Raw genomic sequence first — 71,927 nt, 5'->3', positions numbered from 1 at the left:
AGTCACAGCACATTTTAAACCAAAATAACAAAAGTAACATAACAAAATCCAAACTATTTTATAAATAACCCTGTAGACAGCAGTGTCATTATAACATCCCATCAATTACAAAGTTTTACTCCTAATCAAGAGAACGTCTTCATTTCATTTATTTCCTCATCAAAATCATCAACCTGCATCTCCATCCCTCACCTACAAGTTTCCTCAAACAGATCATTCCAGAGGGAATTGAACCTGTTTTAAAATAATAAACTCTTCCATTAGCACTGGTTTTGTACCTAAATCCTTCAAACTGCAGTTTTCAACCCCCTAATTAAGAAACCTGACCTTCACCCTGTCAGCTGTCCAACTACAGTCCAATATCAAACGTCCCCTTTATCTCCAAGATTCTACATTCTACTGCTTGCTGGACTGGAGAACGTTGTTGGAATAAAGGGAACAGCTCTTTCTTGGCTCAGGTCTTATCTGACTGATCGCTTTTAGTTTGATGATGTAAATGGTGAGTTCTCCACACTTTTTGAGGGAAAGTTTGGTGTTCCACAAGGATCTGTCTTAGGCCCACTGCTGAAGATTACAGTAACCACTGGATCACTCATTATGGATAAACATATAATTAACAAACTCAGAGACACTAAATTTCTACATTCCAAAAGTATAAACTCTTTATCTCTGTAAAGCTGCTTTGAGAAAATGTCCAAAGTTAAAAACACTACACAAATAAAACTGAATTTAATAAAATGATGAAGATGAGGAGCAGGAAGAGGAGGACGAAGAGGAGGATCTCACCCTCCTTGCTCTCTGGAGCTGTGATCACTCCTTCTGTTTCGATGGAATCTTCTATACGATGTCCCCTGAATTTAGTTAAATGCTCCACCTCAATCAGATCTCCATCCTCCTCATCCAGTGGCAACCACGTCCCATCTGTAAACCACTGAGCTCTCATCACTGGGATACGCTCCTGCTCTGTAGCACACACACACACACACACACACACACACACACACACACACACACACACACACAAAATTATGCAAACCAGAGTAGAGGGCATCACGAGATGCCCCTGTTGTGAGCCACACCCCTGCTCTAAAACACGCCCCTGCTGTGTAACTGTAATTTCTCCCCTGTCCACTAGAGGGTGCAGTTAGACACCTCTGATTTATTTTAAAAACCCCGTGATGAAGGTGATGTACTCACGGTTCCAGTAGACCGGATAACACTCCTTCTCCTTCACATCCACCTCATACAGTCCTCCACGCACACAAACCGCCTCCACCCCCGCGTCCTCACACACACTCTGACCCTCACACACACCGTCCTCCGGCTCAAACACGCCCTCGCGCACATCCCTCAGCGCGCACAGGGCCCGGTAAGAGAGCTCGATCTTCAGGGAGTCGTGTCCCACAAAGGGCTTCCAGTTCCTCTTGTCCTCTCGGTAGAACCAGCGCACTTCCTGCGCCTCGAGCTCCGTCACCTCCCCGGACCGGCTGCGCGTGCTCGGGCGCGTCCTCGCTGTCGGTGCGTCGCCGTCCGTGTAGATCGGGTCCAGATAGTCCGGGACCGAGTATGCAGCATCATCCTCAGCCAGGCCTAACAGCATGCTGTGTGCGTGTGTGTCCATCATGTCCCTGTGGGTGTCCATCATGTCCCCATGGGTGTCCATCCTGTCCGCGCGCGCATCACTCACCGCCCAGTCCGAGGCGCGGAAATGACACTCCGGTGCGCCTGTACAATCACTCATGTGTGCGGTTTTACTGTCTGAGAGCTGCACAGACTCAGTTCACACACACACACACACTCACACACACACAAACACATCACACACACACACACACACACACGCACACCGCATCTCAGCGTGCTCTTTAATTCACCTGTTCTCATGCACGCGCCTGGAGCTCGGGATGGGTTACATTTTGTAGCCCTGACTCTAACGCACCGATTACAAACATCCGCATCCAGTGTGTGTGTGTGTGTGTGTGTGTGTGTGTGTGTGTGTGTGTGCATCTATTACACACTGTTCGGTAATGCGCGCGCTCAGAGCCGGGGAGTGAGGAGGGTGTTTGTTTGATGTGTGATTGAAGACCCCCTGCTGGTGACTGGTGGAACTGCAGTGAGCCTCGCTCCTCACACACTCAGTGACTTTAGTAATAAATGCACTACTGAGTGTAGGAGGGCAGAGGTGGCAAAAGTACACACATCCTTTACTTAAGTAGAAGTACAGATCCTCATGTTTTAAAATACTCGGGTAAAAGTGGAAGTACTGATTATACTTTTTACTTAAGTAAAAGTAAAGAAGTCTTGGCTCGGACATGTACTTAAGTAAAAAGTAGTTATTACTTCGACCTGTGTTAGTGTCACACTGGTAACTGGACCTCACATCATATTAATGATAGATAGATAGATAGATAGATAGATAGATAGATAGATAGATAGATAGATAGATAGATAGATAGATAGATAGATAGATAGATAAAATCTTATTATCATTGCATTGTTACAGGTACACAGCAACAAAATGCAGTTTGGCATCTACCAGAATTGCAAAAAGTGGCAATCGTGCAAATAGTTAAGATAAATATGTAGCATATGTACAGCATGTGAATAAACATAAAGGCTATAACAGTGCAAAGATGTGTGGACATCATTAAGAAGTACAGATAGATGCTCTAAGGCTGTGGCATTGAAGAGGAAATGTGCAGATAGGCAAGCTGAATAAACAAGTCTATATTATACATATATATATATACAGTGAGGAAAACAAGTATTTGAACACGCTGCTATTTTGCAAGTTCTCCCACTTAGAAATCATGGAGGGTCTGAAATTGTCATCGTAGGTGCATGTCCACTGTGAGAGACATAATCTAAAAAAAAAAAAACAGAAATCACAATGTATGATTTTTAAACTATTTATTTGTATGATACAGCTGCAAATAAGTATTTGAACACCTGTCTATCAGCTAGAATTCTGACCCTCAAAGACCTGTTAGTCTGCCTTTAAAATGTCCACCTCCACTACATTTATTATCCTAAATTAGATGCACCTGTTTGAGGTCGTTAGCTGCATAAAGACACCTGTCCACCCCATACAATCAGTAAGAATCCAACTACTAACATGGCCAAGACCAAAGAGCTGTCCAAAGACACTAGAGACAAAATTGTACACCTCCACAAGGCTGGAAAGGGCTACGGGGAAATTGCCAAACAGCTTGGTGAAAAAAGGTCCACTGTTGGAGCAATCATTAGAAAATGGAAGAAGCTAAACATGACTGTCAATCTCCCTCGGACTGGGGCTCCATGCAAGATCTCACCTCGTGGGGTCTCAATGATCCTAAGGAAGGTGAGAAATCAGCCCAGAACTACATGGGAGGAGCTGGTCAATGACCTGAAAAGAGCTGGGACCACCGTATCCAAGGTGACTGTTGGTAATACACTAAGACGTCATGGTTTGAAATCATGCATGGCACGGAAGGTTCCCCTGCTTAAACCAGCACATGTCCAGGCACATCTTAAGTTTGCCAATGACCATTTGGATGATCCAGAGGAGTCATGGGAGAAAGTCATGTGGTCAGATGAGACCAAAATAGAACTTTTAGGTCATACTTCCACTAAACGTGTTTGGAGGAAGAAGAATGATGAGTACCATCCCAAGAACACCATCCCTACTGTGAAGCATGGAGGTGGTAGCATCATGCTTTGGGGGTGTTTTTCTGCACATGGGACTGGGCGACTGCACTGTATTAAGGAGAGGATGACCAGGGCCATGTATTGCGAGATTTTGGGGAACAACCTCCTTCCCTCAGTTAGAGCATTGAAGATGGGTCGAGGCTGGGTCTTCCAACATGACAATGACCCGAAGCACACAGCCAGGATAACCAAGGAGTGGCTCTGTAAGAAGCATATCAAGGTTCTGGCGTGGCCTAGCCAGTCTCCAGACTTAAACCCAATAGAGAATCTTTGGAGGGAGCTCAAACTCCGTGTTTCTCAGCGACAGGCCAGAAACCTGACTGATCTAGAGAAGATCTGTGTGGAGGAGTGGGCCAAAATCCCTCCTGCAGTGTGTGCAAACCTGGTGAAAAACTACAGGAAACGTTTGACCTCTGTAATTGCAAACAAAGGCTCCTGTACCAAATATTAACATTGACTTTCTCAGGTGTTCAAATACTTATTTGCAGCTGTATCATACAAATAAATAGTTAAAAAATCATATATTGTGATTTCTGGATTTTTTTTTTTTAGATTATGTCTCTCACAGTGGACATGCACCTACGATGACAATTTCAGACCCTCCATGATTTCTAAGTGGGAGAACTTGCAAAATAGCAGAGTGTTCAAATACTTATTTTCCTCACTGTATATATATATATATATATATATATATGCACACATTATATACACACGTAAAATGTTGGGCAGAATGTACAGTAAGTATATAAATATATAAAGATACATATAGATAAAAAATAGTGCAGATGTAATGAGGAGTAAAAAAGATATACTATGTACAGTTGTACAGAGGATGTCAAACAAAATTAAAATATTGAATCGCAACTAAATCGCACATTTCTATCTGTTCTAAATGTACCATATATTAATACTTCCTGTTTTTAATACTTTAATGGACATGGAGAAATATGGATGCAACATGGAGCATGACAAAAAATTCTTGTAAATGTTTTAAAGTAATAATGGTGGTTTAAATGACGTAAATCATCAGCACACAAAACGGAACCTTTGCTATGTTTCCACACGGACAGTAAATGAGGTGATACCGGAGAAACTGCACCTCTTCAAGGAGCTTTTATATATAATCATAGACAATTTACAGATTTGAATGATGCATTGTTTTTATCTGTACGATCAATAAAGACAGTCATTTTAGTTCATTTCGCTGTTATGAGGGAAAAACCCACAAAACGCCCCCCAGAGGGTAAATTGTGTAAATCATGGCGGTTTGGTGTTTGATTTGAGACTTGGCGCAGAAATAAAAGAAAGTTTACTGATTAAAATTATTTTTCTGTGGAGTTTATTTATTTATTTAATATCTAACTAAAGAAGGGACGTCGTAAATTAGTGTATGTTTTGCTGGAGGTTTTAATTTCGCCTTTTTTATATTTAGGTATTTATTTAAGTATTTATATTTTTTATAAAAATGGTAAAAATAGAAATGTGGCTGAATTGATAGCGTTAATAAAATTTAGTGCCGTTTACAATCATTTTGCAAAACTACTTAAAAATGTTGTTACCTAATAAATGTATCCATGCTGAAGATCCACATATAGAACACAAGCAGAGCAAAGATAATGATGATCAGGTGATCAGGAATGTGTCTGATCTCAGTCATGTTCTCATCACTGACTCCCTCTGTCTCATCCACATTAGCTTTACTTCTTACTGCCTTCTGCATGCTGATTCTTATCTCCATAAACTAGTCTACATCTGTGGTGAGTGAGGGTCAGGACTTTATACACCAGCGGAGTGAAAAAGACGCGCAGTAACAGGAAATCAGTTGTTCGGCTGAAATCAGCGCGCAGTGAAAATAAAAAATATATTTCACCAAATCAATGAATTAAAACTAAAGTAAGAGCCGGTTTTGAAAATGTAAGAAGTAAAAAGTACAGATATTTGTGTAAAAATGTAATGAGTAAAAGTCAAAAGTCAAAAAAATAAATAGTGGAGTAAAAAACTGATACCAAAACAATCTACTTAAATACAGTAAGGAAGTATTTGTACTCCGTTACTTCCCACCTCTGTAGGAGGGCAGGAGGAATGTCGAATTTACAGAAAACATTACTTCCGGTTAGAACAGTAGTGGCTGAATAGATCTGTGTTCAAGATTCATTTGATATCATTTGATAATTGTGTTGTGCTTTTGCAGGCTTCAGAGAAGTTCAACAGTTAATTTTCATCTGCATTTGAATTATAACAAAATAAATTGTATTTTGATATAAAGAATATTTAGAATATTTAATTTCCATGCTCTTCTCGTGGGCTCACCACCTGCAGGAGGGACCAAAAGGGACCGGTTCTGAGAGGATTGGGCAGCAGTTGAAGGCAGGGGCCTTGACAGCCCGATCCCTGGACACGGAGAAGTGTCTGGGGAATCTGCTTAGACTGCTGCCCCCGAGACCCGAATTACGGATAAGCGGGAGAAGATGAATGAATGAATGAATTTCCATGCTGGATTTCAGGAGTCTTACAATGAGGAGATGTTTCCATCTGCTCCACTCTTCTATAAAACACAGATCAGTGGAGTGTTGCATTGAAGGTTGACCTTCTACACATGAGCTCTAAACAAAACAAAAACTGAAAATGTATATTCTGAGAATGTTTATAATTTTAAGGAAAAATAAGGTCATTTTGAATTTAATGTCTGCAATACATCTCAAAAAAGTTGTTACAGGACCATGTTTACCACTGTGTAGCATCACGTCTTCTCCCTGTGCACATCTGGGAACTGAGGAGACCAGTTGCTGAAGTTCTTTGAGAGAAATATTGTCCAATATGTGTCTGATACAGGATTCTAGCTGGCCAACAGTTCTGGGTTTTCTTATGTTGTGTATTTTGTTTCATGATGCACCAAATGTTTTTAAATGGTGAAAGGTTTAAACTGCAGGCAGGCCAAGTCATGCTATTGTAATAGATGCAGCATGCAGTATCCATTGTCTTCCTCAAATATGCAAGATCTTCCTTGTTTTCTATATGGAATCATTTGCTGCTTTAAAACCTGTACAGTGAGGAAAATAAGTATTTGAACACGCTGCTATTTTGCAAGTTCTCCCACTTAGAAATCATGGAGGGGTCTGAAATTGTCATCGTAGGTGCATGTCCACTGTGAGAGACATAATCTAAAAAAAAAAATCCCGAAATCACAATATATGATTTTTAAACTATTTATTTGTATGATTACAGCTGCAAATAAGTATTTGAACACCTGTCTATCAGCTAGAATTCTGACCCTCAAAGACCTGTTAGTCTGCCTTTAAAATGTCCACCTCCACTACATTTATTATCCTAAATTAGATGCACCTGTTTGAGGTCGTTAGCTGCATAAAGACACCTGTCCACCCCATACAATCAGTAAGAATCCAACTACTAACATGGCCAAGACCAAAGAGCTGTCCAAAGACACTAGAGACAAAATTGTACACCTCCACAAGGCTGGAAAGGGCTACGGGGAAATTGCCAAGCAGCTTGGTGAAAAAAGGTCCACTGTTGGAGCAATCATTAGAAAATGGAAGAAGCTAAACATGACTGTCAATCTCCCTCGGACTGGGGCTCCATGCAAGATCTCACCTCGTGGGGTCTCAATGATCCTAAGGAAGGTGAGAAATCAGCCCAGAACTACATGGGAGGAGCTGGTCAATGACCTGAAAAGAGCTGGGACCACCATTTCCAAGGTTACTGTTGGTAATACACTAAGACGTCATGGTTTGAAATCATGCATTGCACGGAAGGTTCCCCTGCTTAAACCAGCACATGTCCAGGCACGTCTTAAGTTTGCCAATGACCATTTGGATGATCCAGAGGAGTCATGGGAGAAAGTCATGTGGTCAGATGAGACCAAAAATTGAACTTTTGGGTCATAATTCCACTAAACGTGTTTGGAGGAAGAAGAATGATGAGTACCATCCCAAGAACACAATCCCTACTGTGAAGCATGGGGGTGGTAGCATCATGCTTTGGAGGTGTTTTTCTGCACATGGGACAGGGTGACTGCACTGTATTAAGGAGAGGATGACCGGGGCCATGTATTGCGAGATGTTGGGGAACAACCTCCTTCCCTCAGTTAGAGCATTGAAGATGGGTCGAGGCTGGGTCTTCCAACATGACAATGACCCGAAGCACACAGCCACGATAACCAAGGAGTGGCTCTGTAAGAAGAATATCAAGGTTCTGGTGTGGCCTAGCCAGTCTCCAGACCTAAACCCAATAGAGAATCTTTGGAGGGAGCTCAAACTCCGTGTTTCTCAGCAACAGGCCAGAAACCTGACTGATCTAGAGAAGATCTGTGTGGAGGAGTGGGCCAAAATCCCTCCTGCAGTGTGTGCAAACCTGGTGAAAAACTACAGGAAACGTTTGACCTCTGTAATTGCAAACAAAGGCTCCTGTACCAAATATTAACATTGACTTTCTCAGGTGTTCAAATACTTATTTGCAGCTGTATCATACAAATAAATAGTTAAAAAATCATACATTGTGATTTCTGGATTTTTTTTTCTAGATTATGTCTCTCACAGTGGACATGCACCTACAATGACAATTTCAGACCCCTCCATGATTTCTAAGTGGGAGAACTTGCAAAATAGCAGAGTGTTCAAATACTTATTTTCCTCACTGTATATAGCGTTCAGCATTGATGGAACCTTTCCAAATGAACTAGATGTCCATTCCAAAGGCACTAATACACCTCCATACCATCAGAGATGTGGCTGTTTGCCATATGATCCCTCTCCTCTTTATTCCAGAGGATGTGGTGTCTATGTTTTTTTTTTGTCTAATCAGATTTCAGCCTCTATGTGCTGCCATGTCAATCTAATCTGTCCAGGGCCTTCAAAGTCTGTACTGCTGGACTTTTACCATAGAGAATATTACCAAAAGCTCTGTTTCATTAACCAATCAGATTTCAGATTTGTTTTTGTCATGTTATTAGACAAATATTGATTGTGAACTGCTCCAGATGTTGTAGGTGCACAGTTGTGCTTGTAGTGTAGAGGTTTGGAGTGTAACTGGGTTTGTTGCTTTAGTAAAATGGTTTTCACCCCCATATGTGAAATGTCTCTCTGTAATGCCACGTGTTGTTATATTGTGTTTTTGTATTGTATTGATGGTTTCTATAATTGTGACACGCAGTGTTGGGCAGTAACGCGTTACTTTTGAAAGTAACTAATACTGTAATGCATTGTTTTTTAAATAAAGTAACTCCGTTAGCGTATGGTTTGTTACCCGTTACTTTATTATGAGGATAGAAAAGGATAATGCATTTAATGAAATAGGTGGTTCTTTTTCTTCTTCCTCTTTTGGCTTCTCCCATTAGGGGTCACCACAGTGGATCATATGTTTCATACACTCCTGTCCTCTTTAAAACCAACTACCTGCATGTCTTCCCTCACCACATCCATAAACCTCCTCCTTGGTCTTCCTCTTTTCCTCCTTCCTGGTGTCTCCATCCTCAGCATTCTCCTACTGATATACCCCATGTCCCTCCTCTGCACATGTCCAAACCATCTCAATCTCACCTCCCTCACCTTGTCTCCAAAACGTCCTACATGCGATGTCCCTCTAATAAACTCATTTCTAATCCTGTCAAACCTTCTCTTCATCTCCAAGATTCTGGAAAAGTTTGTAGCACAGCAGTTCTGCTCACATCTACTTATGAATATCATTTATGAAATGTATCAGTCAGGATTTCGGCCTCATCATAGCACAGAGACGGCGCTAGTTAAGGTGGTAAATGACTGTTATTGGCCTCTGATCAGGGTTTTGTCTCTTTACTTGTTTTGCTCGATCTCAGTGCAGCTTTTCACACCATTCATCATCATCTCCTGCTTGCTGGACTGGAGAACGTTGTTGAAATAAAGGGAACAGCTCTCTCTTGGCTCAGGTCTTATTTGACTGATCGCTTTCAGTTTGTTGATGTAAATGATGAGTTCTCCACACTCTCTGAGGTAAAGTTTGGTGATCCACAAGGATCTGTCTTAGGCCCACTGCTGAAGATTACAGTAACCACTGGATCACTCATTATGGATAAACATATAATGAACAAACTCAGAGACACTAAATTTCTACATTCCAAAAGTATAAACTCTTTATCTCTGTAAAGCTGTTTCGAGAAAATGTCCACAGTTAAAAACACTACACAAATAAAACTGAATTTAATAAAATGATGAAGATGAGGAGCAGGAAGAGGAGGATGAAGAGGAGGATCTCACCCTCCTTGCTCCCTGGAGCTGTGATCACTCCTTTTGTTTCGATGGAATCTTCTATTCGATGTCCCCTGAATTTAGTTAAATGCTCCACCTCAATCAGATCTCCATCCTCCTCATCCAGTGGCAACCACGTCCCATCTGTAAACCACTGAGCTCTCATCACTGGGATATGCTCCTGCTCTGTAACACACACACACACACACACACACACACACACATACACACACATACACACACACACACACACACACACACACACACACACACACACACACACACACACACACACATCCCAAACCAGAGTAGAGGGCATCACGAGATGCCCCTGTTGTGAGCCACACCCCTGCTCTAAAACACGCCCCTGCTGTGTAACTGTAATTTCTCCCCTGTCCACTAGAGGGTGCAGTTAGACACCTCTGATTTATTTTAAAAACCCCGTGATGAAGGTGATGTACTCACGGTTCCAGTAGACCGGATAACACTCCTTCTCCTTCACATCCACCTCATACAGTCCTCCACGCACACAAACCGCCTCCACCCCCGCGTCCTTACACACACTCTGACCCTCACACACACCGTCCTCCGGCTCAAACACGCCCTCGCGCACATCCCTCAGCGCGCACAGGGCCCGGTAAGAGAGCTCGATCTTCAGGGAGTCGTGTCCCACAAAGGGCTTCCAGTTCCTCTTGTCCTCTCGGTAGAACCAGCGCACTTCCTGCGCCTCGAGCTCCGTCACCTCCCCGGACCGGCTGTGCGTGCTCGGGCGCGTCCTCGCTGTCGGTGCGTCGCTGTCCGTGTAGATCGGGTCCAGATAGTCCGGGACCGAGTATGCAGCATCATCCTCAGCCAGGCCTAACAGCATGCTGTGTGCGTGTGTGTCCATCATGTCCCTGTGGGTGTCCATCATGTCCCCATGGGTGTCCATCCTGTCCGCCTCTCAGTGTGCTCTTTACTTCACCTGTTCACACACACTCGCCTGGAGCTCACGATTGGGTTACATTCTGCAGCTCTGACTCTAACACACTGATTACAGACATCCGCATTCAGTGTTTGTGTGTGTGTGTGTGTGTGTGTGTGTGTGTGTGTGTGTGCATCTATTACACACTGTTCGGTATCGGCGCGCTCAGAGCCGGGGAGTGAGGAGGGTTTAGTGTGATTGAAGACCCCCTGCTGGTGACTGGTGGAACTGCAGTGAGCCTCGCTCCTCACACACTCAGTGACTTTAGTAATAAATGCACTACTGAGTGTAGGAGGGCAGGAGGAATGTCGAATTTACAGAAAACATTACTTCCGGTTAGAACAGCAGTGGCTGAATAGATCTGTGTTCAATTTTCATTTGATATCATTTGATAATTGTGTTGTTCTTTTGCAGGCTTCATAGAAGTTCAACTGTTAATTTTCATCTGCATTTGAATTATTACAAAATAAATTGTATATTATATATAAAGAATATTTAGAATATTCAATTTCCAAGTTGGATTTCATGAGTCTTACAATGATGTTTTCCAAATGTTTCCATCTGCTCCACTCTTCTATAAAACACAGATCAGTGGAGTGTTGCATTGAAGGTTGACCTTCTACACATGAGCTTTAAACAAAACAAAAAACTGAAAAATGTATATTCTGAAAATGTTTATAATTTTAAGGAAAAATAAGGTCATTTTGAATTTAATGTCTGCAACACGTCTCAAAAAAGTTGTTACAGGACCATGTTTACCACTGTGTAGCATCACGTCTTCTCCCTGTGTACATCTGGGAACTGAGGAGACCAGTTGCTGAAGTTCTTTGAGAGAAATATTGTCCAATATGTGTCTGATACAGGATTCTAGCTGGCCAACAGTTCTGGGTTTTCTTATGTTGTGCATTTTGTTTCATGATGCACCAAATGTTTTTAAATGGTGAAAGGTTTAAACTGCAGGCAGGCCAAGTCATGCTATTGAGGGTGCAGAGTCCAGTGTTTAAGAAAAATATTTATTAATTGGACCACAGAACAGTTTTCCTATTTCCCTCGGTTCATTTTAAATGAGCTTTGACCCAGAGAGGATGGAGTTGTTTCTGAATCATGTTCACACGTGCCTTCTTGTTTGCATGAAAGAGATTTAATCTGCATGTGTGGATGATATGGGAAACTGTGTTCACATACAATGATTTCTGGAGTTGTGAATGAGCTCATGCAGTCATTTTCATATATAAGCCACTGAATTGTACAAAGATTTTTATTTTGAACATAAATAAGCTGCACCTGTCTATAAGCCGCAGGTTCCTACACTGAAACTAATGAACTTTACACAGGCTTTAATGAAAGACAGTGTCTGTTACATGGCTTGTATCTAAACAGTAGCCTACCAAGAAAGTCATTGTTCACTGTCTTCCTCCTTCCTTTCACAACTATTTCTCTCGGGAGTTTATCTTTCCGCATCGTCGTGAGTTTAAAAATCACCATCGGTGAATCTTTTCTCCCGATGCCGTGCAGCTCAGAACACAGGTGAAGTGTGTTTTCATGCCCGGTTGTTTTCAGCGTGACGAATGATTCGCATTTCCTGTAGACGGTCCGAGTGAGCGGCAGGTCAAACCTCAGAGGAACATCATCCATATTTATGATGTGGTGCGGCCCGATTCAGTGGGAGCGCATCTGATTTAATATAAAGAGTTTCATTGGTTCACCTGAACCCGTTCTGCAATTTCATTGGTCTAATGTCATTTTTTTTGGCTGTGGTGCCGTTTCCATCCTTTCAGCAAAATGACCTGCAGCTGTGGCGACCCCTAATGGGACCCCTAATTCCAAAAGAAGAAGAAGAAGAAGAGGAAGAAATTATAGTACTTTGGATACTTAAGTACATTTTAATGCAAATACTTTATATATATATATATATATATATATATATATATATATATATATATATATATATATATATATATATATATATATATATATATATATATGTGTGCATCTCAACAACTTATCATTGAAAATATCGAAAATATCATCGAAAAGTTCATTTATTTCAGTAATTTAATTCAAATTGTGAAACGCATGTATTAAATAAAATCAATGCACACAGACTGAAGTAGTTTACGTCTTTGGTTCTCCCTCCACAAAAAAATGTCATTGTGCTGTAATGTACCTGTGACCAGCAGGTGGAGCAGAGCGTGCAGTTACAGCTGGTGAAGTTACAGGCTGTGACCAGTAGATGGTGCAGATGATGCAGTTACAGGCTGTGAAAAGTAGATGGCAAATACTCAAAGTGAAAGTAAAAGTCAGAGCCGCCTTTTAAAGAGAAACATAAGGGACTACAGGAGAAAAGCAGGAGAAAAGCAGGAGAAAAACGGTAAGTAAAGTGAAATGTAAGAGTATAAAAGGTGAAAGTTATAAATATTAGTGAGATGAAGAACAGTGCTGCTGTATTTGAATGATGTTGATTTGGTGTGATATGAAGCGGATTTTTCTCTGTAGAAAAGATCTCTCTACATCTGACCTTCTCAAACTATTTTTCATCAAAAGAGAGAAATGAGACATGATTTAAAAAGCACAGATGTTTGGAGTGATTTTCTCTTCACTTTTCTCAAAAACTGTAAAGTAAAATGACATGAAATTGATTGGAATAATAGGAAGGAGGAACCGAGCTGGGAAGGAGGTGCTGCAAGTTACAGCAATAAAGAATGGAGATAGAAATGTGTTGACTAGTATTGGAGAGTGTGTTAGAGAAGTAAAGAAAAGAGTGCAGGCAGGGTGGAGTGGGTGGAGAAGAGTGATAGCAGGAGTGATTTGTGATAGAAGAGTATCTGTGAGAGTGAAAGGGAAAGTTTATAGGACTGTGGTGAGACCTGAGATGTTGTATGTATTAGAGACAGTGGCATTGAGTAAAAGACAGGAGGTGGAGCTGGAGGTAGCAGAGCTGACAACAACACAACAAAACCTTGTTTTTTTTAATCATTTCAGTTGATGTTCTGAAAGGTTCCTTGTTCACGTCCATGTTCATCATTTACACAAAAATTCAGACTCAAATAAAATGAAACGTGTTTGTTAAATTCCCCTTAAATTTTTATTCTTATTTAAAAGGGAAGCAGGTGAAAGTAAAAATCAGAACAGCAGGAAGAAGCAGTGCCTTGAATTAATTAATGGAGTAATAAACTGTAGGTGAAGAAATCTGACTGTCTGATTGTCTGGTATTGTTTGTTACTGTGAAGCGTCCTTCAACATCAGTAAAGGTGCTTTATATAAAATAAAATTATATAATTATATGAAACATTATTATTATTCTCATTGTTGTTGTTGTTGTTGTTGTCTGGGGAATTCCCAAGCCAGACATTAATAACCTGAAAGCAAAAGCAAAACAAAATAAAGAATTATAATAATAATAAATCAGCGGAGCATAGAAGAGACCCGTTCCTGATGGTCGATGTTCTCCTCTTGAAGAAAATGATTCATTGTTCAAAAAAAGATTTATTTGATCCCCGTAATGCAACCTGGTGATGATGATGCCTTTATCGATCATCTTATACCAATTACTCCATCTTACAAACTTCTGTTCATGTTTTCCTGATGCAGTCGCTTTGGTCAGTGTTGGTTTATTAACGCTTTTCCCTTTTTACATCATGTTATTTCTCATATGCAGGTGATAAAAGAACTATTGTTTTTGTGCACACAACAGATCAAACACAAATCACAAAGACCACAAAGTGCAAAAGACAATAAAATAGAATTAATCCAAAATCATGTTAGAAGATGAAAAGAATTGAATACAAATGCTATGAAAAAGCTACGTTACAGAGGAAGTTTCTTGTGTCAAAATACAGATTCAAAGAGATAAACTTTTTACAGACCTACAAAGACTGTAAAAAAGTTAAAATATCAGTTATTTAAATAGTAAATCAAATGATCATAATTAAAATGTGAAACATGAAAAAAATTTGAATATAAAATTATTCAATAATAATTATAACACATACACACCTATACTGTATATAACTCTAGAATACTGTAATGCAGGTGAAATTGTTTTCACTGAAGGTCCTTTGGATGACATTGCTATTACTCCTCTTCTTCATCCTCTTTGTGATTGATTTACATTATTGTCTCTAGCTTTGTTTAAAGCCCTTTCTGCAATCAGCACTAAACATTCTTCCAAATACTGAGCACCATTTTGACAAGACCCCTTGCTAAAATATAGCAGGTGTTGTGTATTGTTTATCAGCTAATATTGTAGGGTTCAGGAGGTGATCATCCAGGAGACACAGCAGGGGTATCTACTGTTACTTCAAGTAGCCCTGAAATGCATGGCTTTTAAACAGAGCACAGAGGTGACTGTAATCAATGATCCTGCTATCATGTGTAGATCCTGGCTATCCATCAATAATGTTGGTGATTTGGGTCTTCTCCTTACACAAGACTCGAACAGTGATAGAAGAATAACAATTCCTGATACGACACAGACACCCATGTCCTCTACCTGGATTTTAAATGTGATTATGAGTACAATCATTACTTCTATACCTCGGGGAAAAACAACTTTTATCTCAAAGTAATTTTAGAAGGCTGCAATTATACCCGATACTCTTCCAACATTTCTGCTCACTGTGGATTTATGCACTTTAAAAAGGTCCCCAGCCACAACAAACAATGTCACGTGTAAATGCAGGTTCAGGTTTTTTTTTACTTGAGTTTATCACAGTTTTTTGTTGGAACAGTGTCCATTATCCAAAACAAGACATTTTTTCTACGTAGCTGCAAAGGTTAGTATATTGAATAACCTTCATGATATTGACAATACAAGTTTCTGAGAGGCCAAGAAGGAGGCACATAGGATTTTTAAAATTTTTAAGAACATGTGTTATGTGTGTATGATTTAGGATCATAAACTGAGTAGATTTTGTTCGATTATAGACAGATATCTCTGTTGCGTATTTTTTTATTTTACATCGATATTGAGGCCACTGTCTTTTTCCCAAGCTCGCTGAGTAGCATGGGATGTAAGAGAGCAGTTAGAAATTAGCGATCAATAAAATGCATTAATATGCTTCTTGGATTCTGGTGGAGATGAAGATAAGGTTCTTTCTACACCAGAGGTAGCATTTGAAGTTACTAAAGTTGTATTTCTAACAATTACGTTACTAATGTCAAAGTTGCAGATATATGAAAAATCCACCTTTAAGAAGGCCATATCGTCCCGGCATCAACTAAAAGAACAGTAAAATCTGCCTATCAAATAGATCTCCTAGCTTAGCTAACCTCAGTGTATACCATGCTTTTAAAACCACCATCTCTGAACCCCAGCAGAAAGTCTGCATTAGCTAGAATGGGGGTAATAGAAGATTTAAGATGAGCACATCTCTCTAAGGTACAGATGGGTTGCTCTATGTTCTGATCGTATTTATTGAAATAGGGGTAGTGGAGAAGTCCATAACAGACTGAGAATCTTTCACAATGAACAGATTCCATAGGGAAAACCAGGAAAGGGGCAAAGAGGCCTGAGTGTTCTAGATCTGCTTTGATTGTATCCAGAAGATGAGTAAAGTTAACACTAGACATTTGATTATATTCAGTAGTTATGCGTATCCCCAAATAGACGAAACCAGAAGGAGACCATTGGAAAGGAAATGGTTCTGTAGGAGCTGGCTTAGATGCTGGAGATCCCAGTGGCATAGCTTTAGACTTTGCTAAATTTATTTTGTAGCCAAGAAAGAAACAAATAATTAAATGTCATTAGTCATGTTAGGAATGAAAGTTTGTGGTTTAGACAGAAAAATAAGCACATAATTCATATAGAAAGTAATTTTATGTTTCTTTTTTACCAACAAAAATACCAGGACACTCTGCCTTATTACCTGAGCTAATGCTTCTATGGCGATATGAAAAAGCAATGGGCTGAGGGGGTCACCTTGCCTATTCCCACAGTGAAGAGTAAAGTTGCTAGATCTCATACCATTAGTGAGAACAGCTGCAGTTGGAGTATTATAAACTTTTCTACCCAATTGACAAAGTTATTACCCAGGTCAAATTTTTCTAATGTTTAAAATAGATACGATCAAATGCCTTCTTGACATCCAGAGAAAGCATTTTCTTTCAAGGGCAGGTTCATTTCATTTCATTCAGTTAATTTTTCTGGGAAAGTTGAACAATATTAAGTAGTCTTCTCACATTCTCAGAGGAGTTCTGGCCTTTTACAAAACCGGTATGATCCTCTCCAAAAATAGAAGGAGCACTTATTCTAAACGCATGGGCAATATTTTAGAAATAAACTTTTTGGTCAGAGTTTAGTAGGGCTATTGGCCTATAGGAGGCACAGTATTCAGTACATTTCCCTTTTATATTTGCTTCTCTAAGTGATTAAAGCACAATACTGGTTTCAGAAGAATGGTTAAACATAGTGTCAGGACAGTGACCATCTTTAATCAGCCTTTCAACACACAAACACAAGCGTACAAACCGTAATGCGGGTATGATCCACACATCGAGCGTAGTCCGGGGAGTGGTGATAGTCCTTATGATCAGAACCGGGAGCATGAACCAGTGGGAAAGTGAATTCCTGACACATAGCCAACAAAGGATCTAGAAGAATGTCACTAAAGGTTTTATAAAACTTGTACCCTAATCCATCTGACCTTGGGGCCTTCCCTGAGGGCATGGATGTTAAGGCATGTAGTGCTTCCTCTCTAGAAATAAAGGCATTTAACTGTAATTTCTAAGCCTATGTGGCCCTAGGCATGCATAAGATTTGGGGCATTATTTAGCTGCTCAGATTTTTATAAATTAGAATAAAACAAGGAAGATTCTTTATTAATGGATGAAGTCTCAAATAGCTTTCTGCCATTAGAATATATAATTAAAGCAATATTCTGTGAGTCAGCCCACTTTTTGGGCATTTTTTGCAATATCATTTCTGCTTAGCAAATTTTTGAGAATGTTGTGAGGCTTAGCAGAGTGTTCAAAGCAGCGTGTATAGCCATCAATTCCCTGAGAGAATCGGAACTTAGTTGTTCATTCTTTTAATTCTTAAATGCCACAAAGAACATAATTAAACCTCAGGAGTGGGCTTTACATGTCTCCCACAGAGTAGAGGGACTATTAGTAGAGGGTAAGTTCATTAAATAAAACGCCTTAAATTCTGACGTATGATAAGAAATAGTCATCTTTCAGAAAGTGGGGGAGGTGGAATCTCCAGCATTGTGACAGAACCCTATCTTCAGAAAGCCAGTAATCCAGATATACAGTGGCGTGATTGGATATATTATTATATTACCTATAGTACAGCATCAGAATGAAAAAATGGCATGTTTTGAAAGTGGGGAAGTAGAAGTCTATCAAAAGAAGGATTGAGATGACAATTGAAATCTCCTCCCACAAAGGCCAATTCAGTAAATTCTGCAAATTCCTTAGAAAGGAAATCAGGGTAACAAACAGGGGGGCAATAAATATTCATAAATGTAACAGCATTGCCCCAAAGGACACCGTTTATAATCACATAAAGAACCTCTTAATCCTTTACACAGCTCAGAGGTCTAAAAATAAGCTTAATACTAACCAGTATGGCCACAGCCCTGCTGAATGTAAAGTATGACGTAGCAAAAGCATGCCCTACCCCGTCTCTTTGCAATTTAACATTGTCCTTATCCTCCAGGTGAGTTTCCTGGAGAAAAGCAGTAATTATGGTGACAGGATGATCTGCCGCTATAACCCATGTTGTTTGATACCCAGGTAGATCAAATTCAAAAAAGGAAAAAAAAAATTATGTACTGAGATAAAAGAAGAAAGCATAACTAAACAAGTATAAAACAAGAACAAGAACATAGCGAGGGACTTTTCACCAAACTTAACCTTACAGACTGTAAGAAAAAAACCCAACTGGCACTGCCTAGGCTAAGACGGCTGTAAAGAACTCAAAACCATCTCTTCAATGTCTTCAGTGTATAAAAGTTCTTTATATCATTCAAACATCGAGCGGCTGTGCCGCTCTGTAGGGAAGTATACGTTTTTAGAAGGAACATATTTTGCAGATTACAGAAGGTACATCATGAATGAACCTGTGCTCTGTCCCACAGAATTGTGTCTCTGACAGAGACGTTAGATAATTGCGTGCCTGTGCGGTGTGTAAAACGTCCTCTTGGAACCTCCCTGAGTCACCTGGAGAGTATCCGGGAGGAGCATGCGTATGATATGTTGCACCCACAAAGCAGCCATGTCACATCATAAGGCTTACGTTTCTTAATCACCAAAGCAGAGAAGTCATTATAGAGCAAAAGCTTGGATTCGTTGTAGATTACAGTGTCATCTCCTTGACTAGCACGACATACCGCATCCATCAACCTTTTTTTCTCCCCAAATGTGTGAAAACACAGCAGCAGAGGCCTAGGCTTGTTGGCCGCATTTGTTGCCCAAACCCGTTTCTCCAACTCGCTTATTATCTTTTTTAAGAGGTTGTTAGACTTTTCATCATGCCCAAACAAAACCTAATTCTTGGAGAGGTTTTCCATACGATCTACGATGCTTGTGGTGCCTTTTTTGATATCAGGGAAGAATCACACAACACACAGCATGGAGCAATGTTCTATTTCGGTTTATTGCAGGCAACAGACAAATATATATACACTTTGGAAAGAAAGTCCGACCTAAAGCTGTTTCCTGTTTGGATAAGAAGATATTCTAGCCAGAGATGTGTGAGCCAAGATACTTTCTGTATACCTTACGTACTAATATTATAAATATTCTATAGACACTGAACAGACAAAGGAATGTGTGTGAACTGGTGTGAGAACCATCTTAACACTAACAGAGGTAATGTCTAATTTATCTTAATTTTGTAATCTAGTGTACCAGTGTAGATGCAGCCACCTCGCGAATCCAAAATGGTGCTTTTTGCATCTTTAGCTCAAAAGTACATGGACATCAAAGACAGCTGTTTTCATGTATGTGACTGCTAGATGCTGTTATGGTACAGAAATCATGCAACAACCAATCTGCATGATGATGTACTCAATAACCTTCACAACCTCAGCTTGCTGCGACCTCAGCTTCAAAGACCAGGCCCGCAGTCCCCTTTGCAAAAGTATGTGCGCTGCTGAAAAAAAGAGACACTCCTCCTTTAGAGCAGGGGACAAGACTTTCTTGAAAACAGCAGGGGCCAAACTGTCCCATTTCATCAGAGAGGCGAAGCCACCAAGAGAATACGGGGCCACGTCCAGGACAGCGGAGACACCCGGCGCACTTGGCAGGGCATCCAGGCGATCTACAGGACAACTTCACCTGCCATCTCAATGTCCCTCCGTCTAGCCCTCACCCACCTGGACACTAAGGACACATATGTACGAACGCTGTTCATAGACTTCAGTTCAGCATTCAATACAATCATCCTTCGGCACCTGATCGAGAAGTTGAGCCTACTGGGCCTGAACACCTCCCTCTGCAACTGGATCCTAGACTTCCTGACTGGGAGACCTCAGTCAGTACGGATCGGAAACAGCCAGAGGTGGCAAAAGTATACACATTTATTAATTAAGTAGAAGTACAGATACTCATGTAAATACTCGGGTAAAAGTTGAAATACTGATTATACCTTTTTACTTAAGTGAAAGTAAAGAAGTCTTGGCTCTGACATGTACTTAAGTAAAAAAGTAGTTATTACTTCTACCTGTTTTAGCTGTTAACTGGACCTCAGATCATATTAATATTTGATAGATAGATAGATAGATAGATAGATAGATAGATAGATAGATAGATAGATAGATAGATAGATAGATAGATAGATAGATAGATAGATAGATAGATAGAACTTTATTGTCATTGCATAGCACAGGTACACAGCAACGAAATGCAGTTTGGCATCCACCAGAAGTGCAAAAAAAAGCAATCGTGCAAATAGTGCAGATAAACATGTAGCATTTGTACAGCATGTGATATGTATGTAAGCATATGTACAGTAATTAAATATAAAGGCTATAACAGTGCAGAGACGTGTGGACATCATTAAGAGAGTTTTCTATGTTTCCACACGGACAGTTAATAAATTGATCCCGGAGAAACTGCACCTCTTCAAGTCAAGAAGCTTTCATATATAATCATAGACATTTTACAGATTTGAATGATGTATTGTTTTTATCTGTACGATCAATAAAGACAATCATTTAAGTTTCTTTCGCCATTATGAGGGAAAAACCCACAAAACGCCACCCAGAGGGTAAATTGTGTAAAACATGGCGGATTTGGTGTTTGATTTGAGACTTGGCGCATAAATAAAACAAAGTTTACTGATTAAAAATATTTTTTAATGGAGTTTATTTATTTATTTTATATCTAAGTAAAGAAAGGACGTCGTGGATAAATGTATTTTGTGTTTTGCTGGAGGTTTTAATTTTGCCTCTTTTAAATACTTTTAAAAAAATGGTAAAAACAGAAATGCGCGCTGAATTGATAGCGTTATTAACATTTAGTGGCGTTTAAAATAATTAGAATTTTGACAGCCTTATATATATATATAAACATTTTGTGTCCAGACCACATATAGAACACAAGCAGAGAAAAGATGATGATCATGAATGTGTCTGTTCTCAGTCATGTTCTCATCACTGACTCCCTCTGTCTCATCCACGTTAACCCCAGACTTCTTACTGCCTTCTGCCTGCTGATTCTTATCTTTGTAAAGAGTGAGGGTCAGGACTTTATACACCAGCGGATTGAAAAAGACAGGAAATCGGTTGTTCGGCAGAAATCGGCGCGCAGTGAAAAGAAAAAAAATTATATTTCACCAAATCAATGAATTAAAACTAAAGTAACGATCCGGTTTTAAAAACGTAAGAAGTAAAAAGTACAGATATTTGTGTAAAAATTTAATGAGTAAAAGTAAAAAGTTGATACCAGAAAAATCTACTTAAGTACAGTAACGAAGTATTTGTACTTCGTTACTTCCCACCTCTGGAAACAGCATCTCCAGCACTACCACACTGAGCACTGGGACCCCTCAGGGCTGTGTGCTCAGCCCACTGCTGTTCACACCCCTCACACACACTCTTCATACACGCACCTCACACACTCCACTTTCTTACCAACAGCAAAGAGGTTCTGAAGCATTTGGGCCTCACATACAGATTTTTTTCAATTCAATTCAATTCATGTTTATTTGTATTGCGCTTTTAGCAATGAACATTGTCTCAAAGCATCTTTACACAGATAATGTGGTGATTAAACGTAAATATGTTCTTTGTAAGTAAGTTTGTCCCTGATGAGCGACTGTGGCAAGGAAAAACTCCCTGATATGGCATAAGGAAGAAACCTTGAGAGGAACCAGACTGAAGCAATCAGACTCCTAAACACACAGAACTGAACTGGAACTGAAACTCACACACTCAATCAACTGTGTTACTGAAACTCAAACACACACTCAATACTCATTTACACATCATGTCTTTAGCACGATCCAAATGATTTTATATTCATATTATACTGTTTACATGCTGTTTATGTTTACAAGTACCCTCTTGTTTACAGTTCTATTATTGCACATTGTACTGAATAACAGGTTTACTGAAGGTGCTATTATGTTTTTTTGTGTATTTGTTCTACACTGTCTTTTGTCTGCACTGTTTGCACTTAGTTGCACACGATGCACTTTATGTGGCGAGGACACTTACTGTGTTTTGTATGTAGCTCTGTTTTCTGTATGTAGCTCTATGTTCTATTATGTGGCTCTGTGTTGTGTATGTAGCTCTATATTATGTTATGTACAGTAGCTCTGTGATCTATGAGGTTCTGTTTTGTGTATCTAGCCGTAGGTTCTGTTATGTAGCTCTGTGTTCTGTTTGTAGCTCTATATTCTGTATGTAGCTCTGTGTTGTGTATGTAGCTCTGTGTTGTGTATGTAGCTTTATATTCTGTTATGTAGCTCTGTGTTGTGTATGTAGCTCTATATTCTGTATGTAGCTCTGTGTTGTGTATGTAGCTCTGTGTTGTGTATGTAGCTTTATATTCTGTTATGTAGCTCTGTGTTGTGTATGTAGCTCTGTGTTGTGTATGTAGCTCTGTGTTGTGTATGTAGCTCTATATTCTGTATGTAGCTCAGTGTTGTGTATGTAGCTTTATATTCTGTTATGTAGCTCTGTGTTCTGTATGTAGCTCTGTGTTGTGTATGTAGCTCTGTGTTGTGTATGTAGCTCTGTGTTGTGTATGTAGCTCTGTATTCTGTATGTAGCTCAGTGTTGTGTATGTAGCTTTATATTCTGTTATGTAGCTCTGTGTTGTGTATGTAGCTCTGTGTTGTGTATGTAGCTCTATATTCTGTATGTAGCTCTGTGTTCTGTATGTAGCTCTGTGTTGTGTATGTAGCTCTGTATTCTGTATGTAGCTCAGTGTTGTGTATGTAGCTTTATATTCTGTTATGTAGCTCTGTGTTGTGTATGTAGCTCTGTGTTGTGTATGTAGCTCTATATTCTGTATGTAGCTCTGTGTTGTGTATGTAGCTCAGTGTTGTGTAGGTAGCTTTATATTCTGTTATGTAGCTCTGTGTTGTGTATGTAGCTCTGTGTTCTGTATGTAGCTCTGTGTTGTGTATGTAGCTCTGTATTCTGTATGTAGCTCAGTGTTGTGTATGTAGCTTTATATTCTGTTATGTAGCTCTGTGTTGTGTATGTAGCTCTATATTCTGTATGTAGCTCTGTGTTGTGTATGTAGCTCAGTGTTGTGTAGGTAGCTTTATATTCTGTTATGTAGCTCTGTGTTGTGTATGTAGCTCTGTGTTGTGTAGGTAGCTCTGTGTTGTGTATGTAGCTCAGTGTTGTGTATGTAGCTTTATATTCTGTTATGTAGCTCTGTGTTGTGTATGTAGCTCAGTGTTGTGTATGTAGCTTTATATTCTGTTATGTAGCTCTGTGTTGTGTATGTAGCTCTGTGTTGTGTATGTAGCTCTATATTCTGTATGTAGCTCTGTGTTGTGTATGTAGCTCTGTGTTGTGTATGTAGCTCTATATTCTGTATGTAGCTCTGTGTTGTGTATGTAGCTCAGTGTTGTGTATGTAGCTCTATATTCTGTTATGTAGCTCTGTGTTGTGTATGTAGCTCTATATTCTGTATGTAGCTCTGTGTTGTGTATGTAGCTCAGTGTTGTGTATGTAGCTTTATATTCTGTTATGTAGCTCTGTGTTGTGTATGTAGCTCTGTGTTGTGTATGTAGCTCTGTGTTGTGTATGTAGCTCAGTGTTGTGTATGTAGCTTTATATTCTGTTATGTAGCTCTGTGTTGTGTATGTAGCTCTGTGTTGTGTATGTAGCTCTATATTCTGTGTGTAGCTCTGTGTTGTGTATGTAGCTCTATATTCTGTGTGTAGCTCTGTGTTGTGTATGTAGCTTTATATTCTGTTATGTAGCTCTGTGTTGTGTATGTAGCTCTGTGTTGTGTATGTAGCTCTATATTCTGTGTGTAGCTCTGTGTTGTGTATGTAGCAGTATATTCTGTGTGTAGCTCTGTGTTGTGTATGTAGCTCTATATTCTGTGTGTAGCTCTGTGTTGTGTATGTAGCAGTATATTCTGTGTGTAGCTCTGTGTTGTGTATGTAGCTCTATATTCTGTGTGTAGCTCTGTGTTGTGTATGTAGCTCTATATTCTGTGTGTAGCTCTGTGTTGTGTATGTAGCTCTATATTCTGTGTGTAGCTCTGTGTTGTGTATGTAGCAGTATATTCTGTGTGTAGCTCTGTGTTGTGTATGTAGCAGTATATTCTGTGTGTAGCTCTGTGTTGTGTATGTAGCAGTATATTCTGTTATGTGGCTTCTGTTAACTTTTTGGATTTAATTATTTTTTAGTTCCAAAATGATGAAGAGAAAGAATTCAGACCCACCAGAACCCAGCTGTGTGTCCATGAAGACCGACAATTCAATGGATCATCCACTTTTCTTTAGTGATCGCAAAGGTCCTACCGATATTAGGTGTGTATAGTGAGATGTTTTTATATGGCAGTGCTGCATCTCTCAGACTGGCAGTGAGATGATCTGATCTGAGATGTGCTTTATTTATTCACAGAACACAAAAGAAGAAATTCTACAGAAATCAAGTAGAGTCCATATTCAAGGTGTGTCTTATATATATATATATATATATATATATATATATATATATATATATATATATATATATATATATATATATATATATATATATATATATATATTACGAGAGGTTTAGAGGTTTATATAATAATTTATAACAACCAAATTCAATGTTAAGAGACATTTTTATTACTACTGATAATTTGATCTGTTATTGTGTTTCTGTCCAGGATGTGGAAAAGAAAGTCTTTACATTGTTAAAAATTGAGCTGAAGAGGTTTAAGAAACTTCTGAGTCCAGATTACCCAGCATGCACTGAGGGGGAGATGGAGGATGAGGAGGATCTTCACAGTGTCAGAGAGGGAGCGCTGAAGATCACACTGCACGTCCTGAAGAACATGAACCACACAGATCTCGCTGACACACTGCACGAAAGTAAGAATTCTGGATTATCAATCTAACACTGACCCACACTTACACCACTCTGATGCTGAACTCTGGATTTATTATTGTTCAGAAGGTGTTGATTATTGTGTTTATTGAGTTTATCTATTGTATTGAGTTTTCTATAACAGCAATTCTGATCATTTATTTTGGTGGAAACTGATAAAATGACCTTTTGGAAAATAAATATTTTACATAAATATTTTCTTTTTTTTTTCATTATTAGAGCTGTATCCAGTCATTGCAGTTGAGCAAACATTTAAATCCAGCCTGAGAGAGAAGTTTAAAAGAGTTAATGAAGGAATCTCACAACATGGAAGTTTAGCACTTCTGAATGAGATCTACACAGAGCTCTACATCACAGAGGGTTGGAGTGGAGACGTTAATAAAGAACATGAGGTGAGACAGATTGAGACACTGTCCAGGAGACCAGCCACACAGGAGACACCCATCAAATGTAACAATTTTTTTAAAGACAAGTCCATCAGAAGTGTGCTGACTAAAGGAGTTGCTGGAATTGGAAAAACAGTCTCTGTGCAGAAGTTCATTCTGGACTGGGCTGAAGGAAAAGCAAATCAGAACATCACCTTCATGTTTCCACTTTCCTTTAGAGAGCTGAATCTGATGAAGCAGAAACATCTCAGTCTGATGGATCTTCTTCATCAATTTTTCCAGAAATAAGAAAACTAGAATTAATAGACTGTGACTCCTACAAAGTGGTGTTGATCTTTGATGGTCTGGATGAGTGTCGACTTCCTCTAAATTTCTACAACAATGAGATACTGAGTGATGTAACAGAATCAGCCTCAGTGGATGTGCTGCTGACGAACCTTATCAAGGGGAATCTGCTTTCCTCTGCACAACTCTGGATCACCTCTCGTCCAGCAGCAGCCAATCAGATCCCTCCTGAGTGTGTAGACCAGGTAACAGAGATACGAGGGTTCAGTGATCCTCAGAAAGAGGAGTACTTCAGGAAGAAGATCAGTGATCAGAGCCTGTTTAATAAAATAATCACACACATGAAGTCTTCAAGAAGCCTCCACATCATGTGCCACATCCCAGTCTTCTGCTGGATCTCAGCCACTGTTCTAGAGAGAATGTTGGGTGAAGCAGAAAGTGGAGAGATCCCCAAGACTCTGACTCAAATGTTCACACACTTTCTGATCTTTCAGATCAAACACAAGGGCCAAAAGTACCATCAGAAATGTGATGCTGATCCTCAGCAGACCAGAGAGAGCATCCTGGCATTGGGAAAACTGGCTTTCCACCAGCTGGAGAAAGGAAACCTGATCTTCTATGAGGAAGACCTGAAAGAGTGTGGCATTGATGTCAGAGAAGCTTCAGTGTACTCAGGAGTGTGTACTCAGATCTTCAGAGAGGAATTTGGGCTTCACCTGGAGAAGATTTTCAGCTTTGTACATCTGAGTGTTCAGGAGTTTCTGGCTGCTTTTTACACGTTTTACTCCTTTATCACTAGAAATCTAACAAAACAACAAACCACTGATCTGTCTGAACTTTTTATCAAATCAAACATGTCTGAGTTCCTCAGGAGTGCAGTGGAAAAGGCCTTACAGAGTGAGAATGGACACCTGGACCTGTTTCTCCGCTTCCTTCTGGGTCTCTCCCTGGAGTCGAATCAGACTCTCTTACGAGGTTTAATGCCACAGACAGGAAGTAGCTCTCGCAGCAAACAGGAAACAGTCGAGTACATCAAAGAGAAGATCAGAGAGAATCCATATCCAGAGAAATCCATCAATCTGTTCCACTGTCTAAATGAACTGAATAATCATTCTCTAGAGCAGGAAGTTCAGCAGTACCTAAACAGAGAATATTACTGTAGTCTCAGTGGAACCAGACTCTCTCCTGCTCAGTGGTCTGCTCTGGTGTTTGTGTTACTAAATTCAGAACAGAAGCTGGATGTGTTTGAATTGAGAAAATATGATCCGTCAGATGAATGTTTTTTAAAGTTGCTGCCGGTGGTCAAAGCCTCCAGAAAAGCCGAGTGAGTATTTTATATATAAATCTACTAATTTGTATGTTTTCTTTTGTTTGTTCGTGAATTTTTTCCCTTTTAGCATTGAAGCCAGACATAAATAGGTTTTTGAATCAAGTTTGAGAACTAACACAGAGGCACCTAGAGCAAGTCATATGTATATGCATGCCACAAGCTGACCACAGAAAAAGTGAGCACCCCATTTATTAACCATGGGACATAAGGAACAGCTGGGGGACCAATATGCAACTTATTAGGTCAATTGGCAACATGATTGGGTATAAAAAGATCCTCTCAGTGTGGCAGTGTCTCTCAGAAGTCAAGATGGGCAGAGGATCACCAATTCCCCCCAATGCTGCGGCAAAAAATAGTGGAGCAATAACAGAAAGGATTTTCTCATAGAAAAATTGCAAAGAGTTTGAAGGTATCATCATCTACAGTGCGTAATATCATCCAAAGATTCAGAGAATCCTAAAATACACGAGCCAGCAGCCAGAGCAAAGCAGGACAGCCAATACAATCAAGGGGCATGGCAAACAGAGCAATATAGGCAGAGCAAAAACATAAAACCAAAATCCAAACCAGGTACCTAAAGAGGCAGAGCGAGGAACGAGACACTGCATTGCAACGCTCTGGGAATGCACCTGTGTTGTCCAAGCGCTGAAATAATGTGTGTAATCTGTCAAAATTGGATGAAGGCTGTCACCGGCAGACTGACGTCACGAACAGGAAGGATAAAATGCACATAAAGTGAAGCCGGTGCCAGATTTTGTAAAAGGGATGGAAGTGCTACAGGGACACTGGCAGTGTGGCATAGAGATGCAGCGCCTCATTCCCTCAGGGAACTAGGGTTACATACATAAACTAGACACCTTCCCTTTCAGGACACTCGAGCTGTGTTGCAACGCTTTGAAAACGAATGTCCAATCAGGCCAGACTGACTAGTCCCTGACTACTGTGTATGGGCACAGCTAGGTCAAAGAACAGATGGGCCAGGAGTGCCACTGAGGTCCAGGTTGTAGAACTGGACAAAGGTCAGCGGTGTGGACCAGCCTGCAGCGTTGCAGATGTCTTAGAGGGGTACTCGGGAGCCCCAAGCCTTAGAGGCTGCCACACTCTGGGTTGAGTGTGCACTGACCACGAATGGAGCGGGAAGAGGACTCATAAGAGGATGCAATGGCATCAATGATCCCATCTGCTCAAGGTCTGCTTTTGGAGGAAGGCCTCTCCTTGGAGGGCCGTAGCAGACGAGCAGTTGGTTATACTTCCTCCAGGTACCCGTCCTGTGGATGTAAGTTCAGTGCTTGCACCGGGCACAGCCGGTCAGTTTCTCCTGGTCTGGGGTCTGAAACGGAGGGGGGTAGAATGCCTGTAGGAATAGGAATGCTGTCTTAAGCGGCTCAAATGGGGGCTCAGACAGAGCCTTCAACACAATGGCCGGGTCCTACCCAAGCACTTTAGGTCACACCAAGGGCCTCAGCCTCCAGGTGTTATGAAGAAAACACATAATAAGAGGGTTTCTGCCTAGAGACTGCCCCGCCACCGGGCATGATATGCCGAAATGGCGGATGTGTAGACTTTTAGGGTGGACAGAGCCAACCCTTTGAAAAAATCTCCCAGGGAGGGTGCTCAAAGAGGGCTACCAGGGGGGTGAACTGTGGTTTGCCCAGCCACCTTAGAGCCACCAGGAGGAGACAGACTCCTTCCCAGCGAACTCTCTCTAGAACTCCCAGAAGCAGCACGATGGGGGGAAAGGCATACAGGCGAACAGGCCCGAGATGCGAACAGACCCACCTGGGCTTGAATTTCTCTAAAAATCTGCTCCACCACATGAGGATGGAGCTGCCGTTCCCTGGGTCTCAACCCTCAACTCGACAAGGTGTCTGCTGCTTCGTTTAACTGGCCTGGGATGTAAGCTGCTCCCATGGAGAGGAGCTTCCCCTGGGTCCCCATGGGTCCTGAGCCACCACTGGGGGGTCTCATGTACAGAAGGCAAAGTACAATAACACTGGATGCAGCTGCCATGAGCCCTAACAGTTTCTGAAACTGTGCATAGTGGTTGAATCCCATATGACCCTGAGATAGGTGGCTCTCTGCCAGGCTACCAGGTAGTCTCTTAAGGCTACCTTATCAGTCTCTCATGACTGACCTTTGGTACACCTAGAAACCTAGAGCCGGGGCTATGCCCTGGTGCAGCTCTAGTGGCCTTGAGAGAGGCAGCGAGTCCTCCTGGTCCGCAACGATGCCCGGGTGGAAACCGAGAAGGGAGCTTGCTGGAACTAGCCATGCACTGAAGCACATTTTGTGGCAGGGTTAACGAACCAGGTCCCTGAGGGGGCTGGCGTGGGACGGACACAGAGAAAAGCGCTGCTACACGACCTCCAGCCACCCCTTAGAATGTCCTGTCAGGACGTTTTGGACAAAGCCCTCTTTTTGAAGATGACAGTCCTTAGCTCTGTCAACTCATGGGGCTTCCGACCCGAGCGCCATGCCAGATCCCCTTAAAGAGGGAAGAGCTTGTCGCGATGCTTCGTTTCTGCACCTCCCATTGGGAGATAGCTGGCCAGCGTATACTTCAGCCCGGGGCATCAACCCTGACACAGAGGTTGTGACGTAGGTGTGGGAGTGAGAGCACCCCCTCGAGGAGTGCTCTCCGAGAGTGAAGCGTTTACATAGAAATGCAAGCAGCATGTGCGTGGCGCAAAATGCACAGATCAAGCACAGAATGTGCAGAGAATCTGTGCCGAATGTGTGCAGCCAGCTCCCTAGGGAATCACCTTCAGCCCTGCATTGCATTTTGACTTCTAGAGTGCACATCAAGAACGCCCTGCCCTTTCACCACTGAGATAGAAAATAGAAAGCACGTCTATCAGAATGAGGCATTTGGAGGGGAAGCTCTATCAGATCCGAGTGTCTGAGTAATTCCATTTCTCACAGAAGTTAATTTGCAAGATTTATTTTGCTGAAAGAGGAAGTGGATTATGTTTGTGTGTTTGAGATCAGTATTCTGATATTTCATGTTTTCTCTTTCAGTCTGCATCTGTGTAAACTGACAGAGGAAAGCTGTAAAACTTTGTCCTCAGTTCTCAGCTCAAACTCCTCCAGACTGAGAGAACTGGACCTGAGTAACAATTATCACTTGCTGGATTCAGGAGTGACGCTGATCTCTGCTGGACTGGAGTCTCCACAATGTAAACTAGAGACACTGAAGTAAGATCTCTCTCTCTTTCATTCTTTATCTCTATAACACACATAAACAAACACAAAAACACAAACGCATTGTGTTTTATTTATTAAACGTTTAGTAATGTTAAGCCAAAATTCAGATTTTCCTTATACTCACAAAGAGAAGTTGCCAAATGCTCAACACAATGGACCATTTTTGCTCATTGGTTGTGCCAGACCATTCTCAGCAACAGTTATGGACTCATTTAGATAGAGTTTAGAAATTAAATAAATTTATCAAAGGGCATGAGAGATGGTAGAATTCATGGTTTTATGTGTGATTCCTTGAGTTTCAATTAATGAAACTAATAAATGAATTTAATTAATTAATTTTAAAGAAACAACAGTGAGTAGACACCTTTCCTGACATATTTACAATCTTATTAGCTTAGTCTGAAGCTGATTAGTTTCTAGTGGGTGTAAAAGAAATGTGTCCTTTTTTTTAGAAAACTCAGTCTGACAGAACTAAAAGTTCCTCTTTTTCATTGTTTATGTTTCACATTGGTGATATACAGTAGATCTGAATTTACATTCTTTTCTTTACTATAAAAGTATTTTACTAAACTCTCACATCATAAGCACATGATGCCTTTAGACTTTCTCAGTTGAACTTTCCCAGAGCTGCGGAAAACAATTGAATATTTTATCTTTTCTCATCCAGGTTGTGTGATTGTGAGCTGACAGAGGAAAGCTGTAGAACTCTGTCCTCAGTTCTCAGCTCAAACTCCTCCAGACTGAGAGAACTGAACCTGAGTAACAATAACCTGCAGGATTCAGGAGTGACGCTGCTCTCTGCTGGACTGGAGACTCCACACTGCACACTGGAGATACTGAGGTACACACACCCACACACACACACACACACACACACACACACACACACACACACACACACACACACACACACACACACACTGGAGACTCCACACTGTACACTGGAGATACTGAGGTACACACACACACACACACACACACACACACACACACACACACACACACACACACACACACACACACACTGGAGATACTGAGGTACACACACCCACACACACACACACTGGAGATACTGAGGTACACACACCCACACACACACACACACACACACACACACACACACACACACACACACACACACACACACACACACACACACACACTGGAGACTCCACACTGTACACTGGAGATACTGAGGTACACACACACACACACACACACACACACACACACACACACACACACACACACACACACACACACTGGAGACTCCACACTGTACACTGGAGATACTGAGGTACACACACACACACACACACACACACACACACACACACTGGAGACTCCACACTGTACACTGGAGATACTGAGGTACACACACCCACACACACACACGCGCACACACACACACACACACACACACACACACACACACACACACACACACACACACCCACACACACACACACTGGAGACTTCACACTGTACACTGGAGATACTGAGGTACACACACCCACGCACACACACACACACACACACACACACACACACACACACACACACACACACACACACTGGAGACTCCACACTGTACACTGGAGATACTGAGGTACACACACACACACACACACACACACACACACACACACACACACACACACACACACTGGAGACTCCACACTGTACACTGGAGATACTGAGGTACACACACACACACACACACACACACACACACACACACACACACACACACTGGAGACTCCACACTGTACACTGGAGATACTGAGGTCAGATCAGCACTTTATTAATAAAGATTATACAGAGACATGATTACATGTTATTGTGTTATTATGTGTGAGTGTGTGTGCCCAATAATATATATATATATATAAAAATTATAACATATGTGATATTGTTGAATTGATTTTAATTTAGCTGTGCACTTAACAAAAAAACATAAATGCTCTACATTTCCTTTCCAGTCTGCGTGTGTGTAATCTGACAGAGAAAAGCTGTAAAACTCTGTCCTCAGTTCTCAGCTCAAACTCCTCCAGACTGAGAGAACTGAACCTGAGTGACAATAACCTGCAGGATTCAGGAGTGACGCTGCTCTCTGCTGGACTGGAGTCTCCACACTGTACACTGGAGATACTGAGGTACACACCACATGCACACACACCACACAGTGCCCTCTAATTGCCATCAGGTATTACATCATTATGCAAAAATACCTGATGGCCATTAGAGGGCACTGTTCGTTCATGTCAGCTGTGCAGTCATGTCTCCGGTTCTTTGAATGCAAGATTCTTGTGTAGTCTGAGTATCGAGTCAATACAAAGTAAACTATTAACTGAATCAACACTAACATATTAAAAGTCTGTGGACATAGCGATGTCAATGGAGGCTGTATGTAGAGAATCACAGAACCTAAGCAATTTATTGAAATTAAATGCCATGTCCCTGTCATCGGAATAGTCCAAGCACAAATGTTACAGTTGTGGAAAGTCTAACCATATCCAAAATGAATGTTTTTACAAAGACCAACTGTGTCACAATTGTGGTTAGAAAGGCCACATTGCAGGAATGTGTAAATGTAATAAGACAGAAGGGAAAATAACCAGAATGACAGTAAAAGTAAAAAGAAAAGGACAGACAAAGAAAAGACCAATTCATCAAGTGGATGCTAACATGGAAAAGAGTGATGAAGAGACAAACTCTGACACGGATGCCGAACTGACACTACACAAAGTGACAGCAACACTGCACAATTCCCTGAGCACAATGAAAAGGGAAACTGATTCATTGTCATCCGTTACAAAAGTACAAAAAAGATTGAGGGACTGCTAATTGAGATGGAAGTGAATACTGGTGCAGCGGTCTCTATTTTCTCAAGTGAACTGTACAGAGATAAATTGAGCCATGTTCAACTACCCCCTTTAAACGTTGTTCTCAAGACATATACAGGCAAAGCTTTTTAAATTAAATTTAATTCAGTTCATTTTTATTTGTATTGCGCTTTTAACAATGAACATTGTCTCAGAGCAGCTTTACAAAGATAATGTGGTGATAAAAAATGTATATGTTTTTTATGTTAGTTTGTCCCTGATGAACAAGCTAGTGGTGACTGAAGGTGTCATCAAAGTGTGTGTCAAGCTAAACAGACTAAGCATATGTTTGAACTTGTATATTGTTTGAGAAAATGCAGCTCCTCTGTTGAGGCGAGAATTGCTTTGCAGAATTTGTCTAGACTGGCGTGAGATCAAAACTGTAAGAGCAGTACACTATGCTAAGGAGGGCACATTGGACAGTGTTCTAAAAAGGTATGCCAAAACATTCAAAGAAAATGTAGGGACATTTAATGGGTATACTGCTACCTTAAATCCAAAGCCAGGAACGCAACCGAGATTTTTGTCAAGCATGAGTGGTACTGTGTGCCATGAGACCCAATTTTGAAGAAGAAATTGTTCGCTTGCTGAAACAAGGAATCATTTCACCTGTGTGATTCAGTGAATGGGCAACCTCTATTGTGCCTGTAATCAAAAAGGGTGCTAATGTCAGGATCTTTGGTGATGTCAAAATAATGGTGAACCCAGCTCTGTGTGCAGAATATTATCCATTACTGTGAATCACAGATTTATTTGCTTCACTGGCTTGGGACAAAGATTTAGCAATCCTGGTCTTTTCACGTGCCTACCTATCTGCCTACCCAGATTCCTGTGCATAAAGATTCACGTAAATTCCTTACCATCACAACCCACAAAGGGATGTTTAGATTTACCATTTACTCTTTGGCACCACGTCTGCGCCAGCGATATTCCAATTCCATGGGCTACCATTTTTTCATTGCTTTTTGGACGATATCCTGGTCACAGGAAAAGACGGAGGCTGTGCTGAGTCGGCTGGAGAAATGTTCATTGTCAATGTCAAAAGTTCACTGTAATGTTTGGGACTTGTGATTGATGCATCAGGGCTTCACAAGTCCCCAGACGAAGAGGCACCAGCTCCTGTTAACGCTAACCAACTCCGATCCTTTCTGGGACTGGTTAATTATTATGCAAAATTTGTGCCAAATCTAGCCACAGTTCATCAACCCATTAATGCAATGCTACACTTATTCTTCTTTTGGCTGCTCCTAGTAGGGGTCGCCACAGTGGATCACCAGTCTCCATACTACTCTGTCCTCTACATCTGCCTCTTTCAAACCATCCACCTGCATGTCTTCTTTAACCACATCCATAAACCTCCACATTGGTCTTCCTCTTTTCCTGCTTCCTGGTAGCTCCATCCTCAGCATTCTCCTACCGATATACCCCATGTCTCTCCTCTGCACATGGCCAAATCATCTCAGTCGGGCCTCTCTCACTTTGCCCAAAAACGTCCTATATGCGCTGTCTCTAATAAACTAATTTCTAATCCTGTCCAATCATCATCACTCCCAAAAAAAAAGCTCAACATCTTCAGCTCTGCTACCTCCAGCTCCACCTCCTGTCTTTTACTCAATGCCACTGTCTCTAATCCATACAACATCTCAGGTCTCACCACAGTCCTATAAACTTTCCCTTTCACTCTCACAGATACTCTTCTATCACAAATCACTCCTGCAATCCCTCTACTCCACCCACTCCACCCTGCCTGCACTCTTTTCTTCACTTCTCTAACACACTCACTCCCCATTACTTTTTTCATAACACCTTATTCCTTTCCCTTTATATTCCCTTTAAATTCCATTCCTTTTTATGCTTGAATGCAGCACAGTGGCAAAAAGAATTTCACTGCATGTTGTACTTTGTATGTACTTGTACGTGGCAAATAAAATTTGATTTGGTTTTATTTGACTTTGCACTGTTGATCCCAGGTACCTAAACACCTCCACCTTCACCACCTCTTCTCCCTTCAAATGCACCACTCCAAAATGCCACTCCAAGGGCTCCCTCTCATTCACACACATGTACTCTGTCTTACTCCTACTGACTTTCATTCCCCTCTATTTCTCAGGCATCCTCTCACCTTCCAAAATGTTGTTGCCCAACCTGGTTAAAAACTTCACTGTAATCTTTCCTGAAAATTTCCATGCTTCACCCTCTTAATCGCTGCTCTCACTTCCTCCTTACTAATTCTATCCACTTTCGGCTTCACTATCTCCACACCATCCAACCTTCTTTCTCTCTCTCAGTTTCCTCATTCATCAGCTGCTCAAAATACTCCCTCCATCTTCTCAACACACTCTCCTCACTAGTCAACACATTTCCATCTCCATCCTTTATTGCTCTAACTTGCACTAAAGGAACTCAGGAACAACCCCAACAACACAACAAATGATGATCTGTGGCAGAAGCTATGCAACCACGGATGCTCCGAGAACCAGGCCCCCAGACCACGGCGTCGCCTGCAGGAGATGGACGAAGGAGGGGGAATTCGAAAGCGCTATGTGAGGAAGCGAAGCACGGAAAATGAGCGGTGACTACTGCTAGGCTAAAAGCTAAGCCACGCCAGCCTGATCTACCATCTCTCCTGCTGGCAAACGTCTGCTCCCTGGAAATTAAATTGGACTACATCAGACTAACAAGCTACACGGCCTGAGTACAGACACTGCTGCGTATTTTTGTTCTCTGAAATGTGGCTGAGCAGCACAGTATCGGACAGTGCAATTCAGCTGGATGCACTAGCCGCGTTGCAGCTCTGTGCAGTAAGACTCCCAGCTGCGGTCTATGTGTTTACATCAATGGTGTAAGAACTCTGTCCCCTTTTTTATTTACCCCGGGAATTCACCACCGCTATTGTGCTCGAAGTGTACAATTAAGTTTGTCATGTTTATTTATATTGCACTTTTCACAACAGACATTGTATTAAAGCAGCTTTACAAAAAATCAACAGTCAAGGTGAATGGTGTGCATTTATCCCTGATGAGCAGCCGTGGCGACTGTGGCAAGGAAAAACTCTCTTAGATGTTATGAGGAAATAACCTTGAGAGGAACCAGACTCAAAAGGGGAACCCATCCTCATTTGGGTGACATCAAGAGTTTGATCATAAATCTTTCAACAGTACAGAACACTGGAGAGTGAGAACTAACATGAGTACTGGAGTATAAGATTATAAGTGATGATCTTTCTACAGTCTTTTAGAGTCATTTGTGGTTATAAAACTAGGAGCTACTGAGCAACTCATAAAATAGCTTAATATTTGAGATCATCACAGATCCAACACCAGCTTCTTCATGCCAGAGCCTTTAAACACTCAAGGAGGTCCAATGTATAAACTCCACATTAAGTGGGATCCAATTGGCACTAGTACGTCTCTAGATGGTTTACAATGTTTGAAGGCATCTTCTTCTTTAAATGTCCATAATCTACATGAGGTGGGATGTGACTAGAGCTGGAGCAACCTCAGGATGCCTCAGGGTGGGTAGAGAAAGAGAAGCAGTGGAGAGGAATTAGCGTAGCTGCTGTTCATGATATTAACAGCACAAGTTGATAATGTGCATGTGATCAGATGTTCTGGAGCATATTTCCTAAGGGAAGCATGTATATTGTGAAAAGCAGGGGTCCTAGAACTGAACCTTGTGGCACACCATAATTTACTAGCATTAACCTGGATATCTCTCTATTTAAATCTACGAAATAGTAACGATCGGACAGGTAGGATTTAAACCAGCTTAATGCCTGTCCCTGAATGCCGATGTAATTTTGTAAGTGATCCAGGAGAAGATCATGATCTATAGTGTCGAACGCAGCACTAAGATCTAGTAAAACTAACAGCGAGATGAAGCCTTGATAAAAACAGGTCATTAGTGATTTTAACTAGAGCAGTTTCTGTGCTATGATGGAGCCTGAAACCTGACTGAAACTCCTCAAAAGATATTGTTCTCTTGTAAGTAGGAACAGATGGAGAGTAAATGTTATGTATATAATGATTTTATCAGTATTTTGAATAGAAGACATGTTTTCTATCTTGCAGGATGATTAACTGCAGGATTACAGATGAAGGATGTTCTGCTCTGACTTCAGCTCTGAGGGTAAATTCCTCATCACAACTCAGAGAACTGAATCTGAATCTAAATATAACCAGAGAATCAGGGGTGAAGCTGCTCAATGATCTGGTGAAGGATCCACACTGTAACCTCAAGAAGCTATAGTGAGTTACTCTTTACACACACACACACACACACACACACACACTCGCACACGCGCACACGCGCACACACGCACACACGCACACACACACACACACACACACACACACACACACACACACACACACACTCACACACAGTTTTGCAGTGTGTGTGTGTGTGTGTGTGTGTGTGTGTGTGTGTGTGTGTGTGTGCTGCTCATTATATTGTTGGTGTAACTCTGATTAAGCCACTGTGATTAACACTGTGTGTTATTCTGTTCTTTTCTAGTTGTTCCTCCACACCGGAATAATGTATGATGTTTTTCTGCTCGACAAAGAAATCAATCATTTTTTAGGTACATTTTTCATTCTCTATAAAACACTGATTCTGGTTTGAATCTTTCACTGTGGTTTTACCCCAAAACTAATATCATGTTGTATAAAACTAACACCTTTTTGAGTGTATTTTAAAAGAAGTAGCTGAGTCTTTACTGTGAACATCTCAGCTCACGTCTCTGTGAACTCTCCTCATCACATCATTTCCTCTGACTGCACCTATCACCCAAAGCTAAACAACTGAGAAGCTGCTGAATTTCATCACAGAGTCTCAGATAAACACAATCTGCATTTGAGTGTTAATTTACGAGAGAAAAACACTGAATGAGCTCAGCTATAAACACTGTATTTTTAATACTGTATAAACTTGTACATAAACATCCAACTTTAATAACTGAACCTGTTTCAATTCTTTATTATGAAGAAAGTGTTGTGTGTGTGCACTTTATATTTACTGGTGATTTAATACATTATGATCACATGATAAATTCTTTACAGTGTATGGAGTATAATATAGAACTCTTAAAGTCCAGATCAAACACAACAGTAGCAAAAACAATGTCAACACCTGATGTGTTCTTATATTTTTATCAGTGTGTTATTGTATTCTTGTGTATGTTGTTTTATTACACATTATTTCTGAAGCTCTTTATTTATCTGTTATCATAAAGGAAATCAAATAAAATTATGAAGAAACATAAAAATAGTCGTTTTTTGTTTCTGACCAAACATCAGGTTGAAACATCTTCATGAGAGAAGTTTTGTTGTATCAGTTTCTCTTACAGTAAAACTGATGTTGTTTCTATGGAAACGTCGACACCAATTGAGTGAAGAGTAAATAAAAGTATATATTCAGTGTTTGTAAATATTTGATAAACATGTATAAAGCTTCATCCTGACATTACACTCTTTATCTGAAGAAGTCCCACACTTCAGTTTCTACAACATCAACAATTTTATGATTCATAATCTGCTCATTAGTGTAACATCAACACAATTCTGATCCTTTTAGTTTATTTTTCTTCTTTTACTGCAAATTACAGCGTCTTATAACATGTTTATAAAAATATAACCGTTCCCCCTAACACACATAATCACACAGACACTGGGAATGTAAACTCACTATAAAGTGTGTGTGTGTGTACAGTATATTACACACTGCTCACTGCTGCACGCGCTCAGATCGTGCTCAGAGTGAGGAGGGTGCAGTGTGTATCATGTGAGATTAAACACCCCCTGCTGGTGACTGGTGGAACTGCACTGATCCTCGAGCGGTGTTTCTCTGCTCACACAATGACGCTCAATTCCATTCAGTGACTTCATAATAAATGCACTACTGAGTGTAGGAGGACAGGAGGACGTTCCTCTTTATAGAAAACAACACTTCCGGTTTGGTCGCTACATAGCTTTGTGTTTAATATTCTAATTTGATCTGATTTGATATTTGTGCAGTGCTGTTATAGTTTCTGTAGAAGTTCAACAGTTAAAGTTTATGCAATTTAATTATCACAAATATTGTAATGTTATTTAAGAATATTTGGAATATTTATTACACATGAGCTCTAAAACTCCACCAGATCATCATCAGGTTTTCACCTCTCGACTTTTAGCCTTCAGATTATAATTCAGTGTAGAAATAAAAATCTGTAAATAAAAAGTAAACAACAGAAACACAATATTATTTCTGTTCCTCTCTGGGTGCATTTAAACTACTTCCTGTACATAGAGGTCATTTCAGGTGAAGGTTAATCTGGGAGATGAGGCTGGAGTTCAGTCTGTAGTTTTCATTTTCATGGATTTCAGAACAGACAGTTTCATGTCTCACACTTGATTAGAATCCGTGGTGTTACACTGAGATCCTGCAGATCTGATGCAGATTTGATCTCCGTTTTGACTACAATTTTCTTTTCCCCCACATTTTGCACTGATCTGAAAATCATTATTTTGGCTCCTTCATGAATACATAAATAGATTTATAAACATTTATGGTATTTTGCAAAAACCTTTATTCAGAGTAACTTATATCTGAGCAGTTGAGGTTTAAGGGCCTTGCTCAAAGGCCCAGCAGCAACATCTCGCTGGTGCTTGGAATTGAACTTGTGACATGCAGATCCAGAGTCCATTTCCTTAACTACTGTTCTACCTCCTCCTTCCTTTATAGATGTACATGAAAACTTGATTATGAATATGTGAGATATGCAACAGTACCTGAGAAAATACATAAATACTTCCCAGTGTGTATCCAGATAATGCACAGGTATATAAAGATAAAAGATATGAACAGGTTTATACAGACATAAAATACATTAATGTACAATTAAATACATTTATATAGAGAGGATCAAAAATATAATCGAATGGAGCAGAAGTGTCAGGTGATCTTCTGAGCTGATCTGATCTTTCAGAAAATAATTTCACTTTCAAGTGACCAGCAGGTGGTGCAAGTCTTGGAGTTACACTTTGTGACCAGCAGGTGGTGCAAATGGTGCAGTATACTTTGTGACCAGCAGGTGGTGCAAGTATTGCAGTTACACTTTGTGACCAGCGGAAGGTGCAGATGATGCAGTTTCAGGCTGTGACCAGCAGATAGCAGATACTCAAAGTGAAAGTAAAAGTCAGAGCCGCCATTTAGAGCGGAACATAAGGGTCTACAGGAGAAAAGCAGGAGAAAAGCAGGAGAAAAGCAGGAGAAAAACGGTAAGTAAAGTGAAATGTAAGAGTATAAAAGGTGAAAGTTATAAATATTAGTGAGATCAAGAACAGTGCTGCTGTATTTGAATGATGTTGATTTGGTGTGATATGAAGCGGATTTTTCTCTGTAAGTGAACTGTTCCATCACACACGGTTCTAGAACCCACACACACTGTGCGCGTGATGAAGTGTTTTATTAGATTTATTATCATCATCATAAAAACCCAGCCATTATGGATGCACAAGCCAGTGCACTCTTAGTGCCGGTCCCAAGCCCGGGTAAATGGGGAGGGTTGCGTTAGGAAGGGCATCCAGCGTAAAACATGTGCCAAATCAAATATGTGGATCACAAATGAGAATTTCATACCGGATCGGTCGAGGCCCGGGTTAACAACGACCGCCACAGGTATCGTTAGCCGACAGGGTACCGGTGGAAATTGGGCTACTGTTGGCCGAAGGAGGAGGAGGAGAGGAGGAAGACGTCTATGGAGACGGCAGGGAAAGGAGCAGTGTAGGAGAGTAGAGGTTCGGGTTGGTACTTTAAATGTTGGTACTATGACTGGTAAAGGGAGAGAGGTAGCTGATATGATGGAGAGGAGAAAGGTAGATGTGTTGTGTGTTCAGGAGACCAAGTGGAAAGGGAGTAAGAGCAGGAACATTGGAGGTGGGTTTAAACTGTTTTATCATGGTGTGGATGGAAAGAGAAATGGTGTAGGGGTGATTCTGAAGGAAGAGTACAGTAAGAGTGTAGTGGAGGTGAAGAGAGTTTCTGATAGGGTGATGATCGTGAAGGTGGAAGTTGAAGGGATGATGATAAATGTCATCAGTGCCTATGCTCCCCAAGTTGGCTGTGAGATGGAGGAGAAGGAAAAATTCTGGAGTGAATTAGATGAAGTGGTAGATGGTGTACCTAGAAAAGAACGATTTGTGATTGGGGCAGACTTTAATGGGCATGTAGGTGAAGGGAACAGAGGTGATGAGGAGGTGATGGTAGGTATGGTTTTAAGGAGAGGAATGTGGAAGGGCAAATGGTGGTAGATTTTGCTAAAAGGATGGAAATGGCAGTGGTGAACACGTATTTTAAGAAGAAGGAGGATCATATGGTGACGTATAAGAGTGGAGGAAGGTGCACACAGGTGGACTATGTGCTATGCAGGAGATGCAACCTGAAGGAGATTGGAGACTGTAAGGTGTTGGCAGGGGACAGTGTAGCTAGACAGCATCGGATGGTGGTCTGTAGGATGGTTTTGGAGGCGAAGAAGAAGAGGAGGAGAGTGAGGACTGAAAGAAGAATAAGATGGTGGAAACTTAAGGAGGAAGAGTGTAGTGTGAGGTACAGGGAAGAGGTCAGACAGGGGCTCAGTGGTGGTGAAGAGGTGTTGGATGATTGGGCAACTACTGCAGGAGTGATGAGGGAGGCAGCTGGAAAAGTACTTGGTGTGACATCTGGAAATAGAAAGCAAAACTAGGAGACATGGTGGTGGAATGAGGAAGTGCAGGTGCATTAGGGGAAAGAGGTTGGCAAAACAGAAGTGGGATAGACAGAGTGATGAGAAAAGTAGGCAGGAGTACAAGGAGATGCGGCAGCAGGTAAAGAGGGATGTTGCGAAAGCCAAGGAAAAGGCATATGAGGAGCTGTATGAGAGGTTGGACACTAAGGAAGGAGAAAAGGATTTATACCGATTGGCCAGGCAGAGGGACCGAGCTGGGAAGGATGTACTGCAAGTTAGAGCAGTAAAGGATGGAGAGGGAAATGTCTTGACTAGTGAGGAGAGTGTGTTGAGAAGGTGGAGGGAGTATTTTGAGCAGCTGATGAATGAGGAAAATCAGATAGAGAGAAGGTTGGACGATGTGGGGTTGGTGAAGCAGGATGTAGATAGGATTAGTAAGGAGGAAGTGAGAGCAGCGATTAAGAGGATGAAGAGTGGAAAGTCAGTTGGACCAGATGACATACCGGTGGAAGCGTGGAGATGTTTAGGAGAGATGCAGTGGAGTTTTTGACCAGGTTGTTTAACAGGATTTTGGAAGGTGAGAAGATGCCTGAGGAATGAAAAAGAAGTGTGCTGGTACCGATCTTCAAGCATAAAGGAGATGTGCAGTCTTGCAGTAACTACAGGGGAATTAAGTTGATCAGTCACACCATGAAGTTATGGGAAAGAGTAGTGGAAGCCAGCAGTGAAGTGTGCAGTAGGTACGACAGACTGGTTCAGGGTGAAGGTTGGACTGCATCAAGGATCAGCCCTGAGCCCTTTCCTGTTTGCAGTGGTGATGGACAGGTTGACAGACGAGGTCAGACAGGAGTCTCCCTGGACTATGATGTTTGTGGATGATATTGTGATTTGTGGTGAGAGTAGGGAGCAGGTTGAGAAGAGCCTGGAGAGGTGGAGATATGCGTTGGTGAGAAGGGGAATGAGAGTCAGTAGGAGTAAGACAGAGTACATGTGTGTGAATGAGAGGGAGGGCAGTGGAGTGATGCAGTTGCAGGGAGAAGAGGTGGAGAAGGTGGAGGAGTTCAGGTACCTGGGGTCAACAGTGCAAAGTAATGGAGATTGTGTTAGAGAAGTAAAGAAAAGAGTGCAGGCAGGGTGGAGTGGGTGGAGAAGAGTGATAGCAGGAGTGATTTGTGATAGTAGAGTATCTGCGAGAATGAAAGGGAAAGTTTATAGGACTGTGGTGAGACCTGCGATGTTGTATGGATTAGAGACAGTGGCATTGAGTAAAAGACAGGAGGTGGAGCTGGAGGTAGCAGAGCTGAAGATGTTGAGGTTTTCGTTGGGAGTGACGAGGATGGACAAGATTAGAAATGAGTTTAATAAAGGAACAGCGCATATAGGATGTTTTGGTGACAAGGTGAGGGAGGCGAGATTGAGATGGTTTGGACATGTGCAAAGGAGGGACATGAATTATATTGGTAGAAGAATGCTGAGGATGGAGCCACCAGGTAGGAGGAAAAGAGGAAGGCCAAGGAGGAGGTTTATGGATGTGGCGAGGGAAGACATGCAGGTAGTTGGTGTGAAAGAGGCAGATGTAGAGGACAGGGTGGTATGGAGACGGATGATCCGCTGTGGCGCCCCCTAATGGGAGCAGCCGAAAGAAGAAGAAGAAGAATTATCATCATCATAAAAACACTACACACTGCTCATAGAATAAAGAAATAAAAGCTTTCAACTCATGTCACATTTAAACCTGTGAACATCAGTTCCAGCACTAAAGGTTTCTTCCTAAAGTCACAGCTGCATATAAACAGGAAGTGAAGCGCAGCGCCACCATGTGACACAGAGAAACATAAAGAACACAGAGAGACTCCCAATCTACAGCTGTGTTCCACATTTCACTAGATTTCACTCAGCTTTCTCTTTTCTACACCACATTTTACACTCGGTCTCTACTACATGCTGGATCTCTGTACACACTGTGCATAAGTATTCACCCCCTTTAGGGGTGTGTTGTGTATTCAGGCAGCACTGAGAATATACACTTTTACCATGTTCAGTCTGAATACTCCATTCTGATTGGCTGGAGTGTGTGTGTTCAAACCTCTCTCTCTCTCTCTCTCTCTCTCTCTCTCTCTCTCTCTCTCTCTCTCTCTCTCTTTATTAAAACTCTGTTATTTGATCCGTTCAGTCAGTTTTACTCTGCAAACATTATTGACCAGGTGATGATCCATGACTAGATGTGAGATCTTACACCATGTTAATGCTCTCTGCTTCACCTCGGGCTGTTCTTCACCTCTATTATTGAATCTGTTCTGTGGAGAACTTGTCTTCTAGAAGAGGTGGGAGGTGGAGGTGCTGGTGTGTGTTTGGTTTTGTAGGTAAACATCAATGTGGTAAATCTGATGTGAGAAGCTACAGGAAGTCAGTGGAGGAAGCTCATAATATTGAAGTAAAAAAGTCCACAAATAAAAGAGGAAGTTGTGTAAGTTTTCACCTGCATTCATCTGCAGCCTCCCGTCCCTGAGAAGCTCCTCAATCACTTCTGCTTCCATTTTCATCAGAATCACATCATCAGCAGAACAGAGTCGATCTGTGTGTACATTAAGTGTCATGTGATGTCAATATAAATCACCTTTTTCTGTGTGTGTGTGTGTGTGTGTGTGTGTGTGTGTGTGTGTGTGTGTGTGTGTGTGTGTGAACACAGGATTTCCAACATAAGTCTCTCTGCAGAACCAGACACAAAATCAGACAAGAGGTGAGAGAGAGAAATCTGATCCCATTCAGCAACAATAAACAGATCAGACTCACAGATCAGATCTGATGTGTGTTTATGACTTTATTGAAACTCATATAAAGATGTTGAAGAGCAGCAGATATTATTGATATGAGGAGTTTGATCACTAAGTGAAGAAATGAAAGGACTGTAATAATAAATAATAATAAAGTAGTTTAAGATGAACTTACACACTGTCTGGGTGTGTTTTAGTCTGATGGAGAAGAGATCAGACTCACCAGATCCCAGCTGTGTGTCCATGAAGAGTGACCAGTCGATGGGTCGTCCATTTCACTTTAAAAGCAGTTCTACTGATCCGAGGTAAAGATTCTGTAGAAAATAAAACTGTGTGTGATTACAGACAGAAACCTGCTCCAGATATCTGATCTAAACTTCACAACACTGTTTATCCAATATAATTTAAAGTGACATTCCATCTTAAAACATCTCCTACAGTAACCAGAGCTCCAGAATAAAATCATTTTTAGATCATTTCTTGACTGAACTTCATTTTAAATTGTGGGGTGAAAGTGCAGGTTTCATCTGAACATTGAGTTTTTTGTAGAACAACATTTCTAATAATAAACATTATTTAATAAATACGACTATTTTTATTTCATTCTAAAATACCTGCACATATTAAACGTTACATGTGACACATGAGTGGTGCACTAATAGGTCATAGGTCATAAAGAAGTGTATTTCAGCCATGACGAGTGTGGAGATGAAGACAGCAGAGTAAATTTATGGGAATGGAGTGGAGATTAGAGGTTTAGTGTTGGGATCATGCTGTATGCTCCGCCCCCTCCCCAGGTCTCCTTTCTAAAGCAGTGATGATGAAGTGTAAAGTAATGGATAGAGTTCTTCATTTACCCAGCATACACCTGGCTTTGTTTTAGCACTACTGTGTGTTTAGTCTTTAATCTGCTCCTATGTGTTTAGTTCATTTGAGAGACTTGTGTTCTTGTGTTCTGTAAAGTGAACTGAGTTTTATCTTAAACGGTCCTGAAGTATAGGATGATGTTTGGTTCATGTGACTCCAGGTTCTGCCTGCTGCTGTTTCCCGAGGTTGGAACCATGATGAGTCTAAGCAGATAAATGGTTCTAGACTCGACTTTAGTCTTTACAGTCAAAGTCATTCTGGAGTTCATCTGTAAACCACATTCAGTGTGTTCACTGTTCACTGTGTTTAAGGCAGAAGTGTCCAGATGATGTTTATTGCTGGATCTTTGATGGATCTTTTTAGTTTAGATGGTTCATCAGATAGTTCATCGTTATTGTGTAGCACTGGGTGACTCTTTACAGCCACAATAACAATGAGCCTGAATGCAATGAATTCCACCAGCAATGAACACGGTTTAGAAACCAACACAACATCCAGGAAATGTTTTGTGTTCATGAAAACATTCAAGCTGAGGACTTACTGCTCCTTGTGTCCTGGTCCACTCAGAAGGTGATTAGCATGATTAGCTAACAGAACATTTCAGGGGAATTCTTGATGAGATACATTTCATGTACAACTCAAAAACTAGATTGTTGAAGACACAATGATTTTAAATCAAAGTTTACTGTGTTCTTAACTGAACAATTTGTCCTGTAGCAGTATTGTAGATTTCCAGATGTTCTCCATATCGAGTCTTTTATGGTGAACTCCCATTTCAGGAGAAACCTCTGTCCTGGTACCAAAGCTGTAGGTCTGATTCATTAAAACATGTCAGTGTCAGCAATCCTGAAATCAGTGTATTGTGTTAGGAGGATCATGTTCACTACATGGATTTATATCATGCTTTATGCAGCTATGAAGACAAATAGTCCATTTAACATGGGTTTGTTTGTTCACAGACCACAGAAGAAGAAATTAGACAGAAGCAAACATCTGGAATCAATATTTAAGGTGTTTATGGTTTAATGTGTGTGTGTGTGTGTGTGTGTGTGTGTGTGTGTGTGTGTGTGTGTGTGTGTGTGTGAAGTCAAGTCAAGTCAAGCCAAGTCAAGTTAATTTCTATTGCGCTTTTCACAACACATTCTCAAAGCAGCTTTACACAAATCAACAGTGAAGGTGAAGGTGTGTGTTTATCTCTGATGAGCAGCCGTGGCGACTGTGGCAAGGAAAAACTCCCTTAGATGTAATGAGGAAGAAACCTTGAGAGGAACCAGACTCAAAAGGGGAACCCATCCTCATATGGGTGACATCAAGAGTTTGATCATAAATCTTTCAACAATACAGAACACTGAAGAGTGAGAACTAACATGAGCACTGGAGTATAAGATTATAAGTGATGTTCTTTCTACAGTCTTTATGGTTATAAAACTAGGACCTACTGAGCTCAACATTTGTGATCATCACAGATCCAGCATCAGCTTCTCCATGCCCGAGCCTTTAAACACTCCAGGAGGTCGAAACCATACATGTAGAGGGATCCAATTGGCACTGGTATGTCTCTAGATGGTTCTGGAAGTTTGCGAGTTCGGCATCTACTTCTTCAAAAGGTCCATAATCTTTATGAGGTGGGACGTGACTGGAGCTGGCCAAACCTCAGGATGCCTCGGGATGGGGAGAGAAAGAGAAGCAGTGGAGAGGAATTAGTGTAGCTGCTGTTCATGATATTAACAGCACAAGTTGATAATGTGCATGTGATCAGATGTTCTGGAGCACAAGGTTATGATGTGAGACGTATGTTATTTGTAGGCTTTGCTAAAAAGATATGTTTTTAATCTGCTCTTAAACTGGGAGAGTGTGTCTAAGCCCCGAACACTGTCAGGAAGACTATTCCAGAGTTTAGGAGCTAAATGTGAGAATGTTCTACCACTTTTAGTGGACTTTGCTATTCTAGGAACTACTAGAAGCCCAGAGTTTTGAGATCTCAGGGAGCGTGACGGATTGTAGCGTGTTAAAAGACTGGATAGATACATGGGAGCCAAACCATTTAGTGCTTTATAAGTGAGAAGCAGTAGTTTGTAGTCTATTCGAAACTTAATAGGAAGCCAATGTAGGGACGATAAGATTGGAGTTATATGATCGTATTTTCTTGACCTTGTAAGAACTCTGACTGCTGCATTCTGAACTAACTGAAGCTTGTTTATTAATGATGCAGGACATCCACCTAGTAATGCATTACAGTAGTCTATTCTAGAGGTCATAAACGCATGGACGAGCTTCTCTGCATTAGATATAGACAACATGTTTCTTAACTTAGAAATATTTCTAAGGTGAAAGAAGCTGTTTTTGTAACTTGGTTGATGTGATTTTTAAAAGACAAGTTGCTCTAAAATAACTCCCAGGTCTTTTACCGTTGAACTAGTGGTTACAGAACATCCGTCTAAATGCAGGTTGAGATGCTGGAGCTTCTGTATACTAGTTTTTGGGCCGATGAGGAAAATCTCAGTCTTATCAGAATTTAATAGTAGAAAGTTATGGGTCATCCAATCTCTTATTTCCTTAACACATTTAGTTATCAGAGTTAATTGAGTGTATCACCTGGTTTAGATGAGATATATAGCTGGGTATCATCAGCATAACAATGGAAGCTAATTTCATGCCTAATAATAATATTTCCTAATGGAAGCATGTATATTGTGAAAAGCAGGGGTCCTAGAACTGAACCTTGTGGCTTGCCATAATTTACTAGCATTAGCCTGGATAGCTCTTTATTTAAGTGTACGAAATGGTAACGATCGGACAGGTAGGATTTAAACCTTAATGCCTGTCCCTGAATGCCGATGTAATTCTGTATGTGTGTGTACATTGTGTGTGACTGTGTGTGTACATTGTGTGTGAATGTGTGTGTGTACATTGTGTGTGTGTGTGTGTGTGTTTGTACGGTGTGTGTGTGTGTGTGTGTGTGTGTGTGTGTACATTGTGTGTGTGTGTGTGTGTGTGTGTGTGTGTGTGTGTGTACATTGTGTGTGAGTGTGTGTGTGTGTGTGTACGTTGTGTGTGAGTGTGTGTGTGTGTGTTTGTACAGTGTGTGTGTGTGTGTGTGTGTGTATGTGTGTGTGTGTGTGTGTGTGTGTACATTGTGTATGTACATTGTGTGTGTGTGTGTGTGTGTGTGTGTGTGTGTGTGTGTGTACATTGTGTATGTACATTGTGTGTGTGTGTGTGTGTGTGTGTGTACATTGTGTATGTACATTGTGTGTGTGTGTGTGTGTGTGTGTGTGTGTGTGTGTGTGTGTGTGTGTGTGTACATTGTGTATGTACATTGTGTGTGTGTGTGTTTGTGTGTGTGTGTGTGTGTGTGTTCGCAAAACTTACAAAATGGGGACATTGACCGGAATGCACACCATTAACGTGGGTACCTGTGTGAACATGGGGACCTAAAATCGAGTCCCCACAAAACTAACCACTGTAGCATGCCTAACTCATCGAGCTGAACACCCCCTCTTAATATCTCCTTAGTCCCCAAGTTTGACATTTCCCATTAAAAAAGTGTGTGTGTGTATTCGAGGCTGCGACTCAAGTGTGTAAACTCCCCCTCTGGCCATAGACCGTAAAAAAATCAGCTATACATCCTTTCTGACGTAATGCACCTATACTGAAGTCTGATTGGTTGAAACAGAAAGAACATGCAGGAGCTTTGAGCCAATGAGGTAGTATGTTGTTGAGTGAGGGACTTCACAACATCATACAACCTCAGTGGCTAAAAGGTGCAGTTCGCTAATTAGCACTCCATGCAAAGACTATGTGAGGTGAATAACCATAATATAAAGTTTGTTAAGGTTATACAATTACAATGTTTTATTAAGTTAATTGTGGTAGAATATCAACATTTTTTAGGACTTTATAAAATTATATGATTATTATTTATAATTTCCATAGAGTTGTCAAGTCAAGTCAAGTCAAGTTTATTTGTATAGCGCTTTTCACAACAGACATTGTCTCAAAGCAGCTTTACAGAAAACAACAGTGAAGGTGAAGGTGTGCGTTTGTCCCTGATGAGCAGCCGTGGCGACAGTGGCAAGGAAAAACTCCCTTAGATGATATGAGGAAGAAACCTTGAGAGGAACCAGACTCAAAGGGGAACCCATCCTCATATGGGTGACATCAAAAGTTTGGTCATAAATCTTTCAACAATACAGAACAATTTGTGATCATCATAGATCCAGCATCAGCTTCTCCATGCCAGGGCCTTTAAACACTCGGCATCTACTTCTCCATGATCATCCATAGGTCCATAATCTTCACGAGGTGGGACGTGACTGGAGCTGGCCAAACCTCAGGATGCCTCGGGATGGGGAGAGAAAGAGAAGCAGTGGAGAGGAATTAGCGTAGCTGCTGTTCATGATATTAACAGCACAAGTTGATAATGTGCATGTGATCAGATGTTCTGGAGCACAAGGTTGTGATGTGATGTGTGTGATGTGTGTTATGTGTAGGCTTTGCTAAAAAGATATGTTTTTAATCTGCACTTAAACTGGGAGAGTGTATCTGAACCCCGAACACTGTCAGGAAGACTATTCCAGAGTTTAGGAGCTAAATGTGAAAATGCTCTACCGCCTTTAGTGGACTTTGCTATTCTAGGAACTACTAGAAGCCCAGAGTTTTGAGATCTCAGGGAGCGTGTTTTTGAAGGCTGTTTTTGTAACTTGATTGATGTGATTTTTAAAAGATAAGTTGCTGTCTAAAATAACTCCCAGCTCAAGTTGTGTGTAATTAACTCATGCTAGCTAGCTAGCTCAGCCCTAATGAGGCATTTAAACTGTGTCGGTGTAATTATTTTGCTAATGCTATATCATCTATTAATATTAAATGCGTCCAGCAAATAATATCTTCAGGATTAGTAAAGTATGTGAACTAGTAAATGAATGTTTTAATCGGTAATAAGGTTGAAGTCAAGGCTTTAAAAATGAGAGGAAGCCAAAGGCAGAGCCCATTTTAGGATGCTGTATTTCACATAACCGTGCCGTGATAAAGTGGGGCTTGATGTGAAATACACTGTTGCATTTAAAGGTGAGCAGAGCAGAGAAACTCTGAATGATAATGATAATTAGCCGGTTATGCTAGCGCGCTGTGCTTCCCGGCTCAGGTAAAGGAGTGTTTGCGGTGACACACTTCACTAAAGGTAGCTTCGTGCTGGAGTACAGAGGGGAACCCATCAGCTGTCAGGAGAGCCAGAGAAGACAACGCCTTTATCACAACTCCCTAAAGGCATTCATGTTCAACTTCATCTGGCACGGAAACCTCTGGACGTGAGTATTTATCATCTTTATTCCTCTATGGGTTTAGATGCGGTTTGAGCTGCGAACTTCAAATACGAAGGAAAAGTTATCTGAGACTAGCAGATAAAATTAGTAAATGATTTGATGTTATATGGCCTTGAATTATTTCTGTGACTTGTTAATATTTATATCCCGAGCATTTAAATATCATCAGCTGTGCCGGTGTTTCTGTATATTTGTATAATATTATATAATAATAATTAATAATAATTAATAATAATACTTGTGTGGGGGTTTGTCAGTAACTTAAATTTGTTTGTTCAAATTCAGTATTGATGCTGCAAGGGATGATGGCACACTTGGAAGACTAGTCAATGACGACCACATTAAACCCAACTGCAAAATGAAGAGAATTCTTGTAGAGGGAAAGCCCCATTTGTGTCTTTTTGCTTTAAGAGACATAATACCTGGAGAGGAGATCACCTATTATTATGGAGATGGTGAATGTCCCTGGAGAAATGAAGTAAGAATCTTTATTTTTTTAGCAATGATGGATAATTAAATAGCATCAGCTTAGCTGTACAATGCCAGCATGCTTTTATATTTGGACTTATAATTAACCCCCACATTATGTTTAACCATGACATTTTACACAGGTCCCCACAAAAAGCCTACTCTTAAATTTCTTATTTTTCTGGAAATATCTTGTTTACTTGGAGTGTGTTGGTATAACAATTCCTTCTACAAATTTACACTGTTCAGCTTAGTTTTCTGATTTCCAGATGCTTATCTTTTTGGCTTATAATTAACAGTTGTGCTCATTACAGAAGACAAAATGTGGAACAGAATCAGACTGTAATCATCCAGCTTCAGGTGGTGCCTCTGGAGATGATCACCATTGCACCCAACATTCAAAACCTCAGTCTACTTCCTGCAAACAAGTATGAAACTACTTTTAAATTAACTTTTTTTACACAATAAACGTCAGGTCCCCAAAATATACAATGTACTTTACCAGTGTTAGCAAAGGAGTGATTTCAAATGACTGGTCGGGGAATTACCCTCCACCACAGAGTCCCCACATTATGTTTAAACATGATATCTTACACAGGTCCCCACATTATGTTTAACCATGAAATTTTACACAGGTCCCCACAAAAGGTCTACTCTTAAATTTCCTATTTTTCTGGAAATATCTTGTTTACTTGTAGTGTGTTGGCATAACTATTCTTTCTACAAATTGACACTGTTTAGCTTAGCTTTCTAATATACGGATGCTTATCTTTTTGCCTCATAATTAACAGTTGTGCTCATTACAGGTGACAAAACCTGGAACAGAATCAGACTGTAATCATCCAGCCTCAGATGATGCCTCTGCAGATGATCACCATTGCACCCAACATTCAGAGCCTGAGTCTACTTCCTGCAAACAAGTATGAAACTGCTTTTAAATTAACTTTTTTTACACAATAAACGTCAGGTCCCTACGATATACAATGTACTTTACCAGTGTTAGCAGAGGAGTAATTTCAAATGTATGTAGTGTTATACAGCATGTGCTTTTGTTTTTGTTGTGTTTTACAGAGTGTACCTTTCTGACCTTATAGGAAAAGTTACAATGTCACCAAAAGGCAGATATTTTTTCCACTTTTTGTGTACATTAACTCATTTAAAGTTCTTATTACTTATTTTTTTCAAACTTTGCAGGTGTTAACGTTAGGTGAAATGTTAACTGAAAATCAGTACCATAAACTGCAATCACAAGTTGAAACAAGCATTTCTCAGGTTCGAAAAAAACTTTTCTAAATTAAAAATATCTGAAGACTGCATTATTTTCTCGGTGTTCATATTTGTTATATTGTATTTTATAGTTTGATAATGTAAGTGTAGCATGTTTGGAACAGACAACCTCACCCACAAGGACCACACAACCACTTAGCGATGAGATCTGGTATTTTTTAATCTGTTGATAAGGAGAAATCATCAGTTCAAAACGGGGTAGCAGCTCCTCCCACTCTGATACACCCGGTGTTGTTTATAGGGAGGACCGCACAGTGCATGCGTCCACCAGCCTCATGCAGTGAACCTGAGGCCAACGCAAAACGCACGATAAAAAAAAAATAAATAAATAAATAAAATGTGAATAAAGAAATCACTATAGTTACAGCATATGGATTTACTGTTTTTATTTTAAACAATATGCTTCCAAATACTACTAAAAATGTAGTATATTGCATTGCAATAAACATATCTTAACATTTTATACTTGCATCACAAATATGCACATGTAACATGTAAATACACATTAACTCTATGTATTCAAATACTGCATCATACTTTGAACAAACAAAACAACTACACAACATATTTAAACTCAGTGAATGTATACATTACATACAAAATTAGATAGTGTGCTTAGTATATTTTGCACAACCATGTGCAAGCTACACAATGTGCATCACACTCAGCACAAATAAAACGGTTTACCAAATAAAACATCAAATAACAGTCTTACCTTTTTATAACGCTTTACATAAAACACTCATTAACTATCATCCAACACTCTTTTCTTTATAAAACAAACAAAACAGATAGCATACCTGTTGATAAGGAGAAATCATCAGTTCAAAATGGGGTAGCAGCTCCTCCCACTCTGATACACTTTACTATTAGCATACAATGCTAATTAGTTAGCGCCACAATATACTGACTATTTACACAAAATCACATTAAACAGTACATCCTTGTTGCAGCTAATACTATTGAATGCTGACACAATTTTAATCACATTTATCCAATGATAAATATACACATTCAGGCAAAAAAATCATCAACATACCAGTGTTGTTTATAGGGAGGACCGCACAGTGCATGCGTCCACCAGCCTCATGCAGTGAACCTGAGGCCAACGCAAAACGCACGATGAGAAACCCCGGATGTACCTCGCTGATGACACAGTAATGAACTTCACGAAATTTCGTTTGAATCATGTTTGTTTAAATATCTAAAAATGTAGAGGAACTTTTCTTTAAGATATTTAAACAAAAATGATTCAAACGAAATTTCGTGAAGTTCATTACTTCAGCATGAATATACACATATGGAAAGTATAACATTAATAAAAAAAAAAATTATAATAATTTGAGAAAAAAAATAAAAAAACATTAATACAGAAATATATAAATAAAAGGGAAACCCGAAACAAAAATCTAGTCAAAGTACCTTTTATACCAGTTACATCCTCCCCCCTGAACTTCACAAATTCAAATCGACTACAGGGATAATACACACTGGACTCAGACCAACTGTTATTTAGAATTTTGTGCAACATAATATGTTTCCCACTTACAGGTAAGAACAGCAGGTTGATCAGGCCCACTGCAATCACCCGCAAAGGGTGCCTGAAACACCATTCATTTATAGATGAAACTTCATTGAAAAACATTGACTCAAAGGCACTTTACTTTAAAGTTTAAATCTCACCAAAAAAACAGTGCATTCTTATTTTAACAGAGATCTTATAACCCCACCATCGGATTCAGGGTTTTGATGGACTGGGTCATATTCTCAATTAACCTGTTGACAGGTTTCACTATCCTGCCCACTCTGGTCCTAACTCCAACCACTTCATGGTCTGTAGTTGGTTCAACAATACCAACAGATTATCATCATGTATAACCTCGGAATAAATGCTGTTAGATTCATGAGTAGGACCTTCAGTTTCCGGAGCTTCAGAATTACTGTCTCTCTCCATGGAGTCATCCTTTGATGCTGAAGGGACTTCTCCCAACACACCAGAAACTGTGTCCACTGACACAATACTACTACTACTACTACTACTACTGCTAGGCAAACTCTGCTGAGGGCTCTCATGCACAGCACATTCTTCCACCCAACTGGCAACTCGGTCGGATACACTGGGCTTAATCCCGGGAGCACGATCATTTGCCAAAGACGTTCTTACACCCATAGACACTGACGCGCTACTACCGTTTGATGGTACGTCAGAATCTTCCAGCTCCAACGGAAGAAAGTTAGCTTGCAACAATAAGTTGCGATGAACAGTTTTCTCCTGGCCTGTTTTAGTGTTATGTACGGTTATATACGGTAAATATGGCACTGAGGGTTCAATCCAACTACCCTGTAAGGTGTGGACTCCCACCTATCTGCCAGTTTTCTCTTCCCACGTCCACCTTTGTTGGCCAGGAGAACCTGATCTCCCAACTCAATATCACAGCCCTTTGTTTTCCGGTTGTACAATTCGGCCTGCCGCTGCTGGCTGGCACAGATGTTTCCCTTGAGCAACAGTTAGAAATTCTTTCGGGTCAGTTCTCAACCTCTTTACGTACTTGTCATAGTCAATGACTTCACTGTCACCCTCAAGGTTACCAAACATGACATCCACAGGCAGCTTTGGAATTCTGCCAAACATTAGGTAGAATCGGGGCATACCCATTGAAATCATGCACGGTACAGTTGTACGCAAAAGTCAGTGTATAAAGCATCTGAGACCACCTATCCTTGGACCTAGGCGGCAATGCCCTGATCATGTTGCCCAAGGTTCTATTGAACCTCTCGACAAGGCCATTGCCCATGGGATGATAGGCGGTTGTTCTGGACTTTTTCACTCCTGCGACCTGCAACAGCTCTCGAATCAACTGACTTTCAAAGTTAGCTCCCTGATCAGAGTGGATCCGATCAGGGAAGCCATACACACAGAAGTATTTGTCCCACAATTGCCTTGCCACCTGCCTCGCTGACTGATTACGGCACTGAAAAGCATGAGCCATACGGGAAAAATGGTCAGTAATGACTAACACGTCTACGTTATGACCCTTGGAGCTTTCTGCGGTCCAAAAATCAATGCATACAAGCTCCATAGGCCTTGATGTTCTCACACTCTCCAGCGGGGCTCTGCCTTCAGGTTTGGGCGTTTTACTAATGACACAGCGCTGGCAACATTTGACGTACTTGCGAACATCATGTTCCAACCCGACCCAAAAGAACCTTTGTCTCGCCAGGTGCATGGTTCTACTTTGGCCCTGGTGCCCTGCTTCATAGTGAATGCCCGTCATCACCTGCGCAACTAAAGACGATGAAACAATGTACTGTAACCGTTTCTTTCCTGCCAGATTATCTTTCCTTACATGATACAGAATACCATCAACCATCTTCAATTTGTCCCACTGCTTCAAAAGCCTGAGAACTTTATGAATCTCCACAGCGCGCTCACAGCGCGAGGCTCTTTGCCCCTATTGATGTAAAACAGGACCCGGGACAGGCAAGGATCATTTTGTTGTGCGTCTCGAAGTTCATCCAATTACAAAACTGGTAAAGGGCATTGCCCAGGGGGTGACAAAAGTTGGATGTCTTGAGCGATCAATGAGACTGCTCTGGATTCTACTCCTGCTTTCCAGTGACTATGACCCTCTAACACCGCAGACACCTCAGCACAGTAGAGCGGACATTGGTTTGATGTTACACAGGGAGGGTCATCAGCGCCCTGAAGCCCAGTACTCAGCCTAAATGCTTCCTGCACAGTGTCTTTCCCAAACTGTTCTGCTTCCTTGAGCAATGAACTGTAAGGTTCACTCAGCAGTCTCTCGCTGAGCCGGTTAGGAACAAAAGGTTGACGACTCAGAGCATCCGCCACCACATTTTTTAGGACCAGGTATGTATTTAATGCTAAAGCGGTATGGCGCCAACTTGGAGATCCATCGCTGTTCACACGCGTCGAGTTTAGGCTTTGGGAGGATTAATGGATTGTTATCGGTCCATACGACAAATTCATTGCCTTTCAGCCAGTGGCTGAATTTGTCGCAAACAGACCACTTCAAAGCCAAAAAATCTAAGCGATGAGCAGGATACCTGGCTTGGGCGCGGTTAAGAGCCTTGCTAGCAAAAGCGATCGGCCGAGCTCTGGTCTCACCCTCTGCAAGTTGCGATAGTACGGCACCTAACCCATCAGTAGAAGCGTCAGTGGACAATATAAATGGCCGGCTAAAGTCAGGATGAGTCAGCACCACAGAATTCACCAAAGCAGCTCTTAGCTGCTGGAAGGCACTGCTGTGCTCCTCCTTCCAATCCCCAGGGCTCAATTTCCTGAACGCAGCAACACGCTTATCTGGAGGCTTTTTGCCCCTTGGGGCAGCTGTCAATGCAAACAAAGGTTTTGCGATGGTGGAGCAATTCTGGATGAATCTCTGGTAATACAACACCATCCCAAGGAAAGACTTTATTTTCCTTTGAGACGGGGTTACCCCATCCTCCATCATCAAGTCAGACTCTGATACTGCCGCAATAGCACTGACCTTGTCTGGGTCAGTTTCTACCCCTGTACTGTCAATAATGTGCCCCAAAATCCGCACGCTCCTCTGGAGGAAATGACACTTCTTAGGGGCTAATTTTAACCCATGTTTACGAAGCCTACTGATCACCATCTCAAGTCTTTTGATGGCCTCACCCTCGTCCGGGGCATACACAAGTAGGTCATCCAGGTAACAAAGCAACGTCAGGAAATTTTGGTCGCCGAAGATATTCATCATTAGGCGCATGAAGCTACAAAGCCCGTGCGGCAGCCTGTTAAATTTAAATAGGCCCATTGGCGTTGTGAAGGCCGTGAGCTTCTTGTCCTCCTCCACCATGGCAACATTATAAAAGCCGGAGGTGAGATCCATCACGCTAAACAAAGCATTCCCACCCAAGGCCGCCAAACAGTCTGCTTGGTGAGGTAAGGGGTGAGAGTCCTTAATGGTCCGAGCATTAAGCCAGCCGTAATCAACACAAACGCGAAGTTCACCGCTCTTCTTCCATACAAGGACCAGTGGGGACGCCCACTCACTACAAGACTTCCTAATGATGTCTTGCTCCTCCATCTCTGAGAGCACCTTCCTCAAGGTTTGATATTGGGCCAGGGGGACACGCCTATACGGAAGCCTGAAAGGGTGGTTGTCCGATAAATGAATCCTAAGGACAAACTCTTTGGCCTTACCACAGTCTAGCCTGTGTTCAGAAAACACATCCTGATACTTCTGAATCAGCTGTAGAAGCTGATCCTTTCAGTACGGAGTGACTTCGCAGGACCCTATGTCAAGGTCACCAAGGCCAAGCTTTTGCAGTACAATATGTATATCAGAAGGGGAACCGCATATATCAACAGTAGAGGAGACAGACTGGCTCTGTACATTCACAGCCTCTCCGTGACTATGTCCAAGTTGCACATCCAAGTCTTCAACTGCTAAAACAGGAGACACATCTGCTATTTTGGCATTACGTCTTAAAGTGAGCGGTTTATCAGACGGGTTAATAACCTTAACGGGCACCCATCTGTCACCTGGCAGTGTGGCTATAACATGCCTGACAAGAACACCCTTCTTGTGAGTCTGAGCCTTTGGTGGCTCAACCAGCACAGCACTACCCACAGAAACGGAAGAACTGGCCGGAAGCCTTCCCCACACAATGTGCTCTTGACGAGGTAGAAGAGTGACAACTTGAGCAAGCTTAGCGGTACCGATGACGGTTGGGATAGAACTGCCCTGCCATCTGTCATGCCCAGATAGCATACTCAAGAACCGCTGGATCTCTGGTTCTCCTGTAGTATTCGGCTGATTCATGACACGCCAATAGCTTGGGGACTGCTTAAGTTGACTAAGAATGTATTTGATGACGTTAGTACCGACAATTAACTGGTCTTTTTGTCCTGGTACAACAAGGGTTGGTACAACAACTGAGTGGTCATATACATGCATTTTTAGCTGATAGATGCACTTGGGCCTGACTCGAATGCCACCACAACCTACAAGTAAAATATCAGCGTGGGGCTGATCAGACTCAAGGGTCCCACATGCATCTAGCAGCCTATGCTCCATTTCCTCTCTAATGGTACATGCCATAGAACCAGTGTCCAATAGGCCCTGGCATATGACTGTATCATTAACCAACACATCTGTATAGAATAAACTGTCAGCTTTTTCCAATTTTGCAATGTTCTGGAACAAAACAGTGCTGCTACTTGACTCAACCTGACAATTGCTGCTATAGATGACCATCGGATCATCTTCACTGGTGAGAGGCTGACTTTTAGCACTTATACCGCCCTCCCCCCAATGTGAGTGATCTAGTTTCCCTGATCGTCACTAGCTTGGGCCACGTCTTGCCCAGCAGCCCTGTGACACTGCTTACGCTGATGCCCAAACTCCAAACAATTAAGACATCTCTTTTCCCTCATGCAGTGGGAAAGGGTTGAATGAGATCTGTCTCCACATACTGCACATGGGGAAGCCCACGATACCACGGTGACGGTTGAGGCTTTGGTCCTGGAGCGGGTAAGGTGGTGCGCTCTAGCACCCTTTCTAACATCTTTAACACACGCTCCAAAGTGCCCGATTCCGCAGATTCGTTTGTTTTAGGGTGTGGGCTTGCAGTACACACTGCAGAGTTTACACGTACATCTTCACTTCCTACTGTTACCTGAGTGCTGACAGGTCCTTTAACAACAGCAGCCTGGTTTACTGCAGCTTTAAATGCAGAAGGAAGCTGCATTTAATAATAATTTGAGAAAAAAAAAAAAAACATTAAGACGAAAATATATAAATAAAAGGGAAACTCGAAACAAAAATCTAGTCAAAGTACCTTTTATACCAGTTACATAAGCAGGGGTGATGACTGCTCTATTAGTAGTATGGAAGGCAGTGTAGAGGAGTATGTCCCAGAATCTTCAGATAGTAGCTTAGATGAAAGTGACTGCAGTCTTACAATTTCAATTTCTAAAAGAAATTATAGCAGTTGTTTTGATAGAAGCAGTAATTGTCCCAAGTTCAGAATTCCAAAAGGATCTGTCAGGAACAGATAATCAGTCAGATTAAGAAGATGAGCTTTACTTGCTGGTCAGTGTCTATAGCTGAGGAAGTCAAAGTTTAGTTAGATGTATCATACAGTGTCATGTGACACCAGTAGCACTGAATATGCAGTATCAGTGCCAGTGGAGCTTATTACTATTGAGCTTCCTGGAGGAGTTGTAGGTTTAATTTAAAGAAATGGCAGGAAGATGTTAAATTTCCTATCCCTATAGAAAAGTGTGTGACATTAGGAGTGCCAATGTTGGTTTTATCTATTAATAGTGTGGTAAAGGGGAAGTAAAGTTATTTAAGCTGTTATGTCCTTATTGTCTTGGTATTTGCAACATCTTAGCACATGTATAGTTCTACCCTAGCAACACCAAAGTGTCAATTTTGGCTCTTTGTAATTGTACTGCATTTCTTCTTCTCCTTCTTCTTCTTTCGGCTGCTCCCATTAGGGGTCTCCACAGCGGATCATCCGTCTCCATACCACCATGTCCTCTACATCTGCCTCTTTCACACCAACTACCTGCATGTCTTCCCTCACCACATCATCCTTCCTCTTTTCCTTCTTCCTGGTGGCTCCATCCTCAGCATTCCTTTGCCAATATAACTCATGTCCCTCCTCTGTACATGTCCAAACCATCTCAATCTCACCTCCCTCACCTTGTCACCAAAATGTCCTACATGCGCTGTCCCTCTAATAAACTCGTTTCTAATCCTGTCCATCCTCGTCACTCCCAACGAAAACATCAACCTCAAAATCTTCACAATCTTCTTCTTCTTCTTTCGGCTGCTCCCTTTAGGGGTCACAACAACTGATAATTTGTCCCCAGACTACTTTTTCCGCCACATCTGCCTTGTTGCTAATCCTGTCCATCCTCATCACTCCCAATGAAAATCTCAACATCTTCAGCTCCACTACCTCCAGCTCCACCTCCTGTCTTTTACTCAATGCCACTGTCTCTAATCCATACAACATCTCAGGTCTCACCACAGTCCTATAAACTTTCCCTTTCACTCTCACAGATACTCTTCTATCACAAATCACTCCTGCTATCACTCTTCTCCACCCACTCCACCCTGCCTGCACTCTTTTCTTTACTTATCTAACACACTCTTCATTACTTTCTACTGTTGGCCCCAGGTACCTGAACTCCTCCACCTTCTCCACCTCTTCTCCCTGCAACCGCACCCCTCCACTGCCTTTCCTCTCATTCACACACATGTACTCTGTCTTACTCCTACTGACTTTCATTCCCCTTCTCCTCACTGTGTACCTCCACCTCTCCAGGCTCTTCTCAACCTACTCACTACTCTCAACACAAATCACAATATCATCCGCAAACATCATATTACAGGAAGACTCCTGTCTGACCTCATCCGTCAACCTGTCCATCACCACTGCAAAAAGGAAAGGGCTCAGAGCCGATCCTTGCAGTCCAACCTTCACCTTGAACCAGTCTGTCGTTCCTACTGCACACTTCACTGCTGTCACACTGTCCTCACACATGTACTGCACCACCCTCACATAATTCTCTGACACACCTGACTTCCTCATACAATACCAGTAATTGTACTGCATTTGGTCTGTTTAAATAGATCTTGGAGAAGAACTGGCGTAAAAACCATTTACCAATCAATCCCAGGAAAGCTCGGCTGAGCAAGCCACAGAACCAACTAGTACTACATCATCCAAAGGTATTATCCAATGACCTAAAATTATGCCAAGCTTTTATAAAATCAAAAAAATTTTGTATATTTTTGACTAACTTTGTTGTGTGTTTATGTAGGTGCTTAGGTTTTTAGGAAAAAGAAATGGGACACCAGTGAATTTAAAGCGGTTGAAAAACACCTGTACACGTTCATTAAATCTTGCAGAGTGCCAGAGGAGTGTGAGGATTGTATAAAAGCTAAACCTGTTGCATTGAAAGATCGGGATTGGATGGCTGTTAAGTTCTTTGTAAAGAATAGAATTACATCTCTTAAAAAGAAGATATAAGAAAATATCTTTTATTTTTGTTCTATTTGCACAGATGAGTGTCAGTTTCTGTTGATATTTTTATTATTTTCATTGCTAAATATCTGAAACGTTTTCTTTTATAATACAGTTTTGTTAAAGTTAACAAAATAGCTTTATATATATATATATATATATATATATATATATATATATATATATATATATATATATATATATATATATATGTGTGTGTGTGTGTGTGTGTGTATATTTTATTGCTGTGTATATTTTATAACTGTTAAAAAAGTTTAATGCTTTGTTTTGAGGCAATTACTAAATATCTGTGCAAAAAAACCTAAATAAATATTCTGTTTTTGTTTATGTGACTTCATTATTTCTAATTTTATAAATATGCATTTAAGCCACATTTTTATTATCTGTAAAATTTGTCCCCACATTATTCACAAGTACCTACATTGTAGAAATACCAGAAAAGTGTGTGTGTGTGTTTTTGCTGGTCCTCACAAGCTTAGTCTACTGGAAAATGTCCCCAAATTGTGGAAAAATGTCACATTGCTTTATTTAGCTTTTTTCTTAAATTTAAAGTGACCAGTGTTTTTACAGATTTAAAAAAAAAACATGAATCTGCTGTCCTTTTGGTCCTAAACCATTTAGAAATAGGTGTCCCCACATTCTGGGATCCATCATGTAATCCCCAAAAACTGATTAGACAAGTATGTGTGTGTGTGTGAGTTTTATCTACTGTATGAACATCAGCAATGGGGAATCAGAGATAAATGCAGCTGGAACTGTGGTCATAAACAGATACTTTTCTTCAGTTCAGAGAATAAAATCATCTCTCAGTTTATGATAATAATATTATAATATTTTGATCTGTTACTGTGTGTTTCTAACCAGGAACTGGAACACAAAGTCATCACACTGATAAAGAAGGAGCTGAATTGGTTTAGGGAACTCCTGAATCCAGATTACCCAGCATGCACTGAGAGGGAGGATGAGGAGGATCTGCACAGTGTCAGAGAGGGAGCGATGAAGATCACACTGCACGTCCTGAATAACATGAACAACAAAGATCTCGCTAACACACTGTACAACAGTAAGAATCCTGAACCATCACTTTAACACTGGTCCACACTTACACCACTCTGATGCTGAATTCTGGATTCTGATTGGTCAGATGATGATGAGATGAAGGTTATGTATATCCGAGATTATGTATATGTGTGTGATTATGGTATAAGTTTTGTCTTCTATATGCAGAGCAGCATCTCCTCAGCTACTGGTGTTGGTCCATGTAGATTTGAAGTTCAGTTAAGTAAAAGTGGTTTGGGTGTATGTAAATTGGGTGAAAATGGGGATGAGTGCGAGTGAAGTGGATTTTACTTTTAGTGTATTTTGAGGTTCTGCCAGATTCAGAATATGGCCACTGTAAAGAGACTGGAGGAGATCCAGAAACCCAGAAACCTAAAAGACACATGTTCAACAAACCTAAGTCCATCAAGGACCTGATAATCCTTCAATTTCATTACCGAGGACTGTGAAAAAGACTTATAAAGGTAAAGATTGACCTTAAATGTTTCTCACTAAACAGGTAGAGAGGATTAATGGTGTAAACTCACACTGACACTCAAAGACACTGAGGACCACACAGACTTAACGCCTGTTTTTAAATCAGGAGTTTCTTATCTGTGTCCAATTATACAGTTTTCTTCCTTTTCATCAGAATTTTACACTATACATTTGTATTTCTTGTAGTTTTTACTTTCTGCTATGACTGCACTTGTCCGGATCTCCCGGGCACATTGTGCGCACTTCCGGTTTCGCTGGGCGCAATTCCGGGTCGGCGGCCATCTTGCCATTTTCCCTGCTCCTCCCGGGATTTGAGGACAACCAAGATTTAAGCTCGGGGCCAGATTACCTTACCGGCTCTTTAGCCTCTGGGATTACTCTTGCCCCCTGCCTGCTTTGGATCCTGATCCTGATCCTGGTCCTGTACCTTTACCTATTTCTGTTCCTGTTCTTGACCCCTGGTCTGCTCTGCCTCCCCAGTTACCTGGTTTGAACTCTGGACAGTTTTTTTTGTTTTTTGTTTCTGCTCTGCCCCTCATAGTTCTGTTTGCCGGCTTTTGATATTTTAGACTGTTCTTTCGGTTTTGGTTTTGACTCCCTGCATTGCCCTGTTTGCCTGTGCCTTGACCCTGGACTGTTCTGGACTGTGTTTTTGCCTTTGCCTTATTACTCTGCTAATCTTATTAAAGCCTGTTTTCTCCTGTCATTGACAATGTCACCACCGTCAAACACGTGAAATGCTTTCCTAATCAGAAGCCGTGGATGAACTCTCAAGTCTGTCTCCTGTTGAAAGCAAGAGATGCTGCCTTTAAATCTGGCAGTGCAGAGGACTACAACAGAGCCAGGGCCAACCTGAAAAGAGGCATCAGGAAAGCAAAACTCATATTCAAACTTCACATAGAAGAGCACTTCCACAACTCTGACCCTAGACACATGTGGAAAGGCATCCAGTCCATCACAGACTACAAACGCACAGCTCAACCAACCAGCATTGCCTTCCAACCGGATGAACTCTTTTGCCCGTTTTGACCAGAGCACAGGATGTTTAAGCTTAACCACAGACTCTTCTACTGCTTACAGCCCTCTTTCACTCTCAGCAATGTCAAAATGTCTATTCAGTGTTTAGCAGAGTGGATGCATGCAAGGCAGCATGCCCGGATGGCATACCTGGATGTGTTCTCAGAGCATGCGCTGGACAACTAGCACAGGTTTTTACTGACATTTAGTAACAACCTGTTACTGGCTCAAGCCACAGTTTCTACATGCCTGAAGACCACAACCATTATACCTGTGCCTAAGCACTCAGCTGCCGAATGCCTGAATGACTTCCGCCCAGTTGCACTTACCCCCATTGCTATGAAATGCTTTGAGAAACTGGTCCTGAATCACCTTACTGCGGGTCTATCACCTACACTGGACCCACACCAGTTTGCAGTTTCCTGAACAGGTCAACAGAATTTGCAGTTTACACAGCTCTTCATTCAGCCCTCACCCACCTGGATAAAAGCAACACCTACATCAGAATGCTGTTCATTGACTTTAGCTCTGCGTTCAATACAGTCCTCCCCACTGTACTGATCACTAATTTCAGTGACCTGGGTATCTGCACCTCCACTTGCAGATGGATTTTGGACTTTCTCACCAACAGACCTCAATCTGTTAGGTTGGGAAACCTGGTATTCTCAACCCTCATTCTGAACACTGGCTTCCCGCAGGGCTGTGTTCTGAGCCCACTGCTCTACTCCCTGTTCACCCACAATTGTGCTCCTCTGTATAACTCCAACATCTTCATCAAGTATGCAGATGACACCATCGTGGTTGGCCAGATCGACAACAAAGACGAATCGGCCCACAGGGAAGAGATCCGAAATCTGACAGCATGGTGTGTCAACAACAACCTGACCCTCAATGCCACAAAGACCAAAGAGCTCATTGTGGACTTTTGGAAATCCAACAGCAGGAGACATCTACCAGTCAACATCAATGGAACTGAGGTAGAGCGAGTCTCCAGCTTTAAGTTCCTGGGAGTTCACATCTCTAAAGGATCTGTCCTGGCAGCAGAACACTTCAGCTCTGGTAAAAAAAAAAAAGCACAACAACGCATGTACTTCTTGAGAAGTTTTAAGAAATCTCATCTGTCCCTGTGGATTTTAACGAGTTTCTACCACTGCATCATCGAGAGTATCCTGACCATCTCCATCACCGTATGGTACGGAGGCTCCACTGTGTGTGAACGTAAAGCCCTGCAAAGGGTGGTCAAAACTGCCCAACGCATCACTGGCACTCAACTACCTGCCATTGAACACCTTCGCCACAGCAGATGTCTGGGCAGAGCTCACAACATTATCAAGTCAAGTCAAGTCAAGAGGCTTTTATTGTCATTTCTACTATACACAGTGGTACACAGTACACAGTAAAAACGAGACAAGGTTTCTCCAGAACCCTGGTGCTACACTAAACAACAACAAACAAAACAACATAGAGCTACAACACAAGTTACATAAAGTGCATCGAGTGCAACCTGGTGCAAACAGTGCAGACAGACGACACAAGACAAGACACAAAACCCAATATAGCGCTGACCAGTAAACCTACTGTATACTTGAATATACAGTACTGTACAAGAAGACTGTAAAAACTATACAAACTAAAAACTATATCCCAGAAGTGACTATAAACAGAACAATGTAGTGCAAAAATACAGCAGCAGTCGAAGGTGCAACAAAACAGCACGTAAACAGTATAATACAATGATAATGATAAATGTGCAAAAAACAGCAGTTGAGAGTGTGGTACGGTCGAGAATAATAAATAAATGAATGGTGGTGGAATGGATTGAGATGAGTAATGAGTGTGTGTTAAGTCCAGGAAAAATGTTACAGTTCGTTACACACATTTGAGTGCGTGTGTGTGTGTGTGTGTGTGTGAGAGTTCTGTTTCATTTCTGTGTATTAAGTAGCCTGATGGCTTGTGGAAAGAAACTGTTGCACAGTCTTGTTGTGGCAGCCCGAATGCTTCGGAACCGTTTTCCTGATGGTAGGAGTGTAAAAAGTGTGTGTGAGGGGTGTGTGTGATCGTCCACAATGCTGTGTGCTTTGCGGATGCAGCGTGTAGTGTAAATGTCCATGATAGAGGTGAGAGAGATTCTGATGATCTTCTCAGCTGTCCTTACTATCCTCTGTAGGGACTTGCGGTCCGAGACGGTGCAGTTCCCAAACCAGGCAGGTATGCAGCTGCTCAGGATGCTCTCAATGGTCCCTCTGTAGAACATGGACAGGATAGGGGGGTGGAGGTGGGTTTTCCTCAGCCTTCTCAGAAAGTAGAGACGCTGCTGGGCTTTCTTGGTGATGGAGCTGGTGTTAAGTGACCAGGTAAGGTTGTCTGCCAGATGAACACCAAGGAATTTGGTGCTCTTGACGATCTCCACTGAGGATCCATCAATAATCAGTGGAGATTGGTCGCTTTGTGCTCTCCTGAAGTCCACAACCATCTCTTTCGTTTTGTCCACGTTCAGAGACAGGTTGTTTGCTCCACACCAGGCAGTTAGTCGTTGCACCTCTTCTCTATATGCTGACTCGTCGTTCTTGCTGATTAGACCCACCACGGTCATGTCATCAGCGAACTTAATGATGTGGTTCGAGCTGTGCATTGCTACACAGTCATGAGTCAGCAGTGTGAACAGCAGTGGGCTGAGCACACAGCCCTGGGGGGCCCCAATGCTCAGTGTGGTGGTGCTGGAGATGCTGTTCCCGATCCTGACTGACTAAGGTCTCTCAGTCAGGAAGTCCAGGATCCAGTTACAGAGGGAGGTGTTCAGGCCCAGAAGGTTCAACTTCTCGATCAGGTGCTGAAGAATGATTGTGTTGAATGCTGAGCTGAAGTCAATGAACAGCATTTGTACATACGATTCCTTGTTATCCAGGTGGGTGAGGGCCAGATGGAGGGTTGTGGAGATAGCATCGTCCGTGGAACGGTTTGGACGATACGCAAACTGCATGGGGTCCAGGGAGGGTGGAAGCTGTGTCTTAATGTGCCTCATGACGAGCCTCTCGAAGCACTTCATCACGATGGGTGTGAGCGCGATGGGACGATAGTCATTGAGGCAGGAGACAGAAGACTTCTTCGGCACGGGAACAATGGTCGTTGTCTTGAGGCACGTTGGAACAACGTTGCTGCTCAGGGAGATGTTGAAGATGTCAGTGAGGACAACTGCTAGCTGTTCTGCACATTCCCTGCGCACTCTGCCAGGAATGTTGTCTGGTCCAGCAGACTTCCGTGGGTTAACTCTGCATAGAGTTTTCATCACTTCAGCTGTGGTTAGACAGAGCACCTGGTCAGTGGGAGGAGGGATGGTCTTCCTCGCCACCACGTTGTTCTGCACCTCGAAGTCGTTCAGCGCATCTGGGAGGGAGGGGTCACGGTCACAAGCAGGTGATGTGGTCTTGTAATTCGTGATCGCCTGGATGCCCTGCCACATGCGCCGGGTGTCTCCACTGTCCTGGAAGTGGTTGTGGATTTTTTTCACGTGTGCGGGCTTCGCCTCTCTGATGGCATGAGACAGTTTGGCCCTTGCTGTTTTAAAGGCCGCCTTGTCCCCTGATCTGAAGGCAGAGTCTCTTTGTTTCAGCAGCGCATGCACATTTGCAGTCATCCACGGTTTCTGGTTGGAGCGTGTAGTGATGGTCTTGGAGATGGTCACATCATCAACGCACTTGCTGATGTAGCTGGTCACTGATGATGTGTACTCCTCCAAGTTGATGGAATCGCCGTAGGTTGCAGCCTCTCTAAACATGTCCCAGTCAGTGCACTCAAACCAGTCCTGAAGAGCAGAAGTAGCTCCTTCTGGCCAGGTTTTCACCTGTTTCAGAACCGATTTAGAGCGTCTGACGAGCGGTCTGTATGCTGGAATTAACATAACAGAGCAGTGGACTGAGTATCCGAGATGGGGGCGGGGCTCCGCACGATACGCGCCGGGGATGTTTGTGTAAACAAGATCCAGCGTGTTCGCTCCTCTCGTTGCAAAGTCCACATGCTGATGGAGTTTAGGAAGCACAGTCCTGGGATTCACATGGTTGAAATCTCCGGCGATAATAAACAATCCGTCTGGGTGAGCATTCTGCAGGTCGCTAATAGCGCCATAGAGTTCACTCAGTGCCTCCTTAGCATTAGCACTGGGAGGAATGTACACTCCGACGATGTAAACAGTGGTAAATTCCCGTGGCAGATAAAATGGTCTGCATCTAACAGTCACAAACTCCACTAGCGATGAGCAGTAGCATGAAACAAGCACAGAGTTCTTACACAATTCTGTGTTGACATAAACACACATGCCACCACCGCGAGTCTTACCGCACAGAGCTGCGTTTCTGTCGGCTCGAAACACGGTTAGCCCATCTTGCTGGATGGCGGCTTCCGGAACTCTGCTGCTAAACCACGTCTCCGTGAAAACAAAGACGCAACAGTCTCTAAACTCTCGCCGTGTGGTTCACTGGAGTCAGATGTAGTCCAGTTTATTATCCAGGGAGCAGACGTTGGAAAGAAAAATGGACGGGAGAGCCGGCCCGGCTAGGGTTAGGATTTAGCCTAGCACGGACACCCGCCAGCTTGCCACGCTTACGCTTCCTCGAACAGCGCTTTCGACGTCTCCTCTCCCAGCCACCGGCATCAGGTAACACCGAGGTCTGGGGGCCGAGGTCGCGAACGTTGTTGATAAGATCATCATGCAGATTGTTGGTTGCATGATGCCTGTACCGTAGCAGTGTCTGGTGGTCGTACACATGAACACAGCTGACTCTGGTGTCCATGTATTGTGAAGGGTCGTGCTAAATATGGTGAAAGCACCATTTTTGGATCCGGAGAGACCGCTGAGAGCTACTGCCGCACCGCCATCTTGGATCGCCATGTGAACAGAGACGGACTGGAAAGCGGTGGAAAAATGTATTGATTTATTTTAAAGTACAAAATAGCTAACCCCAAAAGAATATAACTCTGAATTCAGGACCTGAAAATCCAACAAAAGATAAATAACAGTTTATAACACAGGAATGAATACTTTGCAAAAATAATACCAAAATTCTTGGCAGAAAAAAACAAGGCGAAAACAAAAGTCAACTCAAGAAAAGACAAGGTAGACTCTGAAAAACAAGCTAGAGAAACAGACCACAAAACATCAATGAACAAGCAAGAAGCTTATTCAAAAAGGAACTTTAATAAACACTGGGACTCTGTGGAACATAAATAAACACCAACTGGACTCGGATGCAAACAATAGAAATTAATTAGAAACTCAGGAACAAAATGGCGACATCTTGTGGGAAAAAACGGTAAAAACAAGTAAAGAAAAACAGTCCCACAGATCCTGACACTATAGTGAGTTAGGATCTGGTAAGGTAGTATTCTAACTTTGTATATCTATTTGATTCTAGAGTGTTGGTCTGTGCTAATTAGATTGGTCAGGTGATTAATCAAGGGAAGTTTCAGTTTCACTTGAGGTGTGAATTGTGGGCAGGGCTTACTCACTTATATCAAAGGTGCTCCTCTTAAGCCAGTAACGCTTAAGGGGTCCCCCTGGAGACTTCCTAGAAGAGATGGACACACTCCTCAGTACTTTCCCTTCTGACAGCACCCCTCTGACAGTTCTTGGTAAATTCAACCTCCCATCTGACAAACTTCAGTTATCTTGCCTCTTGCCTTTTTTGAATACCTTCTCCTTGACATTTAACAGCTGCCCTCCAACACACGAGGGAGGAAGTGTCCTGGACCTGGTTTTCACCCACCCTACTCCAGCTACAGACATGACCACCACTCCACTTCCAATCTCTGATCATCACCTGGTTTCCTTTTTAATCACTCTTCCTATTAAACCTAAAAATAATTTACATGTCTCTTTTATCCGTCCTAACCTTCACTTTATCTCTCCCTCCTTCGTAGCTTCCTGTACTCTTTCATCTCTTCCTGACCCTGACTCCTTTTCCTCTCTACCCTTGAACGTTGCTACTCACTCTTTCCTCTCATCTCTTTCCTCAACTCCTTTGCCCCTTGACTACAAAACCCAAGAAGACCTCTTGTCCCACACCGTGGCTGTCAGAAGTTTTGCGCATCAATCGTCCAGAGCTCAGATCTGCAGAGAGGAAGTGAAAAAAATCACAACTCGATGTAGACCTCACATCTTACCACACACTCCTAATCAAATTTTCTTTGGAGGTGACTTCTGCCAAAACTGCATTCTACAAGGAAAAGCTGGAGGCCTCTGCACAAGATCCTCATAAGCTTCACAACATCTTCTCTTCACTACTCAACCCCCCTGCTGCACCTGCTCCATCCTCCCTGACTGCTAATGACTTTGCCTACTTCTATAATGAGAAGATTAAGAAAATCTGCCAGACCTTCACCACCCCCCCCAACAATGACTACACAACACAGCCTACAATCCACTAAGTCTCTGTCAAGAAGATGAGATACTGCAAGTCATTCAATCTTGCAATCCCACCACCTGTCCTCTGTATCCAATCCCTTCAACTATGCTTCAGACCATCACACAAGATCTCCTGCTCTTCATCTCCACACTCATCAATGGGTCATTAACATCTGGCTATGTGCCAACTACCTTCAAGCAAGCAAGGGTCATTCCCATCTTAAAGAAACCTACTCTTTCATCTCTTCCTGACCCTGACTCCTTTTCCTCTCTACCCTTGAACGTTGCTACTCACTCTTTCCTCTCATCTCTTTGCCTACTTCTATGATGAGAAGATTAAGAAAATCTGCCAGACCTTCACCCCCCCCCCAACAATGACTACACAACACAGCCTACAATCCACTAAGTCTCTGTCAAGAAGATGAGATACTGCAAGTCATTCAATCTTGCAATCCCACCACCTGTCCTCTGTATCCAATCCCTTCAACTATGCTTCAGACCATCACACAAGATCTCCTGCTCTTCATCTCCACAGTCATCAATGGGTCATTAACATCTGGCTATGTGCCAACTACCTTCAAGCAAGCAAGGGTCATTCCCATCTTAAAGAAACCTGCTCTGGACCCATCAGACATCAACAACTACAGACCAGTATCACTTCTCTCCTCTCTTTCTAAATCTCTGAAATGCACTGTTTTTAACCAACTGTCTGTCTGTCTCTCACAGAAAAACCGCCATGATCCTAACCAGTCTGGGTTCAAAGCGGCACATTCCACAGAGACGACCCTTTTGGCTGTGTCTGAGAAACTGCATGCTGCTCGATCAGCCAAGCTGTCATCTGTACTTATCTTCCTGGACCTTTCAGCAGCATTTGGTGAAGTCATGTCTTTACATGGGTTTTCTTATCACTGCTATGCAGATGACACTCAACTAATCTTTTCTTTCCCTCCATCAGATATTACAGCTTCTGCTCGGATCTCAGCATGCTTGACAGACATATCTTCTG

The 71,927-nt window shown here is 41.6% G+C and overlaps 3 protein-coding genes, 1 long non-coding RNA gene and 1 pseudogene across 11 annotated transcripts in view; 3 read left to right on the top strand and 2 right to left on the bottom strand.

Annotated features, from left to right (window-relative positions):
* Window positions 1-2,165, bottom strand: part of ddhd1b (DDHD domain containing 1b) — a 17,672-nt gene extending 15,507 nt beyond the window's left edge. The window contains exons 1-2 of one of the 2 annotated variants that reach the window (XM_083562629.1): window positions 1,198-2,165; window positions 787-963 (exon numbers count right to left, since the gene is read on the bottom strand). In XM_083562629.1, the coding sequence (XP_083418755.1) occupies window positions 787-963; window positions 1,198-1,741 (721 nt within the window). In that variant the 5' untranslated portion in view covers window positions 1,742-2,165. The remainder of the gene's footprint in view (window positions 1-786; window positions 964-1,197) is intronic. The other variant, XM_083562630.1, reaches the window with a different exon arrangement.
* A 4,013-nt stretch (window positions 2,166-6,178) lies between these two features.
* On the bottom strand, window positions 6,179-11,024 carry LOC310737966 (phospholipase DDHD1-like). 3 transcript variants are annotated; one of them, XM_083562778.1, is made up of 4 exons: window positions 10,389-11,024; window positions 8,326-10,109; window positions 6,407-6,715; window positions 6,179-6,232 (listed from the first exon to the last, which is right to left on the bottom strand). In XM_083562778.1, exons 1-2 carry the CDS (start codon window positions 10,852-10,854, stop codon window positions 9,856-9,858), a joined length of 720 nt encoding a protein of 239 aa, XP_083418904.1. In that variant the 5' UTR covers window positions 10,855-11,024; the 3' UTR covers window positions 6,179-6,232; window positions 6,407-6,715; window positions 8,326-9,855. The 3 variants fall into 3 exon arrangements, with proteins under 3 accessions (XP_083418904.1, XP_083418905.1, XP_083418906.1); XM_083562779.1 differs by lacking the exon at window positions 6,179-6,232 and having other exon boundaries at window positions 6,353-6,715; XM_083562780.1 differs by lacking the exon at window positions 6,179-6,232 and having other exon boundaries at window positions 6,353-6,727; window positions 8,339-10,109.
* Window positions 11,025-24,676: 13,652 nt separating this feature from the next.
* On the top strand, window positions 24,677-38,762 carry LOC310737882 (NLR family CARD domain-containing protein 3-like; annotated as a pseudogene). The gene is made up of 9 exons (XR_014538215.1): window positions 24,677-24,835; window positions 24,930-24,978; window positions 25,186-25,390; window positions 25,626-27,401; window positions 30,426-30,602; window positions 31,279-31,452; window positions 32,594-32,767; window positions 37,567-37,743; window positions 38,012-38,762. The product of XR_014538215.1 is annotated as an NLR family CARD domain-containing protein 3-like (transcript).
* A 5,684-nt stretch (window positions 38,763-44,446) lies between these two features.
* On the top strand, window positions 44,447-63,127 carry LOC310737998. Its single transcript, XR_014536942.1, has 4 exons — window positions 44,447-44,940; window positions 45,172-45,279; window positions 46,801-46,852; window positions 62,836-63,127. It is a non-coding gene; the product is annotated as an uncharacterized lncRNA (long non-coding RNA).
* On the top strand, window positions 49,168-62,059 carry LOC310737961 (uncharacterized protein). 4 transcript variants are annotated; one of them, XM_083562769.1, is made up of 8 exons: window positions 49,168-49,647; window positions 50,784-51,147; window positions 51,448-51,640; window positions 51,945-52,058; window positions 52,437-52,550; window positions 52,825-52,902; window positions 61,557-61,655; window positions 61,748-62,059. In XM_083562769.1, exons 2-8 carry the CDS (start codon window positions 51,113-51,115, stop codon window positions 61,862-61,864), a joined length of 750 nt encoding a protein of 249 aa, XP_083418895.1. In that variant the 5' UTR covers window positions 49,168-49,647; window positions 50,784-51,112; the 3' UTR covers window positions 61,865-62,059. The 4 variants fall into 4 exon arrangements, 3 of the variants coding, with proteins under 3 accessions (XP_083418895.1, XP_083418896.1, XP_083418897.1); XM_083562770.1 differs by lacking the exon at window positions 49,168-49,647 and having other exon boundaries at window positions 50,606-50,908; window positions 50,985-51,147; XM_083562771.1 differs by lacking the exons at window positions 49,168-49,647; window positions 52,825-52,902 and having other exon boundaries at window positions 50,606-51,147.
* Window positions 63,128-71,927: the final 8,800 nt, after the last annotated feature.

Source organism: Silurus aristotelis, assembly GCF_946808225.1.
Source record: "Silurus aristotelis genome assembly, chromosome: 15".
Classification (NCBI taxonomy): Eukaryota; Metazoa; Chordata; class Actinopteri; order Siluriformes; family Siluridae; genus Silurus; species Silurus aristotelis.
The sequence above is the reverse complement of the archived record's forward strand: the minus strand, read 5'-3'. Positions and strand labels throughout refer to the sequence as shown.

Excerpts from the sequence above, each read along its gene's own strand:
- LOC310737966 (XM_083562778.1), bottom strand. The coding sequence starts at position 10,854 with ATGGACACCCATGGGGACATGATGGACACCCACAGGGACATGATGGAC. Across the intron at positions 10,110-10,388 it reads TTATCCGGTCTACTGGAACC|AGCAGGAGCATATCCCAGTG; the intron begins GTGAGTACATCA and ends TGTGTGTTACAG.
- LOC310737961 (XM_083562769.1), top strand. The coding sequence starts at position 51,113 with ATGTTCAACTTCATCTGGCACGGAAACCTCTGGAC. Across the intron at positions 51,148-51,447 it reads TGGCACGGAAACCTCTGGAC|TATTGATGCTGCAAGGGATG; the intron begins GTGAGTATTTAT and ends GTTCAAATTCAG. Across the intron at positions 52,903-61,556 it reads TTGAAACAAGCATTTCTCAG|ATCTTGGAGAAGAACTGGCG; the intron begins GTTCGAAAAAAA and ends CTGTTTAAATAG.